Here is a 72,089-nt window from a genome sequence, read left to right as displayed (position 1 = left end):
TAATTTTATTTTTGGTTGTGTCGTGGTTGTGCATGAGAGCTTTCTCTAGTTGCCACAAGTGGGAGCTACTCTTTGTTGCGGTGCACGGGCTTCTCACTGCAGTGGCTTCTCTTGTTGTGGAGCACAGGCTCTAGGTGCACGGGCTTCAGTAGCTGTGGTGCACGGGCTTCAGTAGTTGTGGCGCGTGGGCTTAGTTGCTCCGCGGCATGCGGGATCTTCCCGGACCAGGGCTCGAACCCATGTCCCCTGCATTGGCAGGTGGATTCTTGACCACTGTGCCACCAGGGAAGTCCCTCTCCATTGCTTTCTAAACCTCTTCTCCCTTTCTCTGCCCCCCCCACACGAACACACATGTATGCACTCATACACACGAACGCATGCACAAACCTACAATTAACACAAGTGACCATATTAAAAGTAAAAGCTAAGGAGAGTCGAGAGCCAGTAAAGAGAATTATGAGGCTATAAAACAAGATCAAATACCTATAGCTACATGAAGAATTGTTGGCTCAACATCTTCTCTCCAAATGTTGAAGTCAACAAAGAGATCTGATTCCTTTCCTGAGGAAGAAGGGCTTTTAAAAGACTTTTTACAAAGGAGTTTTTAATGATTAAAAGATCCAGATGTGCTCATGACTTTAAAAAAATGTTAAGATTAAAAATGACCACTTAAATGAAGGACTCAGAGTTGCGGTTGTAGCTATTTATGATACTAGAAATGTTTTAGCTCTCAAAGTTGGGGTAAACACAAAGTGTTACAGAAGAAATGTTTGAATTTTGTGAGACTGGGCAACATAGGGCTTTATGCTGTTTTCAAAACCCTGTAACTCCAGACTGACAAAAAGTTCATTGTAGTTCCAAGCATTTCATTATCAAGCTTCTTGTCTTTAGAGTTTAGATTCTAGCTTAAAAATTGAATCTTAACGAACAGAAAAACACACCAGTCATGAGTGAGCACCCCAGGGCCCCCTCACGCCTCCTCCCACTCGTTACCCTTTCTCCGACCTCCCAGAGGTCGCCACCAACCTGAATCCAATGACATCAATGAGCTCTGCTTGTCTTTGCAGTTTGTGTGATGGGATTCACGCACTAGGTGTGCCTTTGGCCAGGCTTCTTTGGGTAGAACTCGTGTCTGTGGGACTCACCCACGACACGGCATGTAGCTTCAACTCATTCATTTCATCATGATGTTCCATTTATGAGGATGCCACAGTCTGCCTGTTCTGCTGTTCATGGATATAGTTTTTCTTTTTCCTCATTTCTGGTTGTAACAAATGAAGCCAGGATAAGCATTTGTATGTATGCTTTCTGATGTACGTGTGCTTGCATTCCTGTTGGTCTTTCACCTGGGGATAAAATTTCTGGGTTCGGGCACATATAATGCAGATTTAGTAGATATTACACAAGAGTTTTCCAAAGTGGTTACGGCAGCTTTCACCAGCCATGTACGGGAGCTTCGCCTATCTCACATTTGGCATCGCTGTAGTTTCCACCTCCCCTGGAGCCATATCCACTTCATTTCACAAAAAATCTCCAGGGTGAAGGTGCTTACCTTTCTACAGATTAGAATATGATTATCCCACTTCGGTAAATAGAGGATTTCTGCACCCTCGTTCTCCCTGACACTTTAGTTAGTTAGTTGTGATACACAATACTTTCATCACTCTGAAACGAAAACTTGGGCACATGAACAGCGATTCATTTCATTTTCTCCCCATACCCCGGCAACCACTAATCTACTTTCTGTCTCTGTGGATTTACCTCTTCTGAATTATTCATATCAATGGAATCACACAACATACAGTCCTTTGTCTCTGGCTTCACTCACTTAGCATAGTGTTTTCAAGGCGCATCAGTGGTGTGGCAGGTGGTAGTACTTCATTCCTTTTCATGGCTGCGTAATATCTGATTGTCTGGATGGACCGCACTTTGTTTTCCGTTCATCAGCTGACAGACATTTGGGTTGATTCCATTTTTGGCTATTATATGAGTAATCCTGCTAAGAACATTTGTGTAACTCACCCACAGGCCTTTACATAGAAAGAGATACTGTCCCTATTTCTCCCTTGAAATAGGGTTTAGCTATCATCCCTGAGATTTCAAGGGTGAGGAGAGAAATCAGTGTCCTATCAATGAGTCATCATTTAAAGCCAGTTTGGAGCTGCCTCATGAAGCAGGGAACTCCCGGACAACAGAAGAATAAACGTTTAGTAGAAATGGGCTGACAGTAGTGAGGAAGGAGTAGGATTTCTATACATCAGGAAGAGGGCAGAACCGAGTCACCACTAAGACATCGTCCTACTCTGGAAGTCTGTGAGTCAGCTGTGAGTTGCAACTGAGCGTACAGACAGACCATGCCCCTGGGACAAGCATTCGTGTCTGTGAGACTCATCTACAACACGGCATGTAGCTTTAGTAGAGCGAAAATAAAGGCTCTTCCTTCATTTCCGCAGCTGCAAACAGGGACACACAGCGACCCTGGCATTGTCTAAGACGGGAGCCGTGGCTGAAAGACACTGTATGAAAACCATCGACTGTTAGGATCCTCATCTTACTTCCCAGAATATAGTGCTACACTTTACACGTATTTGAAGAACGCATGCATTTTTGAGATGGTGTCACCTCAAATCAGTTTTAGAAATCAAGGCTTAAACAATAAGTACTTTAAATGAGATGGTACAGGGAAAGATGTCGTGAAAAACTGTAAGACTCTGTACAAACATATGTATCATCATTGTTGTATTTCAATATTTTTTTAAATGTTGTACTATTTAAAATACAGATTTTAAACAATTTCACACCCTCAAAAGCCTCTGATATTGCCATAAACAAACTAATGAATTCAAAAAAAAAGAACATTTGTGTACATGTTTTTGTGTGGGCATATATTTTCAGTTCTCTTGGGTGCATACCTAGGAGTGGAATTGCCAGGTCATATGGTAATTCTATGTTTAACATTTTGAAGAACGACCAGACTGTTTTCCACAGTAGCTGTTTCACTTTACAATCCCACCGGCAACATACAAGTCTTCCATTTCTCTACATTCTTGTCAACACTTGTTTTTGTCCTTTTGTTATTATAATTATTGTAGCCATCCCAGTGGGTGCACACTTATTTTTGCAACCTAATTTTTCCTGGTACATTTTCATAAATTCAGAGTCAGGGCCAGTTTCTTTCTTTTATCTTCCTGAAGGGAGAGCGCTTTAACCAATCCCATTTTAAAACGGAAATACTCCCAACTAAAAGCTTTGATTTGTTACTAGCATGACTGTCAGAAGTACACGAACTTTGAAGCTGATTCTTGTAATAGTTACAGGATGATGAGAAGGGCTTTTCTGTTGCCCTGAAACTGACAACTAGTCCCCAATCTTGGAACCAAGAGGCACCTAGCACCTTGCGTTCTAAGGAGGAGCACAGCCAGATGGAGAGCAAACATTTGCAGAAAGCTTTATTAAAAGCTGGAGTCTAATACGTGCAATCATCACCTCTGCCCATACACCCCAAACCTGCGTAGAAATGCCCACCCGTGTTCTTCCTCTGCAATCAGCAAGGTGCCCCAGACCCACTTTATCTGCTGCCTCTTCATGAACAATGAAATCTGAACATTCCCCAATTTTTTACTCATGTTCTTATTTTAATACCTTGGTTATCTATTCCATGTCCCTTGTTTTGCAGTCTCTCATTATTCATAATTCAGAGGGATTTCTTCTAGTTCCCTGCGAGGAGGTTTCCCAGCGTGTTAGAGAGTATTTCATTGGCCTCTCATCGGCAACAGGCCAGTCCTAGTCTGTTTTGCCAACGGCCCTGGCGCCCCTGGAGCAACTCTGGGGCCCAGGCCCTGGGCCTTCTCAGTGATCGGTAGCCACGCCAAGAGGGGCTCGAAGCCATTTCCACAAACCAAATGGGGCTCCTGCTAAAGGCATCTCCTGAGGAGAAGCTTCCACATGAGGAAACGTTGGCTTCCAAGCTGCTCTGGCTCTGGGGAAAAACACCCTAAGTGGGAACGGACCTTCTGCGATGTCAGCTTTCCTCCCAGCCTCATGCCCTGGAAGCTCCCCACAGAGGTGGGAAGAAATTACACCCCAAAAGCTTCTGTGCTGGTTGTAACATGCCCACCTTGCAGAGGGATGCTCCTTTGGGTTGAATCATGTCCCTCAAAAGCTACAGTGACATTTACAAATAAATTTATGGGAAATAAGTCAGAACCCTATGTACCTATGATGCAGTTACCGCAGTTTAATTTATAGCAAAAGTACATGCTTGAACTATTCTTAACGTTTCTGCTGTTTTACAACTGAGTTGAACAATGTCAGGAATGCAGCTTTACGAATGGGTGCTAACTGATAAGGGAAATCATTTAGTAATGGACTGCTCAATTAACTACACATGGAGGGAATGGCCTGAGATGGCTCCAATGCCACAGCAGCCCATGCCAGCAACCCAAAATCCAAGCTGTAAAAGCCTCAAGGTGGGACTTCCCTGGTGGCGCAGTTGTTGGGAGTCCGCCTGCCGATGCAGGGGACACGGGTTCGAGCCCTGGTCCGGGAAGATCCCACATGCCGCGGAGCAACTGAGCCCGTGCGCCACAACTACTGAGCCTGCACACTAGAGCCCACGAGTCACAACTACTGAGCCCACATGCCACAACTGCTGAAGCCCGCGCGCCTAGAGCCCATGCTCTGCAGCAAGAGAAGCCACCGCAAAGAGGAGCCCAGGCACCGCAACGAAGAGCAGCCCCCGCTCGCCGCAACTAGAGAGAGCCCGTGTACAGCAATGAAGACCCAATGCAGCCAAAAAATAAAAAATAATTTATAAATAAATAAATAAATGCCTCAAGGTTATGAATCAAAACGCTAAGGGCAAACGATCACACACAGCCCCCTGGGCCTCAAGCTGCAGCCATCAGTCAGCTCCTTGCTTCGCTTCCACCTTCTTCCTGTGCCTCTCCCCCCAGCCTCTGCTCAGCGCTTCCAACCATTTCCCAAATCAAATTGATTTTTGCCCAGATAAACCCTTAAAAAATTTTAACATGCCTCAGTTTATCTCTTAACAAGACTATACACAAAGTTAATAGTAAAGCCATATGTTTATGTCTGGGTTTAAACACTTGAAGCATTTTAAGTCACTTAGTGAGTCATGTTCTTTTACGGAAAACATAGAACATAAACTTGTTTCAGCAGGATCTTATTCACGGTACATGATGTGTCACCCCATTGAACTGATTTCACAATATACACAAGTATCAAATCATTATGTTGCACACGTGAAACTAATATAACGTTAATGTCAATTATATCCCAATTTTAAAAAAATGCTTCAGCGGGTTCAGTGCCCTCCCCTGGGTCTCACAGCTCATCACCAAGGGGGCAGGATTTGCACATAGGACCACGGATGCCATAGGAAACATGCAGGAAACCTCTCCCTGGTGTGCTGTGCTCTCTCCCGCCTCTCACCTACTCTCTCCCCCCAACACGTCTGGGGTGGCCCACACAGGAGGGCCTGAGGCCACCGCTCATAGCTCCATTCTTGGTGGATCCATCCCTTACTCCTGGCCTGGAGCCTGGCCTCCCAAAAGTCCTCCTTGCAGGCTTTGTCCTGTCCACACATGTAGAACTCCTTGGAGACCGCGCTCCCCAGCACCCCGAGATCTACTTTCCACGTGGACCGAGAAATCTGCTGCAGCGTCTATAGGAGCAGCGCGGGCGAGGCAAGCCTAAGGTCTCAGCCCACCCTGAAATCCAGTCTCTGTGAATTAGAAACCGTGAGAAAGTAGATTTGTGGGAAAACCACGACAACCAGGAAGCAGCTCGGAGACTCAGAGTGGGTAGAGGTCCGGCAGCTTTCTACACCTCCTCTGGTCTTCGTGCCTTGAAAGGAACCAGCAAGCTCAGAAGGGCATTCTCTCCCCTCCAGCCAGGAAGGCAGGTGAGAGCTATCCCTCGCCCAGGTGCCAGCTACCAATCGCAGGAGCCCAGGCTGTGTTGAGAAGTTGTGACGCCCCCTTCGCCTGCATGGCTGTCGTTCCCAAAGTGTATGGCAACTCCATCCGACCTAACCTACCCCTGCGCCCTTCCTCCGACTTGACTCTGTCGATCCCTCTCTTTTCTCCTCCCACCTCCAGTTTTCATCCTTAAAGAACTAACTGTATAACTTCAACTCTGCCAGAGATGTGAACATGTGACTGGGTCCAGGGGAAGGAGCTCCGGGTCCCCTGTCCGCCCAAGCCATGGCAGCCACACTCTTTCTTATGCCAGGGAGGGATGTCTGGGCTGGAGACAGAGAGCTTTGTCACCTGTCGCCTCGGTTCTGGGTATCTGAATGGTGACGGGGGTCTGTGTACACAGCACATTTAGAGGCAAAAGAAACATCCGGCCTCATGCCTTCCACCAGACTTGGCTCCCTGCCACGTGTCCCCGCGGGCCCAGGACACAGGCTGACCGACGGGCAGGATGCAGAGAAAGTCGCCAGCCACAGAGGCTGCCAGCCAGCCTTGCTGGGCGGGAAGCTCTCCCACGCCTGCAGGGTCAGAATGCAGAGCTGGGTGGTGGCATACGTAGAGGCAAGGCCAGCCCACCCGCCAGCAAATCATTTGTGTCCTGTGAGCTTCTAGGTTATTTTTCTAGTGCATCCTGTTCGTGTTTTGCTGTTCTCAGTGCAGGGCATCTTTCTCTGTCCTTTTCAATACAGCATAGCATTAATTAATCATCCCATTTCTGATATAAATAACCGATTATATCGGTGCATCTTAAACCCAGTCCTAAGTGCTTAACAGTAGCCCTCCCACTCAGCCCCACTAACAGCGCAATCTGCAGATGAGGAAAGCAAGGCCCACCGAGCTTGCCGCGGCCCCCGACTTCACTACAGGATCGCACAGGCCACATTCAGTACAGCTTGAGTGCTTTCCTGTTAAGACACTTCTGTGCAATGCTATCTCCAGTACGAGCTACATCAATTAGAATGACAATTTGCTGCTGTTAACAGAGGCCAGAAAAAATTTAGACAAGATAAGAGTTTATTTTCTTCTTTTTCATAGAACCAGTCTGGGGGCTGGGTGTTCAGAGAAGCTATGTGATTCCGGGCCTGGGGTCCTTTGCTCGCTCTCTGCTTTCTGTCCTGTGGCTGACTCCCTGCTTACCAGAACCTCATGGATCTAGATGGCTGCTGGAGGCCCAGCTCTCAAATCCACATTCCAGCCCAAAAGCAGGAGGGAGAGAAAATAGGCCAAAAGGACCCAGGCCCCGCTCTGTCCACCTCTTAAGGAGCTGTTCCAGAAACCTCTCCCAGCAAACTCCCCTAGTATCTCATGGTCAGAGCTGTGAGGCATGGCCATACCTGGCTGTTAAGGCAGCTGCTCTCCTTGGTCCCCTCCTCCACTCAACATGGTAATTCTGCACCTATGGAAAAAGGGAGAGTAGATATAAGGAAGGCAACCAGTGTCGTGGTTACCCGTGTCATTTATATTTGGTGGCTTCCATCTGCTGTATTTTTATTTGCTTGTTTCTGATAAAGTACAGAGTGCCTTTGTAGGCAAGATCACATATTCCCATGTGGGAATATGGATGGGGACATCTTTGGGGACCATTATTCTGCTGACTGCAGACATGTTGAGGACGTTTCCCCCAATTTCTCCTGAGCCCCCAGATCACTGCACCAGGATAGCCACTTAAAATAATAGGTCCCCAGCAGGACCTATCAGACTCAGGGCTGACTTCCGGGGGTGGGAGTACTGACTGTGAGTGCTGGGACACAGGACGTGGGCAGGAGTGGGGAGCAAACTGGGTGCCAAGGAGGCGTGTCCATCCCCAGACAGAGGGCGGAGGCAGGCTGGACTTCCCCACAGGGGGATCTCAATCTCCACCCCCAACCTCTCCGCTTTGCCTGCGGTGAGGGTTCTCCACTGGCTCAGGCATCATCTGACAGCAGGACAGACGGGGCTCGGGTCGCTGTGGGCAGAGAGCGGTCCTGGGGACTGGGGAGCCCGTCAGCCCTCCCTTCTCTGGGGAAATACAAAACTTCCAGGGCCTTTTCAGTTTTTCTTCATCCCACTGCCCACAGTTCCCGTCTCCTTCGGGTCTCCAGGCCCCAGGAAAATGCTGAGGCTACAGATGTGAACACCGTCCATCGCCGGCCTCGTCAGGGCCCACGTGAAGGGTCTTTTTGTGCAGATCCAGGACCCTGGGCTTGGGATGCATTCCTGTGATGATCTTCAGAGCTTTCAAATCACTTCACAGTAAGTCTGGCCCCATCACATCCTCAGTATCTACGGGGACGGTCTGTCTCCCACCCAGGCCTTACCCTCTCTGTCCTCCTGGTCCTAAAGACCCCCAGCCTCCATTGCTCCCCCGAGATCCACAGGGTCTGAATGAACCCCCCCAGGTGACATGTACACAAATTCAAGTTCGAGAATCATTCGTTTGACTTTAGAAAAACCAGTTCATCTCTCTGAGTCGTCCTGTCCTCATCTGCTCAGTGAGAAGTGGACAGAGGGACCCCAAAGTTTCCTTCCATCTGCGATGTCGTATGGCTCTTCCGAGTGGCTCTACGTTTTACAAGTTTTGAGCAAAAGACCTCACCACACAAGCAATACACCCGAGACTGGGTGGCATTCACACCGAGGGCTGGACATGAGTATTCATCAACCAGATTTCTGCCTTATACGACGTACCGTCCTGACTGAGCCGGTGTTGATCACAGGGACGCTACCACCTTCCACGCTGGACCCCGCCACCCCACCCTCACATCCTGGCACCCTCCTCCGGGCTCTCCTGCCACCGCCTCGCTCTGTGCCCCACGAGCAGCTCCACGGCTCCTTTTACTGATTGATTGAAGTATAGTTGATCTACCATACTGCATTAGTTTCGGGTATACATCGCATAGTGATTCAGGGGTTCTTCTGCAGGTTATATTCCATTACAGGTTATTGTAAGACATTGGGTATGATTCCCTGTGCTACACAGTAGATCCTTGTTGGTTACCTATTTTGTATATAGTAGTGTGTGTATTTAATCCCATACCCCGAACTTGTCCCTCCCCCGTCCCTCTCCCCTTGGTAAGCACAAGTTCGTCCGAGCCCCGTTCAAATCCAACATCAGATGGAGCGCTGGTCCCGGCTCCCACCCGAGCCCTCCCTCACCTGCCTTGGCCTGCCCCACTCTGCCCGCCCCTGCTGTCTTCTGTCTCCCCAGGCCCTCGGGCCTCTGCCTGCAGTGCCCTATCGCTGAGACCCCGGCCACAGGACCGGCCTCGCCCTGGGCCTGCCTCCTTCAAGTCTCTGCAATGCCGCCACCTTAGAGGCCTCTGTCACCTTCTTAGGGAACCTGTCACTTCTCTTCCCTCCACACCCGTGGCTGGGTCTCTTTCTTCTCTCTTTCTTCTCAGTTTTCATCTCTCCGCGGTAATCTCCACTTCCTAAAGGCCATCCATGCCGTCTTCCTGTGATTATTATTACTGGCTCCCTCCCGCCCCCAGACATGGAACCCCTCAAGGACAGGGATTCCCGTCTGTTTGGGCTCAGGAAAGTTTCCAGACTCCCAGGTGCCTGGCACACGCATGCCGGGGGGAACGAGTGACTTGGTCATGAAAGTCCCACAGGACACAGGCCCTGCCAGATGCCTATTTCACAAGGATGCTTGGGGCCAAAGAGTGACATCCTCCCTAACGTCCTGACACCGGTGACAGAAAGGAAGGGGAGTCATCCAGTTTGTAGCTGCTCTCCATGACGAGAGCCCCGAGACTCAGAAAACCTTTAACTTCAGAGGGGCCCGTGCACGGCTGGCTCTGGGGCCTCCCAACGCTACACTGTGTGCAGGAGAAGCAGCAGCTTCTGCATGCGTGGCTGCATGCGTGTCCCGGCTGGAGATGTCCCCAGAGATAAGTTATACGCCCATAGGGGAGAGGGGCCAGGTGGCGTCACGAGACTTGAGCCCTGAGGGGCAAGCTTTCCATTTGTGCCTGGTGCTCTGGGGGAGCAGGAGGGGAGCTTTGAAGCTCTGCAGCCCCTCCCAGCCCCGTGCTCCCTGGAGATGACTGCTTTTGTCCTTGTAGCCAAAGCAATGCTCAGTGGGTCCCCTCCTGGGGTTTGGTGCTGACTCACTGGGCCCCAGGCTGGTTCTCTCCAGTTGTTTCAGTTCTTACTGACACTCGTTCCTGTCTGAGATTCCAGCTCCAGCACCTGCTTGCTGTGTGACGGTGTGCAAGTTACTCAACTTCTCTGTGCTTCTCTTTTCCTATCTGTGCAATGCAGACAGGAACCCACCTTGGTTTCTCTGAGGACTGAGTAAAGCACAGACACTTTACTGGTTGTTGCCGTGACCTCCCTCCTCTTGGTCCTTCTCTGTTCCTGCAGCAGGCTGGCTCCTCATTTTCTCCTAAAGACCATCTGACTTTCTTCTTTGTCAGGAAAGAACTGGGCAGCTTAGTGCAATAAGACATTCACTACAGGAAATTGGATATCTGAGGGCTCTTGGTAATATCAACCAGGAGGGTTTTGTTTTCAGTGTTATTGAATCTGATTTATTTAGTATACTTTTAAATCTCATCTGTGGCTTGACAGGGAACAAAGTAGCTGGACACCAAAGGCCAGGGGCCACTCCCAGTTGGTCCATCCATCAACCACATGTCCCTGGACTCAGTGCCTTGCGTCAAGCCTGGGCCCCATGATCACAAGATGTGTAATGTGGAGGCAGTATGAACGTGACTGAACAGATGCTTTATTTAAAATATTTTTGCTTATGGTTTAGTCAAGGATTTCTCTTGGTTTTCAGTAGGAATTCTGCATCCTGAAGAGCTGAAAACCACAGAGAGGAGAGAATAACATGCAGCCGCCGTCGGAGAAATTCATGAACACAAAGGAGGCTTGTTTAGGGAAATTTTGGTGGCAAAGAACAGGTACACACTTAAGGTAGCTTCAATAACAAGGGGACAGTAAAAGGAACAATCTAGAACCCGGTTGTGAAAATTACAGGTCTCAGGTGACCGAGCTGGGAGCTGCAAGGCCAGGCACAGGCTGGATGCTCTGAAGCCCCCCCCCCCCACCCCTGCGGGGACCCTCGCAGACACCTCCTTTCCTGCGGCCTCCAGGGCAGATCCGAAGCAGAGAGCATGGAGGGGAATCCGGAAGATGAGGCAGAGGAGGACCAGACACGTCCCGGGGCTGGGGCTGGCCATAAACGCATCCCAACTCTGGAGGGGCAGGGCGGGGTTTGACAACAGAACTGGGGGAACCAAAGGCCCTGAGTGAATATGGGGGTAAGTGGGAGGTAGTCCACCAACTTCCTCGCTATTCCAACTTCCTGGCTGGAGAGAATAGCCCGGCTGTGTCTGGGGTTCTGTGAATTTATGCCCTCACCCCCAGGGGCACCCCCTTGCTCTGCCTCAACCCCAAACCACAAATCACCTCCAGGCTCCAGTGAATCTTTCCTCCTCCTCCCTGGACCCTACAGAATCAAGCAGACAGGCATTCCTGGGAATTCCCTGGTGGTCCAGTGGATAGGACTCTGCACTCTCACTGCCGAGGGCCCGGGTTCGATCCCTGGTCGGGGAACTAAAATCCCACAAGCCGTGTGGCGCAGTCAAAAAAAAAAAAAAAAAAAGCAGAAAGGCGCTGTTCCTGGACCTGGACTGGGCGCGCCCTCTACCAGGACTGGGCCTCGGCCTGGCCACTCCTCACAGGTGCTACCCTGATACACGTCCCCTTTCTCGGTTCTTTGCTCTGTTCCTCTCCAAATGCCGGGCCAGGCACCGAGAGACCAGGTGAATATTCCTCGATGGGGGATAGGCTGGCTGTCAGGTGTAAACATATCCAACTTCCTGGATGTTGCCAGATGCCTGCAGTTGGTACCCTAAGAGACGTTCTACCAGCCGTGCTTGGGACCTACAGAAGTTTCTGGGCAGCTGTGAGCATGGATGCTGCCCACATCAGCTAATACAACAGCACTCATGGGATCCAAGGGCTTCCTTACAGCCTTAAAAGGTAGACTCAGGCGGAAAGGAAGTCGTCCTCTGCACAGCAGTGACAACGTAAGGAACTCATTAGCCAGAGGTCATGGGGGTTGACCATATAAATAGGCCCAAGAAACATTAAGATACAGTCATGAATGATAGATGAGCTACGGGTCATTAGGAAGATCTGAGCTCATCTTTAATCCTTCCTTGTTTTCCTCCCTGAATATATTTTCATTAAAAAACAAAAATAGATATGACAACAGGTTAGAACTAAAAAATTAAATATGTCCCATTTTGAAAATATGACCATCATTGCTGTTTCATTCAATTTTCTTCCAGTCTCTGTAAAGGCTCGTTTGCATAACTGAAGCTGTACTATATAAACAACTTTATAACTTGCCTTATAATCCAACATTATATCATAAATACCTCTACAAGGTGTTTAAAACCCTTTGCAACCACTTTTTAGATGTAGGCAAAATAGTTCAGGGATATTCAGGTTATTTCCAAACATACTGTGATGAATAACTTTGTACATAGAATTTTTCTTTTGGTGTATTTAGAGTTGTTTCTTTTGGTCACATTGTTTATACATTAAGTGTTTTTCTTTTGGTCAGATTTACTCACATGGATTACTGGTTAAATGACATAAACATCAGAAAAGGTATGGATATCTTTTATGGTTCTTAATACATATTACCAAATTGCTTTCGAAAATAGTTGTACCAAATTATACGTCTACCAGCATCCTATGAATTTCCTGGACCTTACCAGCATTACTTATTTTATTTTGATGTTTTTGTTAACTCGGTAGGCAATGAAAGGTATCTCGTTATTTTAATTTTCATTTCTTTAATCACCAGTAAGGTTGAACATTCTCCCACGTGTATGTTCCCTAACTCCTTTTTCTCTGTTGTGAATTATCCATCTCTCACTTGCCCATTGGGAGTTGATTTTCATAATTTGTACGAGTGCTTCGTGTAACAAAAACATCAAGCCTCGGTAGCATTTCCGTAGCCTAACTGTTGACGTTATTGCTCCACGATAGCCCATGTGCCCCTAAAAGTGTGGTGAATGCCACTGCCTGCACCACTGGTCAACCAAGGAGAAAGCGTCTCAGATTCACCCTTTATGAGGGGGGTCATGTTTATTTTACTTTTCACTACGATTTATTATAATAAGTGAGTCTGTGTTTTTACTAACAGTCCATTTCCTCCTTCTTCCCCGAAGGAAAACACAGATAATTGGCATATCTGGTGCTGGAAAGAAGTGTGCATCAGAGCGAATGTGCCCCGAAGACCCTCCGCAGCCCCATTAATCAAACCCAAATGAAGTGTGCCAGCCCCCAGACTTGGCCTTTCCTGACAGACAGAATCAGGTTACAGGGACTGCAAGGGCAGCCTCCCAACAGGGCAGTCCGAGTACAGGGGAGGCCTGTCCACGTCTTGCCAGAGGAGCTGGTAAGGGTGACGAGAGGTGTGTGGATACAAGATGCTCAACGGCCTCCACTTTGCCACCGACAAGTCACACTTTGGAAAGCACTCTCACACACAACTACCTTGTAAGTTAGGAATCCTTTGGTCCATTCTGTGGGCAGGGAAGCTAGGTGTCAGAAGCTGGAGTGCTTTGCCCACCATCTCAGAACCAGAGATATGCCTGCAGGGGACCTGACCAGCTCTGGGGTGTGTGTGTGTGTGTGTGTGTGTGTGTGTGTGTGTGTGTGTGTGTGTGTGTGTGTGTGTGTGTGTGTGTGTGTGTGTGTGTGTGTGTGTGTGTGTTTAGCATCTTTATTGGCGTATAACTGCTAGCTCTGATGTTTCCAGTTACTGTGATGTTCCAGTCACTCAGGTCTTCCTGCAGGAGAGAGAACTCTGTATCCAGGGCCTGAGAAGACCCCACAGTTCTGGACCCACCAACACGTAAACTTGTATCTTGTGGTTTAACATCAAAGGAAGACACCAGTGCCGCAGTAGTCAAGCCCTCTAGTGTCCTGGGTGAAATTTCTCATTTCTAGTCCAACAGAGTCACCTATCTTGGCTAGAATGAGGCAAAGTAACTAAGAAATCCTGGAAGTCGGTCTGATTTGCAAATAAACTTCATCCATTCATCCGTGCAGCAAATGATGATTTTTAAATGATGCATCTTAGGACTTCCCTGGCGGTCCCGTGGTTAATACTCCACGCTTCCAATGCAGGGGGCACAGGTTCAATACCTGGTCTGGGAAGTTCTGCAGGCCGTGCGGTGCGACCCAAAAAAATTTTTTTTAATCTTAAACGATGCATCTTAAATTAACCTACAGTAATATTGCCTTTTGTGGTGTATAGTTGTATGAATTTTTACGCGTGCATAGATTTGTGTGTGCACCAGGACCATCAGCATATAAAACCATTCCATCACCCCCCCAGGCTCCATCATGGTGTTCCTTTACAGTCACGCCCCACCCCCAGCCCCTGGCAACCACCGATCGGTTCTGTCATTATAATTTTGTCTTGTCCAGAATGTCATATAAATGGGCATTGTCGATACCATTGTCAATGTCATACCATTCAGATTGGCTTCCTCCACTTTGCAAAATGCCTTTGAGATTCATCTGTCTGCTCCGAGTAGAGGGGAGGCCTGTCCACGTCTTGCCAGAGGAGCTGGGAAGGGTGACGAGAGGTGTGTGGATATGGGATGCTCTTAGTATCAATAGTCCATTTCTTATTATTGCTGATAGCACTCCGTTGTACAGATGCTCCTTCCATTCAACCATTCAAGGACTTGCTTCCAGTTTTTGGTGATTATGAATAAAGCTGTTACAAACATTTGTACAGGCTTTTGTATAAACATAAGTTTTCATTTCTTTGGGGTGAATACCCAACAGTGGGATTGCTAGCTCATATGGTGTGTGCTTAACTTTATAAGAAAAAGTGCCAAACCGTTTTCCAGAGTGTTTTCTCCACCATTCTGCATTCCCACTAGCAATACAGAACCACCTACGGTTCTGCAGCCTCACCAGCACTTGGTATTGTCAATATTTATCTTAGCCATTCCAACAGGGATGTAGCGGTGCCCATCGTGGTTTCAATTTGCATTTCCCTGATGGCTGATGATAGTGAGTACCTTTCCTGTGCTCATTTGCCACCTGTATGTTCTCTTTGGTGAAGAGTCCAGGTCTATCAACTTTTTAATTGGGTTCTTTGTTTCCTTACCACTGAGTTTTGACAGTTCTTTACATATGTTGTAGTCGTTTGTTTGACTTGCGTGATGGAGGTGACTGACAGGTGTCAGACAAGTGCTGCGCGCAGAAGCCACAGCCCGGGTCCTCCAGGCAGAGGCAGGTGGGCAGACAAGCAAGTCCCTACCACTGAGTGGGGCAAGGGCTTTTCTAGCAGGTGGGGCGGCACCTCTTCCGGCCTCGTGTGGTCAGCTGTGGCTTTCCAGGCGAAGTGTCTCCGAGCCGAGTTTTGAAAGGCGGTAGGCGTGAACCAGGGTTTGCCCAAACTTCTCACACAGCTGTCTGTACTCGCTGTTCCACACCTTCAGCTTCCATTTTCTACTCTCTTTCTCTCCCCGCTACGTCATCTCAACAAGAACCGTGTCTTCAAATGGCAGAAATCTATTCGGTTTGGGCCTCTCTCCCTAGTTCCCCACAGCCACCCGACTACCTCTCTGAATCTCTGCTTGAATTTGAAATTGAAATTTCAAATAGGATGACAACCGTGCCAAAGAGAACTCCCGATTTTTCCTGTGCAGCCTTCCCAATATGCCATAACCCGAGGATCCCAGGGGCTTCTGTCTTCCCTTCACACCCATATCCAATTCATCCTGTTTAATTTCACAACATATCTTAAGCCACTGTAAGCTGCCAGCATCTCTTGCCTGGATGATGGCAAGTTGCCTGGTCAGCCTCCTGCCTCTACCCTGGGCTTTCTAACCGCCTAAGCTCCAAGCAGAGAGAGGCACCGGCACAAATCTCATCTTGTTGCACCACGGTACTCCATGGCTTCCCACCTTGCCGGTGTTCTAACCCTCACCACAATCAACAAGTACCTGCCTGTTCTGGCCCCAGTAGCTCTCCCCTCTACCATCCTTGCTTCTCCCATCCCCAGATCCTTACCCTCATCACTAAGGTTTCCCCCCAAGTCTGCCCATCCTCCTATTAAGGCTACCCTTCAGGAAATCTCCATCCTATTATCCGTCTTATCTTCATAAAATCCATAAGTTCCTGAAACACCTTGTTTGTTTGCTATGTGTCTGTTGTTTGGTGTCTCCCTACTAGAGTGTGTGTCCTAGGGGGCAGGACTCTGCTTTGCTCCTGCTGCACCCAGGCTACCAGTACAGGACCGCAGGCATGTAGGTGCACAGTGCACCTTGCAGAGAGAGGGTGGGGCTGGTGAGTCAGCAATAGATGAGTATGCCTGCCTCTGGGGCAATAAAGTAGAAGAACCAGGTGCTGGGGAGGACGGCTTTAAGAAAGAATGCAAAAAGTCAGATTTTCGTTCCTGAAAATTCACTCTGGAAAGAGGAAATACCTGAGCAAGGGAGGTAAGTTAGGAGGATGTTGTAAAAGCCCAGAAGACAGATTGTCATGCCTTAACTGTGGTACTGGAAATAAAGACCCTGATGGGGGGAGGCAGAGTTAAGAAATTACAGGGAAAAGAAATCTATAGACTATTTGAGGTGGAGATGAGAAGTCAAGGATAACGCCCAGGTCTCCATCTTGACAAGTCAGGGTCTCGGTGGTGTCAGTCCCTGAGAGGGGCTGTGAGGAAGAGGGAGATGTTGGTGACGTCTGGGTCACATGGAACACAGCCCGGGAGACATGCTGGCCACGAGGCTCATCTGAGCCAGCAGGGGCGTCTCTCCCAGAAGCCCAGGCTCCTCTGGGTGATACTTCATATATTTGATCTAGCTTGTGGGATAGTAAATCTTGTATTTACAGGAGAATTTTAAGGAACTTATTCTGTTAGGGAGATGATAAATTCTTTAGAAACAACCTCCTCTCATGATCTTTTCTTTTTTAATTCATAGATTGATTTTTCTTCTTTAGTCTGTTGATGTGATGGATTCCATTACATGATTTTTGAATGTTTAACCAGCCTTGTATACCTGGAATAAATTCCACCTGGTCATGGCATCTAATTATTTTATATATTTTTACATTTTTGTTGGATTTGATTTGCAAATATGTTTTTGAGAATTTTTCACATCTACCTTTACGAGAGATATTGGTCTGTAGTTTTCCTTTCTTAAGATGTCTCTCTCTGGCTTGGGGCACTAGCATAATGCTGGCCTCATAGAATGTTCTATGAATGTTCTATCTCTGCTTCTATTTTCTGGGACTGGTGTAGAGAATTGGAAAAATTTCTCTACAGTCTGGTAGAATCCACCAGTGAAACTATCTGTGTCCACTGCTTTCTGCTTTGGAAGGTTATTAATTATTGATCTAATTCTTTAATAGATATTGGATTGTCTAGTTCTTTTTTAAGTGAGTTCTGTGGATTTCCTCCATCAAGAAATTGGTCCATCTAAGTTTCAAGTTTGTTGGCACAGAGTTGTGACCATTACCCTTTCAATGGTCATTGGCTATAACATTTTTAGAATTATGCCACTAGTTTTGTTCTTTCTTTGCAGGCTCTACAATTCATTTGCTCGCTTGTTGGCTTATTTAGTAACTATTTTTGCATGCCTGTTGAGGTCCAGGTGCTGTGTTGGGGCCCTGGGAACTAGGGGTAACAGCAGCAAAAGTCCCTGGCTGGTGGACCTAACAGTAGACTGTGGAGACCACCAGTCACAGGTGTGAGTCAGAGCGGGTGGTCTGGGAGGCATCCTGGAGATACCTTGGGCAAAGGCCAATCTGGGTGAGCCTTTTCCCTCTTTGGTGTGGGATCTGAATAACCAGTGGGAGAGAGAGATGGCTGGAGGGGCAGGCTGGCCATGACGACTGTAACTTCCAGACAGTGACGGAATGGTGGATTTATATGAACATGTGCAGGGATACTTCGGTTTAATTGCTTAGGAGAACTCATATGAGCCTATAATTAAAATACTGGGTGATGGGACTGTTGAAAGGGATAAGAAGGTTTGCTCTGTAATCTCCTTTAATCTGCAACTGAACAACGGTTTCTTTGTTGTATCTGTTGTGCTTCTTTGTTTGTGAACAGTAGCCAACCCTGGCCACCCTCAGGGAAATGGGCTTATTTATCAACGAAATTTGGCTGGAGGCTGTGACGCCGGGCTGGATGGGCTGCGCAAGGGCACCACACACTTTCTCGGAGTAAAACTCAATTGCTTCCAGCCTCTTCGTACTGCTGTTCAAGATGTAGACTCTGGGCATGCGATATCCACTTGGGGCTGTGCTCACCTCTCACCTAGTGCACCACTTCTACCCAGTGACAAAGAAGTCATACCTTATCTACGATTATTTCTTTAGGATATGTTCCAACAAGTGTAGTTACTGAATCAGAAGAAAAGTCCATTTTAAATGTTCCTGAACCTTTATTGGGGGATGGATGTAATTTTAGAATTTCCTGGGGTTCACCTCCCTCTGTCTCTTTACTGTATAGAACTGTTTATCACAGTGGCAGACACAGCCTTCCCTAGTAAATGCTTCTCCGAAGATATTCTCCTGTAGAATGACAAAGCCATTATCATGCCTATGAAATTTAATGTTATGCAACTGTTTTACTTTGTCCAAAAAATGTCTTTTAAAGATTTTTTTCCAACAAGATCTAGTTCAGGATCTCACACTGCCTTTGATTGTCTTATCTCTTTTATCTCCTTTAACAGTCTCCTGTATACTTTTGTTTTTCATGATTTTACTTCCAATAGTTACATCTTAAACCAGTAACAAGGTCAACTCGTTTATAGAAAATCAACTATGTGCCAGGAGTTCTGCAAGTCTCAGCATAATTTTAAGAGTATATTTTAAAATTTACTTTCCAGTTGCCTCTCTCCCTAGACAAGATCCACTAGGGCAGGAGTCACGTCCAAGAGCAGACCCTGAAGACCTGCTTGTTCAGATGATCTCCCTCGACTCCCGTGAATGGTATATTAGTACCTGATGTTCAGGATGATTATAAGATTTGTCCAAATCGATAAGATCTGGCAAAATGGGCATTCAAATGAGGACCTCTGATTTCAAGTCTAGGTCTGTTTAACTTGAAAGCAGCCTGTCCCTCAGAACTTTAGTTTCCCCCCGGGAGATTTTTTTTTTAATTAATTAATTTATTTATTTCATGGCTGTGTTGGGTCTTCGTTGCTGCGAATGGGCTTTCTCTAGCTGCGGCGAGCGGGGGGCTACTCTTCATTGTGGCGCGTGGGTTTCTCATTGTGGTGGCTTCTCTTGTTGCGGAGCACGGGCTCTAGGCGCTCGGCCTTCAGTAGTTGTGGCTCGTGGGCTCAGTGGTTGTGGCTCACGGGCTCTAGAGCGCAGGCTCAGTAGTTGTGGTGCACGGGCTCAGTTGCTCCGCGGCATGTGGGATCTTCCTGGACCAGGGCTCGAACCCGTGTCCCCTGCATCGGCAGGCGGACTCTCAACCACTGCGCCACCAGGGAAGTCACTGCCCCCCCCCCACCCCCGCAGGGAGATTAAGGAATTAAACTGTCTCATCTCAAAAATACATCCCAGCTCTAGATGTGCTGAAAGTCAGAATGTTCAGGAGCTTCAAAGACTTAAGTCCTCCAAGCAACACAGCTTAGTGGAAGGAGCACGTTAAGACCCCGGCTTATGGGCAAGACATCGAAATTCTCACAGGCTCCCAGTGGCCTCACGCAGGAAGCAAGGTAACAATATCTGCCTAAGGGGGCAGAGGAGGAGAAGATGAGGTAGGGATGTGAACCACAAGGGTGATGCCTGGTGTGTGGTGAAACGCTTGCTGGAATGAGATGGAGGTGGGGAAGCCATAAAATACGAGACAGAGGGCAGAGCAGGCAAGAGTCGAACAAAAGTCACCTCTGAATAATCATGCAACAGTCAACATTTTCTGCTGAAAGAAACCTCTCTATTTCTTCCATTCTTCCAAAAAATGAAGCTCGGTGTTCTGCCTCGTGTTCTGTACTAAGAACCCCAAGCAGGTAGGAGGTGTTAGAGTTTGTTCCTTCCTAGGTGATTGATAACTTGTGGGTGCAGAGTGTCTGAAGAACACAGACGGCACCATTCAGAGCTCATGGAATGAGAGCCAGATGTGACCTGGGAGGCTGACGCCATAATTCATCCACACAGTGCCCTGACCGGCTTCAGTCTCTGCCGCAGGCTGTGGCTCAGAAAATGCATTACAAAAAGATAGTTGGTATAGTTTGGGGACGACGACGAGGTGGAAAGTTAAAGCAGAATTAAAATTTACTTTAATTCCTGTAAATGAATCCATATATGTGTGTCTTTCAAGTTTCAGGCAAAACAAAATAGACTTTTTTTTAAGAAAAAAAAAGCAAAACTGCTCTTAGTTGCTAAGGATTTGTGTCTGGATCAAAACCAAGCTGGCTTCATAAACTTTAAATTATTTTAGATTTCAGGAAAACATGTTTCAGTTTGATGGTGAGCAAGTGGAGATATCAGACATGTGCCTAAGGCTATACTAAACATTCTAGAAAGAAAACCACCATGCTTCCTCTTAAGAATGGAGGTTGGGACTTCCCTGGCGGCGCAGTGGTTAAGAATCCGCCTGCCAATGCAGGCGACACGGTTCGAGCCCTGGACCGGAAAGATCCCACATACCGCGGAGCAACTAAGCCCATGCACCACAACTACTGAGCCTGCGCTCTAGAGCCCGCCAGCCACAACTGCTGAGCCCACGTGCCACAACTACTGAAGCTCATGCACCTAGAGCCCGTGCTCCGCAACAAGAGAAGCCACCGCAGTGAGAAGCCCACGCACCGCAACGAAGAGTAGCCCCCTCTCGCTGCTCGCCATGTGCAGCAACGAAGACCCAACACAGCCAAAAATAAATAACAAATAAATAAATTTATTAAAAAAAAAAAGAATGGAGGTGAACCGGATCTCTTTGAAAGTGCAGCTTACAGCAGGTATTCCAAGTAGTCAAACAGGGGAGCCCAACAGTCTTTGCACCTGATTCTCTGGGGAGCTAACTGGGCAGGAAGACCACTGGATGCTATCATAAAAATCCATGCAGTAAACAAGGTGGCTGAAGCGAGACGGTGGCCAATAGGAAGAAAGCAGTGGGACAGTTCTAGGAGGTCACCTCAAGGGGGCTGGTTCATTGATAGTGTCTGGATGGAGAAGGTGGGCTGAGGAAAGCGGGGTGTCCAGGATGAATCCAGGTTTCTGGCTTGAGTTGTTGGAAATTACCTAGCCTTTCAAAACTTTAGTTTTTTCTTCCATAAAATGAAGAAAACATCATGTACTCTACAGTTGTTATAGAGCTTGGAAAGTTTCATAATACGCCTAAGAGTGCCTGGAACACAGAGCATGTTTACTAAATGTTTTTCCTGCTACGTGTCCTGCTTCCTCTTCCAGCCTCCCTCCTCCAGCTCCAGGCCTGGTGGTACTCCTGCTTGCAGGAATGAACACTTTTCTCTCCCAATCAGGCTTTCTCCCCTGCATCTTATCGAAGCACCTCACCTGCCTAGCACGGCATAGCCTTTAGCTTGCTGTGTCATCAGTTATTGAGATAAATCACCGCCATTCTCATCTCAATGTCAGTCGCCCTTGGAATGCAGGCTGTTCGTAGCATGGAGGGATAACATTTTTATTTCTTTTCAGAAACGGATCAGGTTCTTTTTGCTCCTTGCCATTTCTTCTCTCGCTTACCCCTCTCCCTCTCCTGCCTTCAAGCAAATAGTTGGATCCCTACTGCATCAGAGAAAGGATGCGATAGCTGGAAAGCAAAGACAACAAACAAACAACAATAATGACAAAACTCCTGGGTCTCATCGGTGTTGATTTCTCAAAGCAAATCACTCAGGCAATTAAGAAGACGTGAGAAAAGTGGTCACACACATATACACACACCCCTCACGTCTGTCTCTTCTCTCCAAAACCTGTGGGCACAGAGGGCTATGTGCCTCTTTTCCTTCCTAATCCTCCCCAAGGCATGCATGCATGTGTGCATGTATGTGTGTGTGTACGTGTGTATCTATGAGGCAGACAGACAGAGAGAGAGAGAGAGAGAGAGAGAGAGAAAGAGAGAGAGAGAGAGGGAGAGCGGGGTACCTCCTGAGGGACCGACCAGCGTGGGAGGAACTCGTTCCTCGGATCAGACACTTGGCAACAGCCAGAGTCAACATCCTCTGCTGGGCCAGGCCCGGGGGTGCAGATGGCTGAGGCGTTAGGAAGCTGAGCAGGCAGGAGGGTGCACGCCCCACGTGGCCACTGCCGTCCGAGGCTCCACCAGCTCGCAGGATGGCCTGGGCTTAGCGTGTCTGTTGGCGTGGCACCCACAGAGGAGTGAAGGTTGGTGACAAACCCAGACTTCACCATGGGGAAGGAATAAAACCCGATTTCAAAACTGTAAATGGGCTGATTTGAAATGATCTGTTTTGTGAGGGTAAGTTGCAGAATATATTGTTCTAGAAGTTTTCCCCTCAATTTCTAGAGAGTATACACATAGACGGTTATGACTGAAGCAAAGTTGTGTATTGTTTTTGAGAAAACGGTACAATTATTTGTATTCTTTTACACGCTCGCCCTCTGGGTCCACTAGTGTCCAGGGCTGACCACAGTACATCTGGGCTGTGGGCACAGCTCAGCCCTTTCACTAAGGACAAATGTAAAGCAGCCCTGGCACCATCATCTGCTTAGTTTAGGGACCTCCCTCCAAACCCACATCCCTTCTGTGCCTCGTCCATCACTAGTTGATTACTCTCATTAAAACAAAGCAATGATTTGATTTTTCCAAGGAGCTTCATCAGAATGAGGAAAAATTAAATTTACCAAGGAAAGCAGGAAATGGTTGAATAACAATATGACAAGTAATTGAATTTTAAGTCCGTGGATGCCCCGGTGTGATTCAATTCTGACACATGAAGCTAGTAATGAGAGGAAGAGTCCTCTTCCGTGAAGAAACCTGCTAACCCACATAAACAGCCTGGTGTTCCTGGTCATCTGGTCCCCTTAGTGATGCGTGACTGCTTTACTCCACGGGCAGAATCTGGTCCTTGCAGAGTGACTTTGGGAGCCTGCGCAGCAGTTACAGACATTACTAAGAACCTACGACACACCCAGTGTGATACTGTAAACCCCCACTTAATCCTCGAAAGGCCCGAGAGGAGGGTAATATTATTTCCATTTTGCTTATTAGATAACAAAGACCTCAGGAGGTTGGAAAAGTACCAGACATAGAAAGTACCAGAGCTGGGACTTGAATCCTGTACTTCTAACTTTTGTATGTTATTTCTACCACACTCATGGTCACTTGTAGGAGGATGCTTACCTTCAGGTGCACCAGGATGCAGGAATCCTGCTGGGACCAGCTCATCTGTTTACTGAGCGTCTATCTTCTTGGTGCCTTTTTCAAATCTAGTCAGAAAGACAGGAGACATACTCTTACATTTTTTGAAAGGACTCAGTTACTGCATACATGGCCAGTTTACTTAGGAATGAATTAGCTATTTTAAAAACCCATCAATAAGCAAACAAAAAAATTTTTTTAAGATAGCACTAAATGCCAGAGAGATTGCAACGAAACAACACCCTAATACATTGTTGATGGGAGTGTTCATTGCCTTAATCTTTTAAAACATTGATTTGGCAATTGTTATGACTTGAACTGTGTCCCCTTAAAATTCATACGTTGAAGTCCTAGACCTAGTCCCTCAGAACGTGACTTTATTTGGAAATAAGGTCTTTGAAGATGTAATCAAGTTGAGATGAAGTCATACCGGAACAGAATGTGCCCCTAATCCAATACAAGGGGTCTTTACACAAAGGGGAAATCTGGACACAGATACACAAGAGGAGGATGTGAAGAGACTCAGGGAGAAGACAGCTGGCTACGAGCCAAAGAGAAGCCTGCAACAGCTCCCCCACAGCCTCAGAGGGAACCACTCTGATGACACTTGATCTCACACTGACAGTCTCCAGAGTGTCACACAAATGGTTCTGTGTGGGGCTTCCCTGGTGGCGCAGTGGTTGAGAGTCCGCCTGCCGATGCAGGGGACGCGGGTTCGTGCCCCAGTCCGGGAAGATCCCACATGCCGCAGAGCAGCTGGGCCCGTGAGCCATGGCCGCTGAGCCTGCGCATCCGGAGCCTGTGCTCCGCAACGGGAGAGACCACAACAGTGAGAGGCCCGCATACTGCAAAAAAAAAAAAATGGTTCTGTGTGGTCATGTGTTATGGCAGCCCTAGAAAACCAATACAGCAATACATCCTGAGAATGTTAAAACTGACGATACCATTCGGCACAGGAGTTTCTTGCCTTTGGTTGCTTCTTAAGGAATAATGAAGACTGACATAGGTTTATGCACAAATGTATATTTCTCAGGTCTTTCCTTCCCCATGCTATTGCAGGAGGCCATTCAAAAGTCCTCCAGAACCCGCTTTACTTCTGAAATTTCTCTGGGAGCGTGAGCATCAGTTACCAAGAAAACGCTGGCCAGGTTTTCCTCTCCTTGTCTGGCCCCCTTCAGCGAATCAGCACTCACACTTCATTCTGTGGACATTACTGTCCCTGGCTGCTGCCCTGTCGCAGCTCCAGTGCTCTGGGTTCTGACCACAGGCGAAGGTGAAGTCCAGTCTCTCTCCTGGGGTCCAGGATGCGAGTCTGCAGGTGGGCTGGGCCCACAGGTGTCACAAGGACCCCACAACCACTGAGGATGCTTCCTCTTGCAGCCCAGCCTTCAGGACTGCACCTGCCAGGGTGCGGCTTTTGCAGCATCTTGCAGAAGGCAGCCCCGGGCCATCGGGCCACCTGATTCTGAGCAGTCTGGCCACTGGACACATCTGATCTCTGCGCTGATCATGCTTTGGCCACCCATCCTGCTTCCCGCCCACCGTGTGATATTCTCAAGCCGCCCACTCACACCTAGCAGCAGAGCCCTGTGCCCCCGCCACAATGGCATTAGAAAGTCAGCCGCGTGAGGCGGGCAGATGCAGGGACACGTACTTTCTTTTTCGGATCTGAGCTTGCCAGATGTCCTCTGTAGCGAGGCAGCACCGACAGCCCCTCCAATACTCACAGGTTGACCCCTGTGCTTTGGAAACTTACGCAGAGTGTGCGAGGAATTCTGACTTTAAACACCGTCTCCTTGTGTGGCCTGTTTGCAGGACTGCACAGGCCGCTGGAGCAGCCCTGTTCACCTCTGACCCTTGGCCCACTAACCGAAACAAGGTGAATATTTCTTGGGCCGGTGTGGCGGAGGGAGGACCAGAGAATAAATCTGACCCTACTTCCACTGAAGGTGATGAATGGCCCCCCTTTCAAGCCGGGGCCCTCTGGCCCTTTTATTCACTGCTCTGGTTTTAAAAAGAGGAGGATGGATTGAGTGCCCTTCAACTGTTTACCAGCAGAAGGGCAAAGATCAGGTTACCAGCCCAGAATGATTCATCTTTTCTCCCAAATCAAAGCCTGTGTCCACAGTGCCTGTGTCCACATGAGTTCATCTTTCGTATTCAGACAGTCAGAGCAGGAGGCCAGGGACAAAGTCCTGGGAGAAAGAGAGATGGAGTAATTAGGTGCAGACAGGGAGCAGTGAGGGCTCTTTTTCTGCCTTCACATTGGGACTTGAATAGAGTTTTTTGGTTTTTTTGGCGTTATTTTTTTAAGCGGAAGTGTCTCTGGTTTCCTCCAAGTCAGGACAATTAGCGATGTTTTTCCAAGGATCCTGAGTTGGGACATGTTTTAATTTGAGAGAAGTTTCCACTACAAAAATATGTATTTACATTTAGAAACATGACTGTTGGAACTGTGAGAACCAGCATTCACAATTGAAGGACAAAGTGCTGTGGGTTTGAGACACTGATGCCATGACCACTGGCATTATAAATGTATGGAACATTCCTAACAGAGAGAATATAGTCAAGTATAGAGAACAGCCACTTACAAAATTCTAACATTTTGCCATATTTGTGTCAGTTTTCACTAAGAAATAAAACACACAGAGACCATGGAAGCCCCTCTGTACCTCCCTGTCCTTAAATCGATGTTTTCATCCCCAGAATGTTACTATACTATTACTATGGATAAATGTATCCATAAAAGATATATAACAAAGTATTGAATTTTATTTGAATACATCATTCAATAATGAGCTTTTTTCACTCACTTATGTTTTTGTCATAACGTTTCACTCAATGTTTATGTTTCGTCAGTAATAATACTGACAGATATAACAATTCATTTCATTGAACTAGTGCAGAACATTTCATTTCATGCATATTGTACACTTCAATCATGATGATGGGTACTTAGGTGACTTCTGTCAAGAGCTGTGAAGGGTCTGATGTTACACCCCACTTACCAGCTAACAAGGCTGCCGCAATCTCTTGAATGCTGGTAGAAGAGATGAGATTCCTGGGTCAGAGATGAGAGACTTCCTTATTCACAGCCGAAGCAGCAGCCAGAGTGTTGGCATATTTGTGCTGGTTCCCCAAGCCCCCAGACCTACAGGGTGACGTGGAGAGCCAGATGACAGCTGCACAAGTTGGGTTGGGTTGGGTTGCAGGAGAGGACTTCTGAGCTTGGGGATCCTGCAGGTTTTGAGCAGGCAGTAGAGAAGCTGACTCTTGGTCCTGGAGTGAAAAATTCTCTCATCCTTTGAGGTTCCTCCCTGAAAATACAGCCCTGAAGATGGCTGCGTAAAGAGCAGTCAAGGCTGTGCAGTTTGGGCACAGCCAGCAAGGCATGTAGGGGAACCAGAAGCCCAAGGAGGACTGCATCTCCCAAAGCTTCCAAGTGCCAGCCCTTACAGAGGTACAAACAGGCATGCCATTTGTCTCCTTACCCAGCATATGTGAAAAGTAGGTTTGCTTCTCTCCAAATTGTTTTTTACAGTGATTGTGGGAATTTACGATCTGCAGTAGCACATAGGGATTTTCTTGCTTCTTTATCTCCTGTTGAACCCTTGTGTTGTCAGACACTTTTTTTAAAAAAAATTATTTATTTATTTTTTGTGGTACACGGGCCTCTCACTGTTGTGGCCTCTCCCGTTGCAGAGCACAGGCTCCGGACACGCAGGCTCAGCAGCCATGGCTCACAGGCCCAGCCGCTCCGCGGCATGTGGGATCTTCCCGGACCGGGGCACGAATCCGTATCCCCTGCATCGGCAGGCGGACTCTCAACCACTGCGCCACCAGGGAAGCCCTGTCAGACACTTTAATTTATGCTAAGCTGATGGTTACAGAAGGATAATGCAGGTTGTTTTAATGTTTCCTTGATTTTGAGCATGTTTTCACTTACAATATTGACCTTGCAGTTTCCTCTCTGTCCTTTGCCTTTTCATGACTTTTTGCCTGTTTTTGTGGATTCTCCTTTTTCAGATTGATTTGTAGGTGTTCTTTGTACATCCTGAATATAATTCTTTGCCAGTTATATGTATTAATAATATCTCTTCTCACTCTATATTTCGTCTTCTCACTTGATGTATAGATTTTTGTTTCAGAGAATAGTTTTAAAGTTTTAAATATGGAAAAGAAATTAAGAAAAAAATCCATTTACAATACATCGGAAAGATTAAAATACTCAGTAATAAGTTTCACTAAGGAGGTGAAAGAGCTGTAAACTGAAAACAATCAAAAAGTTGATAAAAGAATTGAAGAAGATACAAATAAATGGAAAGATATCCCATGTTCTTGTATTGGAAGAATTAATATTGTTAAAATGTCCATACTACCCAAAGTGATCTACAGATTCAATACAATCCCTAACAAAATTCTAATGGCAGTTTTCATAGAAATAAAAAAAAAATTATCTTAACATTCCATTGTATGGAACCACAAAAGACTCCAAACAGCCAAATTAATCTTAAAAGAAAAATAACAAAACTGTAGGGATCATACTTCCTGATTTCAGATTATATTACAAAGCTATAGTAATCAAAACAGTATGACACTGGCATAAATACAGATACCAGTGGAACAGAATAGACAGCCTAGAAATAAACCCATTGTTCACAATAGACAAGATATGGAAACAGCCTAAATTTCTGTCAATGGATAAAGAAAATGTGATATCACACACACACACACACACACACACGTACAGTGGAATATTATTCAGCTACAAGAATGATGGAAATTCTGCCATTTGCAATGACATGGATGAACCTGGAGGACACAATGACATGGAGGAACCTGGAGACACAATGCCATGAAATAAGCCAGACACAGAAAGACAAATGCTGTATGATCTCATTTACATGTGGAATCTAAAAAATTCAGACTCACAGAAACAGAGAAAATGGTAGTTACCAGGTGCTCAGGACTGTAGTGAATAGGTCAAAGGGCACAAACTTTTAGTTAAAAAATGAGTAATTTCTGGGGCTCTACGTACAGCATGGTGACTATAGTTAATAATGTCATATTGTATACTTGAAATTTGCTAAGAGAGTAGACCTTGTGTTCTCATTACACACACACACACACACACACACACACACAGAAATGATAACTATGTAAGGTGATGGATGTGTTAATTAGCTTTATTATGATAATCATTTCACAATACATATGTACATCAAATCATCACCTTAAAAATACATAATTTTATTTGTAAATTATACCTCAGTAAAGCTGGAGTTAAAACAGTTTGTTTTTGTTTGTTTTTTTTGATTTTTTAAAAATTTTTGGCTGCATTGGGTCTTCATTGCTGTGCGTGGGTTTTCTCTAGTTTCAGCGAGCAGGGGCTACTCTCTGTTGCAGTGCACAGGTTTCTCATTGTGGTGGTTTCTCTTGTTGGGGAGCACAGGCTCTAGGCACACCGGCTTCAGTAGTTGTGGCATGTGGGCTCAGTAGTTGTGACTCACAAGATCTAGAGTGCAAGGTCAGTCGTTGTGGTGCATGGGCTTAGTTGCCCCGCGGCATGTGGGATCTTCTGGGACCAGGGCTCAAACCCGTGTCCTCTTCCCTGGGCCACCAGGGAAGCCCTAAAACAGTTTTAAATAATCAAATTTATTTTTAAATTTTAAAATTTTGTTTTTGCATGTTAAGAAACTCCCATATTTTTCCTGTTTTTCTTTTAAAAACATTAAAGTTTTGCTTTTTTCATTTAGGTCTTAAACACATGGGGAACTTAGTCTTTTGTGTAGTGTGAGGTGTTGAATCTAATTTACTTTCATATGTGGACAACCAATTGTCTGATCATAATTTAGTGGATTCCCCACATACAGGTAAAATAGCCGTTCCATCATGCTCAACAGTTGTTCAGGCTAAAAACCCTGGAACTATCCTGACTCTTGTACCTGATATCCAATCCATCAGCAAACCCTGACAGCTCTACCTTAAGCAGCTCTCCCCCAGCCAGCCATTTCTCATCCCCACCACCACTGCTGCTCAGCACCACACCACGCCCACCTTTCACCTGGATTACTCTCTGGCTTCCTAATTAGACCTCCTCCTCCTTCTCTTGCTTCCCTACAGCTTCTTGTCCACACAACAGCAGAGTTACATCTTTAAAAACATATTTGATCATGCTATTCCCTGCTCACATTCAGGATAAAATTCACAATTATACCATGTCCTCAAGCAACCTGATTGCTGGCTGCTTTCCTCACTTCATTTCCTCCTTCTCTCCCCCTCTCTGTCTCTCAGTGTCTGTTGGTTTGTCTCTGTCTCTCTCTCTTGTTCACTGTGCTAAAGACACACTTGCTATTTCTCACACACTGACTCTGTTCCTACCTCAGGGCCTTTGCACTTGCCACTTCTTTTTCCTGCCATTTCTCTTTCCTCAGATAACTGTACAGCTTGCTTTAACCTCATTCAGGTTTCTGATCAAATATCACTTTATCAAAAAGGGCCTTCCCTATTCATCCTCTACTAAAATATATCCTTTCTACCCACTTACTTTATTTTCTTCATAACATTTACCACTACTCAATGTCATAGTATATTTGTTGATTGCATGCTCCACCTATTAGAAAGTAAGTGCCCTGAGGGAAGGCATTTTGTTAGTTTTTCTCATCCATCTATTTCTAAAGCCAGGAACAGAGCACGGCGCAGAGTAGAGCCTTAAACACATATAATGACTGAATGAATGAATAAATGAGTAAAGGTTCCAACTGGGAAAAATAAAATCAGTGTTTGGTAATAGTCTTACTAAATTGAGATTTAAGTCCCTCCATTTTATTTTCTTTATAAAAATTGCCTTAGCTATTGTTGGGCTTCATTTTTCCATTCCAATTTTATGACCAATGTGTCAAGTTCCACATAGACTCATATTGGGATTTGGATTGGAAATTCACTGTATTTATATATTAATATGTGGTGAATATCCCCATTTATTCAGGTTTTCCTTTATGTCTTTCAATAATGTTTAGTAACTTTTAAAACTAAAGGGCATGTATGTATTTTCTTATATTCATTTTTGGGAACACTCATGGTTTACACACACACAGGGTATAGGACTTTTTCCTTTTGTGTTTTCTAATTATTGGTGTATAGGAATACATTCTTTTTTAAAAATATTTTATTGAGTATAGTTGATTTACAGTGTTGTGTTAATTTCTGTTGTACAGCAGTGACTCAGTTTTACATATATATTCTTTTTCACATCCTTTTCTTTTATGGTTTATTACAGGATATTGAATATAGTTCCCAGTGCTATACAACAGGACCATGTTGTTTATCCATCCTATATATACCAGTTTGCATCTGCTAATCCCAAACTCCCAATCCTTCCCTCCCCCTCATCCCCTCCCCCTTGGCAACCACAAGTCTGTTCTCTATGTCTGTGAGTCTGTTTCTGTTTCATAGATATGTTCATTTGTGTCATATTTTACATTCCACATGTAAGTGCTATCATATGGTATTTGTCTTTCTCTTTCTGACTTACTTCACTTAGTATGATAACCTCTAGGTCCATCTGTGTTGCTGCAAATGGCATTGTTTCATTCTTTTTTATGACTGAGTAATATTCCATTGTATATATATACCACATCTTCTTTACGCATTCATCTGTTGATGGACATTTAGGTTGTTTCCATGTCTTGGCTATTGTAAATAGTGCTTCTATGAATATTGGGGCACATGTATCTTTTTGAATTATAGTTTTGTCTGGGTATGTGCCCAGGAGTGGGATTCCTGGATCATATGGCAACTCTATTTTTAGTTTTTGAGGAACCTCTATATTGTTTTCATAATGGCTGCATCAACTAACATTCCCAGCAACAGTGTAAGAGGATTCCCTTTTCTCCATACCCTCTCCAGCATTTGTTATTTACAGACTTTTTAATGATGGCCATTTTGGCCAGTGTGAGGTGGTACCTCATTGTAATTTCGATTTGCATTTCTCTAATAATTACTGATGTTTAGTATCTTTTCATGTGCCTATTGGCCATCTGTATATCTTCTTTGGAGAAATGTCTATTTACGTCTTCTGACCATTTTTCAATTGGGTTGTTTGTTTTTTTGTTATTGAATTGTATGAGCTGTTTGTATATTTTGGAAATTAAGCCCATTATCGGTCACATAATTTGCAAATATTTTCTCCCAGTCCTTAGGCTGTCTTTTCATTTTGTTTATGGTTTCCTTTGCTGTGCAAAAGCTTATAAGTTTGATTAAATCCCATTTTTAATTTTTGCTTTTATTTCTATTGCCTTGGGCAACTGACCTAAGAAAACATTGGTATGATTTATGTCAGAGAATGTTTTGCCTATGTTCTCTTCTAGGAGTTTTATGATGTCATGTCTTATATTTAAGCCTTTAAGCCATTTTTAGTTTATTTTTGTGTAGGGTGTGAGGGGGTGTTCTAACTTTATTGATTTACATGAGGGTGTCCAACTTTTCCAACACCACTTGCTGAAGAGACTGTCTTTTTCCCATTGTATATTCTTGCCTCCTTAGTGGAAGATTAAGTGTCCATAGGTGTGTGGGTTTATTTCTGGGCTCTCTATTCTCTTCCATTGATCCATATGTATGTTTTTGTACCAATACCACACTGTTTGGATTACTGTAGCTTTGTAGTATTGTCTGAAGTCTGGGAGGATTATGCCTCCTGTTTTGTTCTTTTTCCTAGGAATTGCTTTGGCAATTCTGGGTCTTATTATGTTTCCACATAGTTTTTAGGATTATTTGTTCTAGTTCTGTGAAAAATGTCATGGGTAATTTGATAGGGATTCCATTAAATGGAATACTATTCATTTTTGTATGTTGATCTTCTATTTAAGAATTTTTTCAGTTGATTGCCTTGATTTGAGAAGGGGGTAAACAATCATGTCATCTGAAAATGAGGACAGTTTTATTTCTTTCTCTCTAAATCTTATCCTTCCTAAATGTTTTTATTTTATTGCATGGTTTTCTATCCACAAGACAGAGGCAGTGATAGCAGACATCCATGTCTTGTCCTGTATTTTATTTTATTTATTTATTTATTGATGAATCTCTTGGTTATATTTGGCACATAAATATATATATATATATATATATATACACACACACACACACACACAAACATGTATGTACTACTATGCACCTGCAGAATTATAAATCACTATATTGTATGCCTGTAACTTATATAATATTGCACATTAACTATACTGCAATTAAAAAACTTTCCTCTTTAACAGTATTTTCCACTTTGTAACATGCTTTCGTGTATATTACTCATTTGAATTTGACAACAATCCTAAGAAGCAGGGAAAGGAACATTATTCTTTTTTTTTTTAACTTTCTTTTTAACATCTTTATTGGAGTATAATTGCTTTACAATGGTGTGTTAGTTTCTGCTTTATAACAAAGTGAATCAGCTATACATATACATATATCCCCATATCTCTTCCCTCTTGCATCTCCCTGCCTCCCACTCTCCCTATCCCACCCATCTAAGTGATCACAAAGCACTGAACTGATCTCCCTGTGCTATGCGGCTGCTTCCCACTAGCTGTCTGTTTTATATTTCGTAGTGTATATATGTCCATGCCACTCTCTCGCTTTGTCCCAGCTTACCCTTCCCCCTCCCCATGTCCTCAAGTCCATTCTCTAGTAGGTCTGTGTCTTTATTCCTGTCTTGCCCCTAGGTTCTTCATGACCTTTTTTTTTTTTTTTTTTAGATTCCATATATATGTGTTAGCATACAGTATTTGTTTTTCTCTTTCTGAATTACTTCACTCTGTATGACAGACTCTAGGTCCATCCACCTCACTACAAATAACTCAATTTCATTTCTTTTTATGGCTGAGTACTATTCCACTGTATATATGTGCCACATCTTCTTTATCTATTCATCTGTCGATGGACACTTAGGTTTCTTCCATGTCCTGGATATTGTAAACAGAGCTGCAATAAACATTGTAGTACATGACTCTTTTTGAATTATGGTTTTCTCAGGGTTTATGCCCAGTAGTGGGATTGCTGGCTCGTATGGTAGTTCTATTTTTAGTTTTTTAAGAAACCTCCATACTGTTCTCCATAGTGGCTGTATCAATTTACATTCCCACCAACAGTGCAAGAGGGTTCCCTTTCCTCCACACCCTCTCCAGCACTTATTGCTTGTAGATTGTTTGATGATGGCCATTCTGACTGGTGTGAGATTATATCTCGTAATTTTGATTTGGATTTCTCTACTCTATTTCAATACGTATGCTACTAGTATTATACTATTAGGTATGATGCTTGCTATAGGTTTGGAAGGGCCACCTAAGTTCTCTTATTACTAGCTTGCACAGGTTTTATGATGAAATAGTGTAAAATTTTATGGATTACTTTTTCTTCTTTAATCTGTAATGTGGTAATATATTTTCTGATGTTAAGCCCCTTTCAGAATAAACACTGCTTGTCATAAAGTATTATTTTTATACACTGCTAAATTTGACATTTTAGTATTTTAAGATTTTTGAAATGATGTTCATTAATAAGATTTATCTAAAATTTTCATCTCCTATAATGCCCTTAAGTCAGTTAAAAAAATCCATATTTTACTAATGTTATAGAACAAGTTGCTAAGGTTTCACTCTTTCTGAATTCTCTGGAACAATTTGTATGATATAAGGATATCCATTTCCTGAATGTTTCCTAAAATTTGCTTGTGAAAATGCCCTAGATTTTTTTGAGTACCATTAGATTTCTACTTCTAATTCTTTAAAGTTTATGATTTGGATTCCTCTTTTTTCTTAGTCAAATTGATCATATTTTTCTAGAAAATGTCTAACTCATTTAAGTTTCCAAATGTATTAGGAGAAAATTGTTCATAGTATTAATTTACTAATTTTTTAATCTGTATGGTGTCTGGATTTATATCTTTTTATATTCTTATTATTCAGTTGTGATTTTTCTTATTATTTCTATAACAATTCTGTTAGAGATTTGTCTACTTTTAGCATTCTTTTCAAAAAACAATCTTTTGATTCTACTGAGTCTATTTTTTTGTTTTCTATTTTATTTACATCTGTGCTTATCTTTTTTTAATTTTTTCTTTCTACATTCTTTGTATTTATTCTATTTACCTTTCTCTAGTTTCCTCTGCTGGACATTAAAATTATTTATTTTTAAACCTTCCTGCTTTGTAATGAATATATTTAAAATATAAATTTTCTTCTAAATTCTGATTGAGATGCATCATACAAGTTAATTTGCATTGTGATTTTCTCTTTAAGTCATGAGTTATTTCAGTTATTTTAAGCTTCATTATTATGGCTGTTTTCAAGTAATCTATCTCTATTTTTTGCTCTAACTAAATGGTTCCATTGTGGTCAGAGAAAAGTTCCAGATAATATTAATTTTTTAAAAATATGTTGAGATTTCTTTTGTGGTATATTGCACAATGAATTTTTGTAAAGAATCTATGTGACCTCAAATATAACGTATAGTTCCTTTTTGTTGAGTATAGGGTTTCATAAAGAACTATCAAATCAAGATTAATGTTTATCAAAATCTTTTCTACTTTTACTGCTAGTTTGTATACTTGATCCTTCTTTTTCAGATGGAGGTAAAGTTGTCATTACATCCTTGTAATTCTGTACATTTTTCCTTCATATAATTCAAGACAATGTTGTTGGGTACAAGTAAGTTCATGATTATTATATCTTAATTATTGATCATTCCTTTAAATTTATCCCTTTTAATACTTTAGCCTCAAATTCTATTTTTCATATCAATATTGCTTTCTTTTGGTTAATATTTGTATATTTTAACTGTTATTTTCAACATTTCTATGTTGTTTAGATATGCTTTTTTAAAAGAATTATTATTTTTATTTTTAACTACTTTATTTATTTTTGGCTGCATTGGGTCTTCGTTGCTTCGTGTGGGCTTTCTGTAGTTGTGGTGAGTGGGGGCTACTCTCCGTTGCGGTGTGCGGGCTTCTCATTGCGGTGGCTTCTCTTGTTGCAGAGCATGGGCTCTAGGCACGCGGGCTTCAGTAGTTGTGGTGCGTGGGGGCTACTCTCCATTGCGGTGTGCGGGCTTCTCATTGCGGTGGCTTCTCTTGTTGCAGAGCATGGGCTCTAGGCACACGGGCTTCAGTAGTTGTGGTGCGTGGGCTCAGTACTTGTGGCGCACGGACTTAGTTGCTCCATGGCATGTGGGATCTTTCTGGACCAGGGCTCGAACCCGTGTCCCCTGCATTGGCAGGTAGATTCTTAAGCACTGCACTACTGGGGAAGCCCTAGATATGTCTTTCATATACAACACTTAGATGATTTTTGTTATTTAAAAATTCAATATGATAGTTTCTGCCTATTAGTAGGTTTATTCATCATATTTCTTATTATAGGTGACATATTTGACCTATTTACCAATCTTATCGTTTGCTTTTACTTATCATTTTTTTCTCTGCTTTTCTTTTAAAAACTTCCTTTGTGCCTCTGTTCTACTGTAAATATTTTTTTATTCTTTCCCCTATTTTAATGGTTTCTAAGCACACACACAGTCTGTTGACAGTTATCTTTACTTAATATATAATATATTTGCAACATATATCTCTTTATATGATATATCCTTACTTCATAATACAGTATATATATATATATTTACATATAGCTTAATATACATATACTTTAACTGTCATTCAACATTACATTTCCTCCCTCTGCACCTAAAAGAACACAGCATCTTGTAAATACCTGTTGAACATCACCCACCCCATGTAATTTTTGTTTACATGTTTATCTTTTTAACAAACATTGTTAATGTATATATACATTATATATGTATAATCAATAATTAATGTATAATCAATAATTAACATGTACCTGTATATGTATAATCAATAAGCAGTTTCATTTTTAACATATTGAGTTCCAACCTCACCCTTGGTCTTGTATACCATGACTTCTGTCTGGGTTCACTTTTCTTCTCACTGATCTACAACTTTTCATGATTCTCTTAGTGAGTGTCTATGGGTAGGAAACTGCAATAGCTTTCATATGTCTGAAATGTCTTCCACCTGACTGCATCCTAGATGCTAGCTTACATGGCATAGGATTCTAGGTAATCAATATTTTCCCTTTGAAAATATCACTCCAGTGCCTCTGGCCTCTGTTTTTCCTGATGAGAAGTCTTCTGTCATCTGGCTGATATCTGTTGTATGTTGTCTTTTCTCAATTTTCTGGTAGCTTTCAGCATTTCTCTTTCCCCATGACACATGAAGCTGCTCTACCAGGTGTCATGGTGTGGACTCCCTGTCATTCAGGCTGCTTGATGCTTTGAGCACTTCTGATCTGAGGACTTACATATTTCTTCAGTGCCTAAATTTTCTCAGTTATTTTATCTTCAAGGTAGATTTGCTTCCATTCTCTCCCTTCCCTTTTTTTGGAAACCCACAATCTGGGGACCTTTTGTTGATATGTTTTCATCTCTTTGCTCTCTGCTAGATCCTGGAGAAATGATAGCATTTGATTCACCATTTTGCCTTCAACTGTATCTAGTCTAGAGTTTATCTTTTTTCTTTCTTTTTTTCTTGTAATGTCAGTGCTATACTTTTGATTTCTTAAATTTCTAATTTTTTAATCATTTGTATTTGGTTTATGTATGACAGTTCTATTTCATAATTCCTTATTTTTTAAAAAAATGTTTTATATTTACATATAGGAGTTTTTGTATTGAGTGTTGATTTTATTGTCTTTCTTTATCTTCAGATAGCTTCAAGTGCTTTGAATTTTTAATATCGTCTCATTTTGAGTAGGAAGTTCTTGTTTTGATATTTTGTTTCATTTTATCCTTCCTTTCTCTTACCTACCTCTCTTTTTCTGGTGGTTTTGGGGATCCCCACCTGCTCTCCCAGGCAAGGCAGAACGAGTTCTTCTCTTGCTGCTTTGTGGGGTGCTACCCTCAGGGTCACTGCAGGGATCCCAGACTCGGCCTCTTTGCTAGCCATGCATCTCGATGGTGCAGCCACTGTTCTCCCTAGGCCCATAGGAACGTACAGCTACATTCCGCCACCTTGCACACAGGGGCTGGAGCTATGGCGCTCCAGGCTCCGTCTCTCGGTTTGCATGTGTCCAGCGCCCTGCAGGAGCTGGCCTGCTGCAGGACTAGATGCACAGCAAGCTGTTCTTCTTCTGCCCTTCAGAACCCTGGCTGGTCCTGCCTATTTGGTTTACTTGGCTTGTGTGTGTCTGTCAGTGCCTTGTGTCCGGCACACAGGCGGATGCACCCAAGGACCACATGCCTCGTGCCATTCTGAACAGAATAGCAAGAGCCGAAACGTTTGCCAGCATTAGGCCCTGTCCTTCATCGAGGGGCATCCCAGGGGGCCACGCAGGCACTGAAGCCAGTAAAGCACACGGCTGCCCGTTGTCGACTGCAGTTGACAAGGCAAGTCAAGAGTGATGCCCCACGTGTCCTCACAGCCATTTCCACAAGGTTCCACCCAGGGAGCTTGTTTCAAAGCAGTGCTGTAAGAGTGTTTCCCGCTGAAGGACTTTCCAGCAGGGGTACCTTTTGATCATGGCCACCAGCACCTGGATTTCAGCGATTTATTTTCCTCCTGGTTGTCATTTGCTTTCTCCTCTATGACTTTTATTTCCTCATCTTGTTCCTTAATTACCTTGTAGTGCTGAGAGTTTTCTTTATACATTATCTCAACATTTCTTTTTATGGAGAGAGGCAAGTATAGAGAGAAACAGAAAAAGAGAACTCACTCCCCTTGGCAATATTAAGGGTTAAAATTTTTTTCTATGATTGAAGTTAATTCTTTGAGATATAATCAACATATGACATTATATTAGTTTCAGGGGTACGCATAATGATCTGATATTTGTGTATATTGCAAAATGATCACCTCAGTAAGTCTATTCAGCATCCATCACGTCACATAGGCACAATTTTTTTCTTATGATGAGAATTTTTAAGATCTATTCTCTTAGCAACTTTCAAATATACAATACAGCACTATTAATGACAGTCACTATGCCATACATTACATTCCCATGACTGACATATTTAATAACTTGAAGTGTGTAGCTTTTGACCAACTTCACCCATTTTGACTACCCCCCACCCCGACTCCCTGTCTCTGGCAACTACCAATCTGTTCTCTGTAATTTTTTTTTGAAGATTCCACACATAAGTGTAATCACACAGTATTTGCCTTTCTCTGTCTGACTTACTTCACTTAAAAGTGTTTTAATAAAAACAAAAATTAAACCTGTAAGCTAGTTTTCTCACATGTGACTATACCGTCAGATTCACAGAAAATGCTGCATTTCCTTATTCCCTTCCAGCCAAGCGCTGATGCTGCTGTGAGGTTCCCAGGCTGTGACATGGGAGCGGGACCCCAGGTTAAGGGACAATGGCTCTCAGAGTGCATATTAAGACTGGAGGTGAGAGAACCCAATTAGCCTTGCCGAGCAGCACCCCAGCGCCCCCCCCCACCCCAACCGAGCTGGGAGTTCAGCAAGAAAATAATTAGATATTCAGGACGGGATGAAATGAAAGGCCCTTTTGAGGAAACAACACTGTTTCCCAGAGAATTAGGGAAACGTCTGTGGGAATAGCACTTTCAGAGGGGCCAGGGGACAGAGTGAATTTCAGAGGGTCTATGCATCTGGCTCTGAGGCCACTCCCCTCCCCTCCGAGCTGGCTCTCACAGCAAGGAGCCTTGGGACCTTGACAGCTTTCTGGAAAAACAAAACAGTTGCGTATGCAGAATTTCATTGGCATCAGATCACTTTTGTACCAAGGAGGCCATGTAGTCCTCCAACACCCTGGGGGAATATTTTCATTGTGTTTGTCCTGCAGAAAAGTTGCGGATTAACTCACACTTTTCTAGGGCCAACTGTGAGCCAGAAACTCAATAAAAACAATGCATTCATCCTCCTCTGCCAGCAGGGGAGGTAAGAGAGGTGTCCACATTTTATAAAGGAGGAAACCACATCTCCTGGAAATTGGGAGTTGCTCAAAATTGACACAATGTGGAGGAAGGGCCCTGACCTTGGCCTCTGACCCCACAGGCTCTGCACCTTCCACCCCTATGCAACGCTACCTGCCAAAAATGTGCAATATTCCAAAGTTCTAAAACCGCCAGCTCAACCAATTACTCACAAACATCACTAAACACCACCATGACCAGCTGGGGTATAGATGTAGCACGTTGGTGCAATAATACCTCTGTTTCTCAAGGTTGTGTTGGGAAGTTCCTTTTACACCTTCCCCAGTGATTGGTTCCCAATTAATTTTCCCAAACACATCCTTCTCCCACGTCCACTTGCCCAGTGGCTCTGCCGATTACACTTTGATTTTTGCGGATTGAGACTCCTTTCGGACTTCTGGCCTCCAGAACTGTGAGATAATAAATTTGTCATTTTAAGCCACTTAGTTTGCTGTAACTTGTTACAGCAGCAGTAAGAGACTAATGCACTCACAGAAAGTGCCTAGCAGGGGCCGTGTCAAGAAAAAGCTTCCATGCGTGGCACTGGCAGCTTTTCCATTACCACACCATTGTGGGCTTAGGTACCCAGAAGTCGCAGTGGAGCATGCTTCAACATACGTAAATTTTAAGACCACCCTGATCCCAAAGCATATGTCAACCCCCTCCTCCATGCCATGCAGACTGACAAGGAAGACCCAGCAGTGCGCCTCCGGTGCACACTTACCGGTACTAACCTGCACCACACACATCATGGCCAAGGTGACAGCCTGTCCATCTTGCCTGTTCTGGGACTGGGCCTGCCCTGCCTCATCCTGAAGTTGTCTGTTGGCTTCTTGCTTCCCCTGCCGGAATAGGTGTCCTTGAAAAGTGGTCACACGTGTCTTATCATCCTTGTGTCTTTCACAGATATTTGCAAACAGTGGGTGCTCAACAAATAGTTTTGGAATGAATGAATCAGTGAAAAAAGTCTGTCAACCCATAGCCCATGGAATGGAACAAAACATCATTCGACGGGATATATTTCACAGAGTCTTGAGACTTCACTGGGGGAAGGAGGAATGTTCGGCGACTGGGAGACCTCTTTTCACTTACCACACGCCAGGCATCATGGCTATGCAGGGCTCTGCCACATCTGAACACCCTCTCATTATTCATTCATGTAAAAATGGGGCAACATCCCAAATAAATTAGCCTATCGGTCATGAATTTTACGGTCGGAGGAGACCTCCAATTCTCAAACACGTAAATGCACACAGAGAATAACACAGGAGTTTCAATCACAGCACAGTTGCCATTTGCCGTCAGGCACCGTGCTATGTGCTTTACACGCATTATCGTGGATTCTCATAAACTTCTTTGAGGCAGGTTTCACTTTACTCCCATTTTGCCCATAAGGTAATTGTGATGTAAGGCGATCGTGCGCCTTGCCCAGGTTATAAGGGACAACACTGAAGGTCTCCCAGCTCTGCCTGACTCCAGCCTCTCCCAATCTGCAGCCCGGTCTCTCCAGACCCACAGCATGGACTGTGTTTCCCTGGGTGCCAGAGGCATGTCCCTACCATCCATCTGCTGCTACCTTTTTGTTTTGTTTTGTTTTGTTTTTTTGCGGTACGCGGGCCTCTCACTGTTGTGGCCTCTCCCATAGCGGAGCACAGGCTCCGGACGCGCAGGCTCAGCGGCCATGGCTCACGGGCCCAGCCGCTCCGTGGCATGTGGGATCCTCCCGGACCGGGGCACGAACCCGTCTCCCCTGCATCCGCAGGCGGACTCTCAACCACTGCGCCACCAGGGAAACCCTGCTGCTACCTTTTTTTAATGCACTCTAAACCCAGTATTTTGAAACTATTTTGAATCCAAACATATGAGTATGCACTCCAAATTCAGTAATCGCCTTAGCAAATTCTGAGCTGACCATAGAGGTTTTTAAATGGATTCAAAACAGCAGCCCAGCTGACTTCAAAGATTTAGTTTGAATAACCATTTTATACAGAATTATTAAGTCAAGAAAATGAGAGTTATTAACTTTGCAAGATTCAATTTTTAACTTTACAAAATGAAGACTTTATTTTAAAAACCTGCTTTAAATATCAGAATTCTATCCTGGTCCATTCAATTGCATGTATTATACTGATGTGATAACTTGTAGGAACAGACTGGATAGACTAGAAATTCCACAAAATAAAATTTAGTCTTTTGATACTCAAGCCGACTCAGTAAAACTAATAAACAAATATAACAATACATAGCTTTAGGGCAACTGGCAAATGAAGCATTTGGGAAACCTGCAGAGTTGGAATCCTACCCCCGTCTCAACTGTCAGAATGGTGATTTTGAGTAACCGTCTGATGACAGATAAACCTTGATTTTTAACCCCAGTTTCCCATTTACTTGTTATGTGAACTGGAACAATTAACAGCTTCCTGGAACCTTGTCTTTTCTCATGTGTAAAACCAGGAGGTCTGCTAAAATTGGTTGTTGTGTAGCTTAAGTAAATTAGTGTTTGTAAGCACCCTAGCACAGCACCAGGCCATCATAAGTCCTCAATGCCTGATGACTGAAATGAAAAAAAAAAAAAATTCTGGGTCTGAAACAAATTCCAAATCAATCTGATATAAAATAGCAGAGGAAAAAAAAATCATCGATGCTCTCGGGATGAAAAGCCTCTGTAAAGCACAACCCGAAAAGTGAAGCAAAAACAGCATGTGTATAAGCACATTTAATTTGAGACTTCTGTGCATCTAAGGTTCTCCCCTGGGAGGTAGGATTGCATAGTGGTTAAACATCGCCCAAGTTAACATATTAGCTTCACCACCTCATAGCTGTGTGATCCAGGACAAGTTAATAATAAAACCTACTTCACAGGGCTGTGTGATGATTAACTAGTTAATATTTATAAAGAACTTAGTGCCTGGCATGTGGCAAGCAACAAAAAATATAGTTTCTTAGTATTAGCTATCAACAGAAATAAATTTAGAAGGCAAAAATGGACTAGAAAGAATACTTAAAATTCTGACAGACATGGGCTCATGATTCGTATGTTGGGGATTAGGGTAGAATGAGGTCATACGGGTGGGGCCCTAACCCAGTCTGACTGGTTTCCTTACATGAAGAGGAGATTAGGACTCAGACACACATAGAGAATAGATGATGTGAGGACATGGGGAGAAGACAGCCGTCTACACGCCAAGGAGGCCTCAGGAGAAACTAACCCCGCTGACACCTTGATCTCAGACTTCCAGCCTCCAGCACTGTGAGAAAATAAACTTCTGTCATTTAAGGCACCCTATCTGTGGTCCTTTGTGATAGCAGCCCTAGCAGGCTAATACACTTACTAAATAAAGATCTCTTAAAATCAGACCAAAAGGTAAATATTGCAAATACATGAACAAGCAATATACTAAAAAAAAAAAAAAAAAAAAAAAAAAGTGGTCAGCAAAAATAAAAAATATGTTAAACTTCACTAATTATCAAAGGAATGTGAATTCCAGCAATGAGCTACTAGTTATTAAGACTGAACAAGATGAAGAAGAAAGATAATCCCCAATATGGATCACCATTGAAAAGAGGGGGAAACTCTCTCGTTGCTGGTAGGAAAATAAATTGGAAAAATCTTTCTGGAGGGCCATTCAGCAACAGTTATCAAAGTTTCATCTACAAAATGCATTCTATCCGATCTTGCAAGTTTTTTATTTAGGTTTTTTCCCTAAGAATATAGTTGGACAGGTAAGCAATAATTTGTTCTGCTAATGTCCGACCAGGCACAGAGACCTCTGCTGCTGCTCTCTGCCATGGCCACGGTCCGAGAGCATGACAAGGACTACAGGGCAGCTGTGTACCCACTCTCTTTCTCACTGTTCTTCTAGTTTTGACTTACGGGCTTTTTTCTTCCTTAGACACAGACATGTGTCTCTGGGCTGGAAGTAGGAATGACACCACCAAGCTTGCTCAGGATCACTATTGCTTAAACAGCTTTACTGAAGTATATTCAACAAACAAAGTGCAGCTGTTTACGGTATACTATTTGGTATATACACACCTGTAAAACCACCACCACAATCAAGATAGGAACATAGCCATCACCCCTCAAATGTTCCTTTGTGTCTCCTTGTGACCCCTCCTTCCAGCAGCCCCGCCTCCAGCCCAGGCAGCCATGGATCTGGATTCTGTCACTACCCATTAGTTTGCATTTCCTGGAATTTTGTATGAATGGAATCATTCAGTAAACACTCCATTTTGTCTGGCTGCTTTCACTCAGCGTAAGTATGGTGGGATTCTTCCATGTTGTAGCATGCATCAATAGTTCGTTCCTTTTTATTGCTGAGGATGTGTAGGTACGGATGTGCCACAATTTGTTTAACCATTCACCTGTTGATGGAATTTGTGTGGTTTGCAACTGGGAGCTATGACAAATAAAGCTATAATGAACATTGGTGTGCAAATCTTTATAAGGGCGTATGATTTCATTTATCCTGGGTAATCACCTGGAAGTGGAATGGTTGGCTCATAACTTTTTAATAAGCTGCTTCAAGACAGAGTAATCAAGATTGGATTTACCCTCCTACCTGAAACAGCTAAAAAAAAAACTACAGAAAAAAATATATGAAACAATGGTTATCAAGACACTGGACATCAGTGACAAAGGCCAGTAATTGCTGAGAGGCAGTAAATAAGGAGGATGAGCCCCGTGATGGCTCCAGTCACACTGTGTGAGGGTTTCCAGGCTACAGCACAGGAAAGGGAGACCCAGGCAGGCCCAGAAAATTCCTTAGCTAGAAGATGGAGATGAGGGTCTAGGGGTTCAGAAAGCTGGAGTTAGCAGGAGAGAGGGCCAGAGAGAAAGCTGCAGATATGCAAGGGTCCCCTCTGAGTAGATATCAGAATACAAATTGGGGAGTGAATGAAGGGAAACTCTGGAGGTCTGGGGAAATAGATGCAGAACAGACACACATGTTAGAATCAGCAGGTACAGACACTAAAAGAGTTATTTAAGTAGAGATATGGAAGATACGTTTTTTTTAAAAACCAATGAATTGAACTTCTAGAAGTGAAAACTATAATGTGTGAGATTGATACACACACACACACACACACACACACACTGGCTGGGATTCAGGGAGGATTAGACACTGCAAAAGAAAGAATTAGTCAACTTGAGTATATAGACATACAAAATATTCAAAATGAAACACAAACAGAAAAAAAAAAGATTGTTTTAAATGACAAGAACACCAGTGAGGTGTGGGACAATTTCAAGTGTCTCACAGGTAGTGACACCAATGAGAGTGAAGGGGTTAGGTCAGGAAAAATACTTGAAGAAATAATGTCCCCCAATTTCCCAATCTTCATGAAAACTTTAACCCCCAGATCCAAGCAAAAGCTGAGTGTCATAGACATGAAGAAAACTACACCAAAAAAACCAAACTGCCCAAAACCAGCAATAGAGAGAAAAATCTTTAAAGCACCTAGAGAGAAAAGACACTTTACAGGGAACAAAGATAAGGATACAGTGACACAAAAACAGATGAAACTGTGAGGAGAAGCAGACAGCACCACAATCTCAGAGGGCAACTTCCACCCCTGCCGGTGAGTGAGAGGACAGGCAGGCAGATGAGCAGGTGCAGGAGGCTGGACGACACCATCAGCCACCGTGACCCAGACGGCAGCAGACTCTGCGCCCTTCACCAACTTAGACCACATTGTGGGAATAATCCAAGTCTCAGTAACTTTCAAGGATTCAGGCCATATGGTGTGTTCTCTGACCACCACAGAATAAAATTGGGAATCAGTAGTTACATGAGGACATATGGAAAATTCCCAAATGCGTGAACACTAAAAGACGTGTTTCTAAATAACCCATGGATCAAAGAAGAAATCAAAAGGGAAAAGAGAAGGTATCTTGAACTGAATTAAAAATGAAAATATACTGTATCAAAATAGGTGGGGTGTCACTAAAGCAGTATTCTAAGAGACAATTATAGCAATAAAGGCCTACATTAGAAATGAAGTCAGGTCTCAAATCAACAACCTCAGCTTCTACCTAAGAACTATAAAAAGAACAAATTAAGCCTAATATAATCAGAAGAAAGGAAATAATAAAGATCAAGGCAGAAATCAGTGCCTTGAAGAAAGAGAGAAAGTCAATGACATAAACGCAGGTTCTTTGAGAACAATAAAGTCTATGATCAACCTCTAGCCAGACTGAGGAGAAGAAAAAGAGGCCACAAATAACCACCACAGAACATAATTTTTCCTAACCATCCCATTTCTGGACTCTTGTTTATCATTCTGGGGAGACACAAAAAGTACAAACAGGAGAGCCAAACATGGTCACACCAAGCAGATGAAGCAACTCAAAGAAATGTCAAATGGGGATATTGAGAAGGGGCACTGTCATATGGGATGGGGGGCAATGTCATGTGGGGACTGTGGAGAACGAAGGAATACAGGAGCGGTAGAGGCAGAGGCGTTAATATATGGGCTGTCACACGTGACTGTCTTCCTTGACATGGCATGATATGGACGCTGGGACCTGGACCTCCTTCCTCCTAACCTCAGTGGCAACTCTGATCTTGAACTAGATCCACTTGGAATGCAAGGCTAGACTGTTTATTTTGGAAGGAATTTTGTCCATGGAATAAACACTGATGATGATATCTTTTTCAGAAATGAGACTGAGCTAACAAGTTGTTACATTTGTAACTAAGTTAAGACTTTTTGTTCTGTAGAGAGAATCTCAATAGTCTTTGGAAGTGTATTCTTTCATAGGCTTACCTCAATTCAATAACTTATCTGGTCTCAGGAATGCCGGAACTGGCCCTGCCCAGCACACAAAAATTTCCATTTATTTTTTAGGCTAGGGCAGCAAACCTGGATCCAGAGAAGGAGAAGAAAGCAGACACTGCTGACAGCAGATGTCCTGCCAGTAAGTCAGGTGGCTACGCATTCCACCAGGCAACCCTGTCAAGAGGTCAGATTATAAGTGGTACATGTCGACAGCATGAGTCCTTGGTCCCTGGCAGACTCAGTTTCATTGGTCAATTTCGGTTTGGGATACGATGTTACTCAAATGCTGGTGAGCCTTTCGTGGCTAAAATATGCCTAACTGTGTTGATTTTTAAAGGAGCAAGTTGCCAGACAGCTGAGCTATAACGTCGAGAGGGTATCCTTGCTTCCGGCAGGGCTTCTGAAGCTCTCCAGCTTGGCCTGATTTTCTGATCTTTCTTCCACCCACATTTCCTGCTGGTGTTCTCTCTGGAGATATTTGGTTACTGACACAAACATATTACCCTGATCCCAGATAATACAGAATTTTTAAGCTTCTAAGAGTGACTCTACAGAACCTACCATGGCACAGGATCTCCCCCATCTGTCTTGGTACAAAAGAAAGTAGAAACAGATGGTGCAGGGCCCAAGACAGGGCTGGATCTCATTAGGCAGAAATCAGAACAACTCAGGATGTCTACTCCCTGAGGATCTTAGATGCCTTCATGCTCTGGAACTCTTACCCTTAAAAGATAATTGGAGAGAAGGATAAACCATGGGCCCAGCTGGAGAAAGGAGGTGTTAGGAAGTAGTTCACATTGTTAAGTTTGCATGTTACAACAACCTTAAATTATTTTTGAATTAAATTTTTTACTTTGATAAACCTATAACTAAAACCTATAACTATAGGTTTACATGCAGTTTTTAAAAAGTATACAGAGAGATCCCACGTATACTTTACCCAGATTTCCTCAATGGTAACATTTTGAATAACAACTACAGGACAATATCTCAACCACTGATATGGTCAAGATCCAGAATGCACCATCACGAAGATATCCCCTGCTGCCCTTTTATAGCTACTCCCTAATCTTTTAATTAGCTCCTCCGCTAATCTTCTCTCCATCTCTATAATTTTGTCATTTCAAGAATGTTGTATAAACACAATCATATAGTATGTAATAACCTTATGAACTTGGCTTTTGCCCTCAGCATAACTAGAGACTGGCCCAGGTTGTTGCCTTTACCAATAGGCCTGCGTACTGTTCCATGGTGTGAAGATTCTGCAATTTGTTTAACTGTTCAATCAGTGAAAAATATTGGGGAGGTTTCCAGTTTAGGAGTATTACAGATAAAGCTGCAAGGAACATTCACGCACAGGTTTTTGTATGAATATGTTTCCATTTCTCTGGGATAAGTGATCAAAGGTATCATTTCTGGGTCATACATTTTCATGTTTCACTTTATAAGAAATCACCAAACCACTCCCCAGAGAGTGGCTGTACCATTTTACATTCTCCCCAGCGCTGGATGAGTGATCTAGTCTGCATCCTTGCTGGCATTTGGTGACACTATTTTGTAGTTTTGCTATTCCCATAGGTACGTAGTGATATATCATTGCGGTCTTACCTTGCATTTCCCTAGATTGCTAGGGATGTTCACATCCTCTCATGTGTTTATTTGTTATCTGCACATTCCCTGCAGTGAAATGCCTATTCATTTGAGGTCCATTTTCTAACTGGATTATTTGTATCTTTATTGTTGAATTCCAAGAGTTCTTCATATGTGTGAAACACTAGTCCTTTGTTGAATATGTGGTTTGCAAGTAATTCCTTCTAGTCTATAGATTGTACTTTCATCCTCTGAACAGGGTTATTTGCAGCACAAAAGTTTTAAATTTTGATGAGATTCAATTTATCAATTTTTTTTTCTTTTAGGGATCATGCTAATTTTCTCCTTTGCTTTTTCTTTTTTTCAAAAATGTTATCATTTTATACTTTCCCACGATCCATTTTCAGTTAATTTTTGTAGAAGGTGTGAAGTGTAGGTTGAAGGTTTTTTTTTTAAATTTATTATCTATTTATTTTTGGCTGCACTGGGTCTTTGTTGCTGAGCACGGGCTTACTCTAGTTGCGGTGAGCGGGGGCTACTCTTCGTTGCGGTGCACGGGCTTCTCATTGCAGTGGCTTCTCTTGTTGCGGAGCACAGGCTCTAGGCACGCGGGCTTCAGTAGTTGTGGCTCATGGGCTCAGTAGTTATGGCTTACTGGCTCTAGAGCGCAGGATCAGTAGTTGTGGCACACAGGCTTAGTTGCTCCGTGGCATGTGGGATCTTCCCAGACCAGGGCTTGAACCCGTGCCCCCTGCATTGGCAGGTGGATTCTTAACCACTGTGCCACCAAGGAAGTCCTGAAGTTCTTTTTTTCTTTTGCTTCTGGATGTCCAATTGTGCCAGCATCATTGTTGAAAAGGCTATTCTTCCTCCATTGAATTATTTTTGCACCTTTGTTAAAAATTAGTTTGCCCTATTTGCGATGGGCCTATTTCTGGATTCTCTGTGTCTGTCCCTCTGCCACTACCACACTGTCCTGATCACTGTCACCACATAGCATAGCTGCCTTCTCCACAGGCATCAAGTACCTTCCCTCTGCACAAGAAACCAGCTATCTATGAGAATTATAAATTTTGTCATTCACAGCATTTGAAGAAAAATGCTCACCCTCTGCAGGGCACTGGCTCTTACTAAGGTATTTCAAAGGTCAGCTCACATTCCTGAACTCTGACTCTCAAGTTTCCTTGCTGCTTTCCTGACAACATGGCCAGGGAGATGGTAAAAAAAATGCAGTAACTTACAAAAGTATAGACTCCAAGAAGGAGGCTGTGGCAAGCACAAATCTCTGGAAAATGATTCAACTCAGGCCAACTGCCAACCTTTCTAAGGTCTTTAGTTTTTCGAGGCCAAGAGTTAGTATTTTAGTGCTATTTAACCAATTCCACTATGTAGAAACTTAATAGGGAGAGACATCCAAGAGGGTCAGCCCTGGAATAGGGTTCCCCCAGTCCCAAAGATTTTCATAACTTATTCTACATTGACTTGAACTCTGAGCATCTGATCAGATAAATCTCCACACAGTGCAGCGAGTGGTGACCTTCCCGGGTGTGGCAAACCCATAGGTGCTAGCTGTGATTTGGACTCTTTCTCTTCCACGCAAGAAAGATCTAGTGGGATGTCAGTGAGGGAGTGTGGGTTCTGACAGGGAACCTCTCGCGTCTGCTCTTCCCCTCCCCTTGGTCCCACTTACAGCTGTTGAATTGTCAAGCCCTTCACGATTCCTGATGAGTTACTCAGGACACACCCACAACTGGCAGCACCCATGTGTGAACTGCGGCTTTAGAATTTAGGCAGGATAGGCACTTACTTCAAGCTGCTATGGAAATGTCTATGGAAGTGTGGTCCTGGTGACATGGATTCGGGGTGTCCCTATGGGATTCTAACAGATCTTATCCCTCGGGAGCAAGTTGCTCACCTGAGGGGGAGGTAATGAGGCACTCCGACCTCAGAGGCTCCTGTATCATTATGTTCTATCTCTTAGGAGTACACAGACCCCCACATGGTTTTAGGGGAGCTCCAATTATGCTCCTATTTAAAATAGCAAACTGAGTCATTTGTTGAGATGTGGATGGATCTAAAGACTGTCATACAGAGTGAAGTAAGTCAGAAAGAGAAAAACAAATATCGTATATTAACGCGTGTATGTGGAACCTAGAAAAATGGTACAGATGAACCGGTTTGCAGGGCAGAAGCTGAGACACAGATGTAGAGAACAAACGTATGGACACCGAGGGAGGAAAACCGCAGTGGGGTGGGGATGGTGGTGTGCTGAATTGGGCGATTGGGACTGACATGTATACACTGATGTGTATAAAACTGATGACTAATAAGAACCTGCAGTATAAACAAACAAAAGCAACTAATAAGTAAATAAAATAGCAAAAGATAATTCATTTTTGATTTTTAACTGATCTTTTTCAGAGTTAAAGAACTCAGATGATCTACTTGTTTTAAAATTCTTATGATAATCAACTTAAGATGCCAACAAAGCCTCCCTAAATGAAGCTCTACATAGAGTAAAATATAAAGTTTGTGAAATTATTTGAGTATTTCACTTTTATCAGATTTGTGGAATTAAATTTCTCAGAAAGTTGGAGTTAATTAAAAACTATATTGTCCTTATCTTCAATTATCTACAGTAGCTTAAATGTATTTGTTGTGGGTCAAATTGTATCTCTCCCCAAAGACGCTGAACTGCTAATCCCAGTACCTGTACATGATCAAATTAAGATGAGGTCATGAGGGGCTTCCCTGGTGGCGCAGTGGTTAAGAATCCGCCTGCCAATGCAGGGGACATGGGTTTAATCCCTGGTCCAGGAAGATCCCACATGCTGCGGAGCTACTAAGCCCGTCTGCCACAACTACTGAAGTCAGCGAGTCACAACTACTGAAGTCAGCGAGTCACAACTACTGAAGCCAGCGAGCCACAACTACTGAAGCCCACGCGCCTAGAGCCCATGCTCCACAACAAGACCACAATGAGAAGCCTGCATGCAGCAACAAAGACCCAATGCAGCCAAAAATAGCTCAATAAATTTATAGAAAAAAAAAAAAAGATGAGGTCATGAGGGTGAGCCCTAACCCAGTGCAACTGTGTCCTTACAAAAAAAGGGAAATTTGGACACAAAGCCATGCACACAAGAATGTCATGTAAAAATTGGAGTTATGCTGCCACAAGCCAAGGAGTTGTGAGAAGTAAGGAGAGAGGCCTGGAAGTGACCTTTCCCGAGCGCCTCAGAGGAGCCCAGCCCTGCACACCACCACCTCGTACTCGGGAACTCCAGAATGGGGAGACAGCACATTTCTGTTTGTTGCAATCGCCCTAGAAAACTAATACAGTATTTTATTTGGGGAAATAATTAGAGTTTGTAAGACTCCAAGCTAAACAGAAACTTCTTCATAAAGAAGCCAGCTGAGAGTGCAGTTTAGTCTTTGAGAATTCAACTTTTTTGGCCCCCATTACAAGATAATTTGGTTCAAATAAACAAATTATGTCTTCGTAGTAACACAGAAGTGCTGGTTTATATCCATAGCGCCTCAAATGCTATTCTAGCACACATCTAAATAGAAAGAGATTAACAGTAATATTTCAACTTTGCTGGAGCTGTGTCTGCCAGGAAGAAATGAATCAGCAGCTACAAAAATGTTCCTTCTTGTGAAGTTATCACAGGCAGACATAATATAGTCCATGAAAGCAGAGAAAATTTATCTCAGAGGCTGTCTGTTTCAACATTTCTGTCTGGTTATTGCCAATTCTAATTTATTAAATATTTATAAATCATACAAATAATTCTATTAAATTTAATTAGCATTTTTTGTGACATCCATCACGGGAAAAATCCCAAGATACACTTAGCTGTATAGAATAGCTCAGAAAAACAACAAGAACCATTAAAACTAATCATATCCCACAACTGTGATTCTACCATTTTGTCATCTACTTGAATAATATAATAGGTCCTTTTTATTTATTTTTTAACATCTTTATTGGAGTATAATTGCTTTACAATGGTGTGTTAGTTTCTGCTTTATAACAAAGTGAATCAGCTATACATATACATATATCCCCATATCCCCTCCCTCTTGCATCTCCCTCCCACCCTCCCTATCCCACCCCTCTAAGTGGTCACAAAGCACTGAGCTGATCTCCCTGTGCTATGCAGCTGCTTCCCACTAGCTATCTATCTTACTATCTATGTGGTAGTATATATAAGTCCATGCCACTCTCTCACTTCATCCCACGTTCGTCCCTTCCCTGTGTCCTCAAGTCCATTCTCCATGCCTGCATTTTTACTCCCGTCCTGCCCCTAGGTTCTTCAGAACCATTTTTTTTTTTGAGATTCCATGTGTATATGTTAGCATACGGTATTTGTTTTTCTCTTTCTGACTTACTTCACTCTGTATGACAGACTCTAGGTCCATCCACCTCACTACAAATAACTCAATTTCGTTTCTTTTTATGGCTAAGTAATATTCCATTGTATATATGTGCCACATCTTCTTTATCCATTCATCTGTCGATGGACACTTAGGTTGCTTCCATGTCCTGGCTATTGTAAATAGAGCTGCAATGAACATTGTGGTACATGACTCTTTTTGAATTATGGTTTTCTCAGGGTATATGCCCACTAGTGGGATTGCTGGGTCGTATGGTAGTTCTATGGAAACGCAAAAGACCATGAATAGCCAAAGCAAACTTGAGAAAGAAAAACGGAGCTGGAGGAATCAGACTCCCGGACTTCAGACTATACTACAAAGCTACAGTAATAGGTCCTTTTTAAAAAGCTTTTCATTGGAAATAATTTCAAATGATTTCAATGAGCACTCATATACCTTTCACTCAGAATCACCTGTTACCATTCTGCTCTTTTTACTTTATTATTTGCCTTCTTTGTATCCATATGCATATTCCAGTAGTGTCTTCTTGCTCGGTACTCAATTTACTGAGTATTTACTACATATTTACTGAGTACCAAGCCCTGTAGAAAGCACTGTGGTGGAGAGAAAGTGAATGAGACAGAACTCAGCTCTCAAGGGCAGACCAGGATCAGGCCCACCTGATCATTTTTAGTCGAACGCAGGAATAATCTGGTCCTTACATATTGAACTAATCTTAGGAATTATGGGGTACCTTCTTCCTAGGCAACCTCAGTGTTTTCATTATTAATGGCCCCACTCAGTTTCACATGAAGAAATTCATCATCCTGCAGATCCAATTGGGCACAAAAGTTGCCCACAACTATGCCCATAATCCTGAGGCCAATAGTTTTCAATTTCCAGGAATATTGTGTCTTCTTGGTGGACATACTTTTAAGTCAATGGGCCCCCAGACCCTGGGATTGTGACTGGCACAAAATACTTAGAGAGTGAATAAATCTTGAAACTCAGTTTGAATAATCATATATTAAGCCCATAGAGAGCACTTACTGTATGCAGGTGCTGACATTCACTTCTCTCAGGGGCCCTTGGGAGAGTCTGTACTAGTATCCTCCTTTCACAGAGGTGGGCATTAAGATGTGAAGAGGTCAATCACTTGCCAAGGTCCACCCAGCCAGTGGTTAAAACTGAATCTCAGGGCTTCCCTGGTGGTGCAGTGGTTGAGACTCCGCCTGCCGATGCAGGGGACACGGATTCGTGCCCCGGTGCGGGAGGATCCCACATGCCGCGGAGCGGCTGGGCCCGTGAGCCATGGCCGCTGAGCCTGCGCGTCCGGAGCCCGTGCTCCGCAACGGGAGAGGCCACAACAGTGAGAGGCCCACGTACCGCAAAAAGAAACAAAAAAAAAAACGAATCTCACTCATCAGACCTGCCTGCCTCTTCAGGGAATCCATCCTTTCCGCATGTTCAGGTTAAGTTGATATCTCTTTGAACAAACCTTTATGAGCCTGTTTTCTCCTCCAAGATTCAAGTTTAGGGTATTCAGATATCTTGCATCATCAGTTAGAAAACACCGTGAGTCACTGCAGATTCAGTAAGTTGGGTAGATAGAACCCAGCTATAATTACAAAAACTCCTGGATATGAGGGGAAGCACAGCAAATTTCCTTGACAGTCAGGTTTCTGTGACCTAGGCTGTCTGATTGCATTTAAAAAGTCAAGCCTTCTAAAATCTTCTTCAAGATATACCCCAAATTGGAGAAGTTAAGGGAAGAGACAGAAAGGAAACCCACCCTCCTGATGGCTTCCTTTATTGTGAATATCACCGGCCCTCAGGGCTCACAACACAGACCTTTCTGAAGCCAGGAGCTGCGGACATTGGATGAGCCAGCACTCTCTGTAAACCCCACATCAGCTGTCACAAGGACCCCGTGTGTGGAAAGTGAACGCAGATCTTCCACAGTTGGACAAAACTTCCCAACTTCTCCCCGGCGGGTGGGTGCTAAGAAATTACTCAATAAAGATTAAAAAAAAAAAAAAAAAACCACAACGAGATTTCAATTCACGCCTGTTAGGATGGCTATTATCAAAAAGACAAGAAATAACAGGTGTTGGTGAGTATGTGGAGAAAAGGGAACCCTGGAACACTGTTGGTGGGAATATAAATTTGTACAGTCATTATGGAAAACAGTATGTGGGCTCCTCAAAAAATGCAAAATAGAACTATTATATGATCCAGCAATCCTATTTCCGTATATATACCTAAAAAGTAAATAAAATCAGTATCTCAAAGTGAAAAAAAATAAAAAAGGACCAAAACCCACTCAGGCAGACTGTGTAACTTGAGGTCAGAATGTTCTGGATCTTCTGGATGTTCCTGCCTCACTCAATCATACAATTGAGTCACAAGAGGAAAATATGTGGGGAAAAACCCTTCTGGCATCTCTAACTTACACTGGCATTCTCAGCGGCCTGGCCAGTTCCTACAAAGCAGTGAGTCCCAGAGAGACTGCAGAGCAGTTTTGAGACCTGGGCATCAAGAATTTGGGAAGGAGTTGCCCAGGGGACAAAGTCCCTCTGCTCAGTAAGAAGTGCAGGCTGGTGTGGAGCTTCTTTTCCAGGCCAGATTGTCACAGCTGGAGAGACAGCCGGAGGCCCATTCAGGGAGCTAGGCCAGTGAGGAGGAGACCAGTGGATTCTGCTGGAGGCTGGCAGCCCCACGGCATTTCACTGCGATGAGTCACTTAGACAATACGAAGAACAATGTGATTTGTAGGTGGTTATTGATAGCTCCAGGCATCAAATCCTTCTAGTTCATAAAGATACAAATCTTAATGATTAATGGTTAAGATGAAAAAATAACTACCCTCAAGTTAGGAAATTCAAACAGATTGTTTCCTCAGATCACACCACACAAAAGAGGGTCTGTTCTGTGAAGCGCAGCCTGTTCGGCCTGTTCCAATGCGAAGTACATTCCCGGTCCTACCCCACCCAAGGCCAGCTAAACTCTCACTGCAGAAACTTGAGTTCCCCAGGCATAGACACACCTGGGAGCCAGGTGAGAGAGGCTCGGCCCTGACAGCATTGGCTTTCGTGAATATACTTCAGTAAGGGTCTCATGCGACGGTAGGTCCAGAAAGAACTGTGTTTTTTCATGGTACAAAATGAAGATTAGTGATTACATTGCTGCTGAAAATCTCCCTCAGCCTAATCAAGAACAGTATGTCAAAAAGGCAAAGACACAGCCATTGCAAACCTCCACCATCATTTGAGTGAAGCTATTTTCTAAGCTTCAGAAAATTAGTCTAAATGACTATCGGTTATGATTATAGTAGGATTCACAACAGTCTGTGCTGTGTGCATAAAAGACTACCAACCAGTTTATACATTTTCATTGAAGTTCCCTCTGGCTGTAAGAGTTATTAAGTCTATAAACAAGGTAAGTGTGCTTACAGGAATCAGATCATGAATCCCTTTTAAGGAATGAGTCCCTTAAAAGTATCAACACGGGCTTCCCTGGTGGCGCAGTGGCTGAGAGTCCGCCTGCCAATGCAGGGGACACGGGTTCCTGCCCCGGTCCGGGAAGATCCCACATGCCGCGGAGCGGCTGGGCCCGTGAGCCACGGCCACCGAGCCTGCGCGTCTGGAGCCTGTGCTCCGCGACGGGAGAGGGAAGAGGCCATAACAGTGAGAGGCCCGTGTACCGCAAAAAATAGTATCAACACTATTATGGGACTTTTGAACTGACAATCTCTCCTTGTCCTTAACTCAGGGGGAAAGTTTTGGATATTGTACCTTAAGACATAGCACTGGCTTTTAACTTGAGAAATATTCTTATTTTTAAAAATGATATCAATTCCTTTTTTATTAAGAGTATGTTTTAGGGGCTTCCCTTGTGGCGCAGTGGTTGAGAGTCCACCTGCCGATGCAGGGGACACGGGTTCGTGCCCCGGTCCGGGAAGATCCCACATGCCGCAGAGCGGCTGGGCCCGTGAGCCATGGCCGCTGAGCCTGTGCGTCCGGACCCTGTGCTCCGCAATGGGAGAGGCCACAAAAGTGAGAGGCCCACGTACCACAAAAAAAAAAAAAAGAAAAAAAAAAAAACTCATACGATCACGACCTATTACTCTTTTCTGACGCTAGATTCTATCTGCCAACGTCTCATTTAGATTTTTTGATATCGAAATCAGTAAGACTCTCTTGTGATTGTTTTGTTTTGTCTTTTTAAATTTCAGATACTTTTGTCCATTTTTGATAATATATTGCTTTATCTCATAAAACACATGTGGAAGCTTTTTCTGTCTCTCTGTTCTGGAACAGTTTACAGAGCATTTTGAACTTCTATGTTTCTTAATAATTTGGTATATTTCACCTGTGAAACCATCTGGGTGGAGGTGCCTCTGGAGGTATAGAACTTCAAATACTATTTAAGATTTCTATCTCTAAAATCAGTTTGGTGCATAAGGAGTCTTGATGGCTGTTCTCGCTTTCCAAATGTTTTATAATTCATTTAATTTCCTTAAAGGTTTTTTCCCTTTCTCGTTTTCATTTTGTATATTACTATACTCACTTTTCCATCATATTTATATATATATTAGCTAATAATTTATCTACTTGTTAAAAGAATCATCTCTTGGATTAATTCATTTTTGCTGTTGATATAATTAAATTATGCTTTCAGTTTAAAAAAATTTTTATCTTATATTGGAGTAGAGTTGATTTACAATGTTATGTTAGTTTCAGGTGAACAGCAAAGTGACTCAGTTATACATATACATGTATCTATTCTTTTTCAAATTATTTTCCCATTTAGGTTATTACAGAATATTGATCAGAGTTCCCTGTGATATACAGTAAGTCCTTATTGTTTATCTATTTTAAATATAGCAGTGTGTACATGTCAATCCCAAACTCCCAATCGATCCCTCTCCCCCACCCATCTCCCCAGTAACCATGAGTTCATTCTCTAAGTCTGTGAGTCTGTTTCTGTTTTGTAAATAAGTTCACTTTTATCATTTTTTTTAGATTCACCATATAAGCAATATCATATATTTGTCTTTCTCTGTCTGACTTACTTCACTTAGTATGATAATCTCCATGACCATCCATGTTGCTGTAAATGGCATTATTTCATTCTTTTTAATGGCTGAGTAATATTCCACTGTATATATGTACCACATCATCCTTATCCATTCATCTGTCAATGCACATTTAGGTTGCTTCCATGTCCTGGCTATTGTAAATAGTGCTGTGATGAACACTGGGGTGCATGTATACTTTCAAACCAAGTTTTTCTCCAGATATATGCCCAGGAGTGGGATTGCTAGCTCTATATGGTAGCTCTATTTTTAGCTTTTTAAGGAACCTCCATACTGTTTTCCATAGTGCTTGCACCAATTTACATTCCCAGCAACAGTGTAGGAGGGTTCCCTTTTCTCCACACCCTCTCCAGCATTTATTGTTTGTAGATTTTTTGATAATGGCCCTTCTGACAGTTATGAGGTAATATTTCATTGTAGTTTTGGTTTGTATTTCTCTAATAATTAGTGATGTTGAGCATCTTTTCATGTGCCTCTTGGCCATCTGTATGTCTCCTTTGGAGGAATGTCTATTTAGGTCTTCTGCCCATCTTTTGATTGGGTTGTTTGGGTTTTTTTGATATTGAGCTGTATGAGCTGTTTGTAACTTTGGAAATTAATCCCTTGTCTGTTGCATTGTTTGCAAATATTTTCTCCCCTTTCATAGGTTGTCTGTTCATTTTGTTTATGGTTTCCTTTGCTGTGCAAAAGCTTTTGAGTTTAATTAGGTTCCATTTGTTTATTTTTGTTTTTATTTCCATTACTCTGGGAGATGGCAACTGTATGCCAATAAAGTGGACAATGTGAAAGAAATGGACAAATTCTTACAAAGGCATAATCGCCCAAGACTGAAGCAGGAAGAAATAGAAAATATGAACAGACCAGTCACAAGTACTGGAATTGAATGTGTGATTTAAAAACTCCCAACAAACAAAAGTCCAGGACCAGATGGCTTCACAAGTGAATACTATCAAACATTCAGAGAAGAGTTAACACCTATTTTTCTGAAACTATTCCAAAAAATTGCAGGGGAAGGAATACTCCCAAACTCATTCTATGAAGCTGCCATCACCCTGATAACAAAATCAGACAAAGATACCACAAAAAAGGAAAATTACAGGTCAATATGATGAACACAGATGCAAAAATCCTCAATAAAACACTAGTAATTAGAATCCAACAACACATAAAAAGGATCATACACTGTGATCAAGTGGGATTTATCCCAGGATGCAAGGATTTTTCAATATCTGCAAATCAATCAGTGTGATACACCACATCAGCAAATTGAAGAATAAAAACCATATGATCATCTCAATAGATGCAGAAAAAGCTTTTGACAAAATTCAACACACATTTATGATAAAAACTCTCCAGAAACTGGGCATAGAGGGAACCTACCTCAACATAATAAAGCCATATTTGACAAACCTCCAGCTAACATCACACCCAATGGTGAAAAGCTGAAAGCATTTCCTCTAAGATCAGGAAAAAGACAAGGATGTCCACTCTCACCACTTTTATTCAACATAGTTTTGGAAGTCCTAGCCATGGAAATCAGAGAAGAAAAAAGAAATAAAAGGAATCCAAATTGGAAAAGAAGAAGTAAAACTGTCACTGTTTGCAGATGACTTGATACCATATATAGAAAATCCTAAAAATGCTAGCAGAAAACTACTAGAGCTCATCGATGAATTCGGTATCACGGCAGGATACAAAATTAATATACAAAAATCTGTTGCATTCCTACATACTGACAATGAAATATCAGAAAGAGAAATTAAGGAAACAATCCCATTTACCATCACATCACAAAGAATAAAATACCTAGGAATAATGCTATCTAAGGAGGCAAAAGACCTGTACTCTGAAAACTGTAAGATGCTGATGAAAGAAGTCAAAGACGACACAAACAGATGGAAGGATATACCATGTTCTTGGATAGGCAGAATCAATGTTGTCAAAATGAGTATACTACCCACGGCAATCTACAGATTCAATGCAATTCCTATCAAATTGCCAATGGCATTTTTCACAGAACTAGAGCAAAAAAAGCTTAAAATTTGTGTGAGACACAAAAGACTCTGAATAGCCAAAGCAATCTTGAGAAAGAAAAATGGAGCTGGAGGAATCAGGCTCCCTGACTTCAGACTATACTACAAAGCTACAGTCATCAAAACAGTATGGTACTGGCACAAAAAACAGAAATATAGATCAATGGAACAGGATAGAAAGGCCAGAGATGAACCCACACACCTATGGTCAATTAATCTATGACAAAGGAGGCAAGACTATACAATGGAGGAAAGACAGTCTCTTCAATAAATGATGCTGGGAAAACTGGACAGCTACATGTAAAGAAATGAAATTAGAATGCTCTTTAACACCACACACAAAAATATGCTTTCAGTTTATAAAACAGACTTCCCTCTGCTTTGCTCAGGTTAAGTGTGTGTGCATGTGCATCTGTATATTTTTCCTGCCTATTTTAGTTGAGTACATACTTAGTTTACTTTCATTACTTGTTACTCCATAACATAGCCATAGATTTTCCTCTAAACACCATTTATCAGCATATACACTGTCTTTTGTTTTAATTCTATAATCCAGAAATAATATTAATCTTATAGTATGAAGATAAATGCATAATAGTCACCCTTCTTCTAAATTAAAAAAAATTTTTTCATTATCTTACAAAGTACTAAGTGGTACCCTATCTTTTTCCTTTATGTATACTTTTTTCTTCTAATTTCTTTTACACATTTGGCCATTAGACTTCCCATTCTACAAAAATTATGTTTCTCCTATGATTTGCCCAATTTTCTACTGATTGCACATTTAAACAGTTTTTAATGATTTAAATAATAATTAATAAAAACACTTCTAAATAATTTAAATAAATTTTAATCACTTGGAAGTAACTTGAGTTTTGGGGGAAGGGAAGGTATCTGGATGTCAGTAGATACCAGTAACTTTATTTTTAAGTCCAGTAACTTTATTAGAAATTTTGTTTGTTTCTTTGCTTTTTTGTTTGTCTTTTTTTCTGAGAGAAGGAAGGGTTTATTATTACTTGCAGCAAGTAAGGAGAACACCAGGGATCTTTCCCAAAGCAGTGTCTCCCTAACAGCAAAAGTGGTGAAGTTTTAAGCTAAGGTACATGCATATTCATGAAGGGGCTTGAGCAGAGGAGAATCAGCATAGAATTGGGGCAAATGTCAACAGAGTCCAAGCTTTAGTTGATCAAAGTGAGGAGTGTCAACATCATTCCATCCTCCACCTGGGTGGGTCCTTAGTTCCTGCAGAACTTAATCATTTGACCAACAGGACAAATTCAGGATTCAGTCCAGAGAATAGTTACACTGCTTGGGTGAAGCGCTGCTGCTGTCCAGTGCCTGGCCCGCTGCCCTGGGCTCAGCAGCAGCTGACTTGGCCATGCTGTTGCTGGGTCTGCGAGCAGCCTACCACCTACCTGGAGACACTACAGTGAGGTGGTAGCTGACAATGAGGACGACCCCAACTTCTTCAAGATGGTGGAGGGCTTCTTCCACCACAGGGCCAGCATCATGGAGGACAAGCTGGTGGAGGACCTCAAGATCCAGGAGAGTGAGGGTGCATGGCATCCTGAGAATCACAAGCCCTCCCTCCAACCATGTGCTGAGCCTGTCCTTCCCCATCCGGTGCAACCACAGCTCCTGGGAAGTCATCAGAGGCTACTGGGCCCAGTACAACATGGATCTGTTCTGTTTTTAATAGATTTGAATCCATTTCTTCCCTTGGATACAATGCCTTTTAAAATATACAGATTTATATCTCTATTTCAGGAATGTTTTCTTAAATTATACCTTTAAATGCTTTTTCTGTTTAAATTTTCTGGGCTTTTTCTGGGGGGTAGAGGGAGATACTAACAATACATATCCTTTCTTTTTCTTTGTCTTATGGATATTCTTCTTTGTCTGACTTCCATGTGTAATATCTTCCCTAAAATCAATTGTAACATTTTCAAAACATCTAATTTTGCTGATTAGTCTCAAGCTTGTCATGCATATTCTTCACTCTCTTTTCTGTGAATCTCTCTCTCTCTCTTGCTTCATCTGTATTTCTGGTATCTTTTTATCCCTTTTTTTTCTTCTCCATTTCTTTCCTCACCTCTGTTAATTTATTCTTTGTCTTTTTAGTTCATTTTTTAACTCTTTCACCCAGGCTTTGCAGTCTTATTTCAAAGAGCTCATTTTTTCATGAATTCATTTGTGTGTGGAGAACATCTTAGTTACAGTTTGACCTGCCTGCGGCAACCGTTTTCAAAGGTCTGATCTTCATCTCCTTCTCTTTGGGTCATTTTTAATTACTGCTTTTCCCTGTGGTATGTTTGCACAGATCCAATAGTGACTGGTGTTGACTGTGACTGTTCACTTCTACATAACGGAATTCATCTTTGCATGAGGGGAGCCCTTCCCCAGTGATTGTTCATTAGGGCTGGGCAGGGGCTGGGGATGAGCCTGAGTAGGAGGCTCCTCCGGTTCTCATCTTTGCCAAGGAACACTGTCACTGCCACTCAGCCATGTGACGATGACTGCTCTGAGATGCAGACAATCTCTCTGCTAGAATGCACTTTTCACTGGAGCGCCTAATTCATCTTCCTTTTTCACTGTGCATCTAGCCCCAGTGTGGATCTGCGTGGCTCCAGGTCTGTGAGCCACCAACAGATCCTACTATATTCAGGCAATGGTGAAACAAACATAATAGGATATGATTCACAGTCCAAAGAGGAAGACATGCATATAAATAAAGAATTATAGCAATTTTTATATTTTTGGCACATTTCCTTTATTGGATATGTGATTTGCAAATATTTTTCCCATTCTGTGGCTGTCCTTTCATTCTCTTAATTCACTGAGGGGGACGTGGGAAATACTCAGTGCCTGTTGATTCCCTCCCATCCCTTTGTATGCACAGAATAGGTTACAGGTTAACAACTCTTTCCATGCACATTTTTTTAACTTAATCCTCATAAAAACCAGAAGCACTCCTAATTCAATTATACCCATGGAGTCTGTGGCTCAGATAAATGAGATGATCCAACAGAACCTTCCTTGCTGGAGAAATAGCAGGTAGGGTCCCCACCCAGCCTCCCACCTCCACATCCACTCCCAGCACCCGTGTCCATCCCACCAGGGGATTCTATGAAGGCCTCTCACCTTTCTACACGTGAGTTCATTGGGAAAGCACTTTTGGGTGTACAATCTCATCTTTTCTCACCAAGATATCCACTGGCAGACGAATGAATAAAGAAGCTGTGGCACATATATACAATGGAATATTACTCAGCCATAAAAAGAAACGAAATTGAGTTATTTGTAGTGAGGTGGATGGACCTAGAGTCTGTCATACAGAGTGAAGTAAGTCAGAGAGAAAAACAAATACCATATGTTAACACATATATGTGGAATCTAAAAAAAAAAAAAAAAAGGTTCTGAAGAACCTAGGGGCAGGACAGGAATAAAGATGCAGATGTAGAGAACGGACTTGAGGACACGGGGAGGGGGAAGGGTAAGCTGGGATGAAGTGAGAGAGTAACATTGACATATATACACTACCAAATGCAAAATAGATAGCTAGTAGGAAGCAGCCATATAGCACAGGGAGCTCAGCTCGGTGCTTTGTGACCACCTAGAGGGATGGGATAGGGAGGGTGGGAGGGAGACGCAAGAAGGCAGAGATATGGGAATATATGTATACGTATAGCTGATTCACTTTGTTATACAGCAGAAAGTAAACACAACACTGTAAAGCAATTATACTCCAATAAAGATGTTAAAAAAAATTTTTTTTAAATGAAAGCTAGATGTTTTAAAATTTACATGGGCAAAGGATCAAGGTTTTCTGTGTGTTTTGTTTCCTCATTAATTAGTGCAAGGTCAACAATGGCCTCTGACAGCTGAACCCAGACAAGCTGTCTCTGCTGGCACACCCTGGCTCCCCACAGAGTGAACAGCATGGCTCAGCCTGGGGAAAACGGCGGGACAGGCTCTAGCCAGACTAACCAAGAGAAATACCATTCATGCTACAGGTGGAAAAGAAAGTTTTCCAGTTGCCACGTTTTAAAACGTAAAGATACACAGGTGAAATTTATTTTATAATCTATTTTCTTTATTATATCTGAAACATTGCCAGTTCAACATATGTTCAAGTGTAAAAGTTATGGATGAGATATTTTACACTCTTAACTTTCATAGTAAGTGTCCGACATCCAGTGAGTATCTTACACTTTTGACACATCTGCATTTGTACTAGCCACACTTCTAGTATCAAGAGCCTCCTGTGGCTAGTGGCTACCTCACTGGACAGCTAGTCAGCAGAGTCCCCTGTGTGCATAGTGAAGAGGGCCCCTTACCTGCCTCTACCTGACCTGAGGAATGCCATAAAGACTTCTTAATTACTGTCATTATTATAATTATCATTTATGGAACATTCACCATGTGCCAAGGATTTGTGTGTGTGTCTGTGTATATATAAATACACACACGCTCAGACCCTAACAGAACCTGATGTATCATGGTCCCACCTTATGAAGGCTCGAAGAAGGTTAAGTAACTTTCCCAAAGGCACGTGGACTATGGGGGCTGGGTCAGCTGACTCCAGAGCCTATGCATTTCCCCATCCACACACTCACATGTATTGCTCTCGGTCTGTGTGTCCTACTCCAGCAGTAGAAAACCACTCATTTTTGTTGTGAGGACACCTCATTCTTCCAGCACCTGGGAGGCAGCTCTAGCTTACGTCCCAGCTCAAGTCCTGTGGCTGTTTCTATGGGGGGGTCAGTTTAACAACCCTCAGGGCAGGCACCCACAGAAGTGGAGTCAGAAGGGAAGGCTGCAGTGCAGGCGGAGCCAAGGTCTTCCCTTGGACAGCATCACAGTGTGTGGCCCCTGTTTGGTTGACTTGAACACCTGCCATATCTGATTCCATGACACCCTGTGACTGAGGTCCATAAACCCTTGACATAACCCTTTGTGGAATCAGTCAGTCACCTCCTCAGCAAGAGTAACGAGGTGGCCGGAGGCCACATAGCAGGTGAGACCCACCCCAACTAGAGCGAGCTGCGAGGTTGAAGAGAGAGGGCGACCAGATGGGCTCCCGAGGAAGGAAGGGCTTTCTGTGATACCTGCATGACTTGGAGAGCAAAATCCCGATCATGCCAGAGAATTGGAAAAAGAGGTGAGTCAGGTTGAGCACCAGGAAGACCAGCTGGGGGAGGCACAACACAAACAAACCAGATGAACAAAAATGCTGGTAAATTGTTTCTTAAGGTCTAAGCTCCACAGGCCCTTGGGGCGGTTTGAATGCATCCAGCACGGAAACCCCACCCGGTGCCCAGCGCGATGGACACAAATGAGTTCGACGTGGGCCCTGCACTCCTCGAAACCCTGGAGTGTGAATATCACTCTCCTGCCTATCAGGTCTCCTAACCTCCATGCCAGGCCCTCCCAGTGCTTCCTCAAGATGCTCAAAAGAATGTTTTCATGTATTTGTGAAATATATGAAATATGTATTATCAGTTTCCTTGGACAAGTAAAAAACCTTTAAAAGCTCCTGTATCAGGAATTTCCTTCAAGTTCTGTTTATGGTTATCTCGCCATTGATGAGCTACCCATTCGTCCATGCCTTCACTTATTCATGCCTTCATTCATTCAGAAGAACAAGGGTAAGAAGAGGATGCTCAGTAACATTGGGAAATAACCTCTTTGAGCCAAGTCGGCCTTGCAGAGCTCCTGTGGACCCTCTGAGTTGACGCTTTTAAGCTAAAAAGGTCCTCTTTTGGGGGATTCCCCCTTCCCTCCCTCTGGGGAGTAGTGCTGGCACACACTAACATTCATTTCAAAGCAAAGAAAGAGTGAGCATACAGTGAGTGCCGACTGCGTATCAGGCACTACGTCCCCGTGACTGGAAGAAGAATGGTAATCACTGTTTCACAGAAGACTGACACGAGGTAGCGTGTGTCGAAAGCACTCTGTGAACCACAACCACATGGTGAGCACTAATCTCACACCCCACCTTCCTGCCTCCACGCCCCCAGCCCATCACAAAGTGCTTTGTGGCTCTCGGATGGTCACGCACCCAAACTCAGATTAGGTCATGAAATTTTGGGGGGCCTTTTTTTTAAATTACAGATGTGTGGGTGTTTTAAATTAATTTATTTATTTTTGGCTAAGCAGGGTCTTCGTTGCTGCGCACGGACTTTCTCTAGCTGCAGTGAGCGGGGGCTACTCTTCGTTGCGGTGCACGGGCTTCTCATTGCAGTGGCTTCTCTTGTTGCAGAGCACGGGCTCTAGGCGCGTGGGCTTCAGTAGTTGTGGCACATGGACTCAGTAGTTGTGGCACATGGGCTCAGCAGTTGTGGCACATGGGCTCACTAGTTGTGGCACATGGGTTCAGTAGTTGTGGCACATGGGCTCAGTAGTTGTGGTGCACAGGCTTAGTTGCTCTGCGGCATGTGGGATCTTCCCGGACCAGGGCTTGAACCCATGTTCCCTGCATTGGCAGGCGGATTCTTAACCACTGTGCCACCAGGGAAGCCCACCAGGAGGGGCCTTACACATTCCTTTCCATCTTCTTTTGGAGTCATATGCACTGTGCCCCGTGGGCCCACTATCAGAAGCTGCAAATGTCATCAGAGAAAAGTTCATTTTGGGTGGTTAATGTGAGGTATTGGATAGCACCACTGTGTGCCAAGCCACACTGGAGTCTGGGACAGAAGGAAAAACCAGTAGCACTGACCCTGTCTTTGTTTAAGATTTGGATGTTTTGTCCATCACGAATTTTTTGGTATGAATTTTGATTTTTTATTTTGCACTAGAATATTACTTATCTTGAGGACAGTTTTTGGTACCCGAGGTGAGTGTAGCACCTGGGAGCAGCCCATTCTCCCGTCCTTCACTTCCCTTTGTGCTCACACACAGGCACAGCTCTGAGACTCCATTCACAACCCCAACATGGACTGTGTCATTCAACTGTCTCTAGAGTCTAAAACCTCACAGCATTTCCTCTCTTCACTCCCAAGGCAAAGCATGCTTGACCTGGAGTGTCAGCTGGTCTGAGATCTTCATAGCAGAAAAGTGAAATATAGGCAAAAGGCAGCAAAGTTCCTGAGGAAAAGTTCAGAATGATTTCTGGTACTTTCCATTGCTCAAGGAAACTACAGGAATACATTCCATCTTACCAAGACCCATTGCATTAAAGGCGTGTGCTCCTTCACCCCCTGCCCCCTGCCAGCTCATATGTTGAAGCCCTAACCTTCAGTGTGGCTGTTTTTGGAGATGGGCCCTCTCAGGAAGTAACTAAGGTCAAATGCGTTCATAAGGGTGAGGTCCCAACGATGGAACTAGGGTTCTTATAAGAAGAGGAAGAGATACCAGACACACCAGAGATCCCTCTCGCCACCACGTGAGGACACAGTAAGGCAGCTGTCTACAAGCCAGGAAGGGAGCTCTCACCAGCACCCGACCACGCCATCACCTGCATCTCAGACTTCCAGCCTCCAAAACTGTGGAAAATCAGTGTTTGCCGTTTAAGTCCCCCAGAGTACGGTATTTCATTATGGCAGCCTGAGCTAAGATCCAGCTGCGGATAAGACATGAGGCCTGGATGGAGGAGGGTGCCCAGCCCTGGGTGAAGCTCCTGTGTTCCATGAGTGGTCCAAGTGCCCAGTGAACTCACCTCTGGAAGCAGGATGTGGTACAGTGGGGCTGAGTCACTGCAGAAGATGGTGACTGACTCCAGCAGGGAGAGGGTGAGACCCCCAGTGGGGAGCATCTCAACGCTCAGGGACACGCTTGAGAAGAGCTGGGTTGGAGGGTTGTAGAGGGTAAAGTGCATGGACACAGCCCTGGTGCTGTGGTCAATCCAACCGCTGGCCCTGGGGCCGGTCAGGGCTGCACGTGCAGCAGGCCTGCAAAGTGGTGCAAGTCATAGGGACCCTAGCAGCACCCTGTCCCAGGCTCCACACCCAGACGCCGGATGCAACTCCTGGGCTCACAGAGCTGGACAGATGGCCCTTCTGCATCTTCCGACCCCTTCAACTGTTCATTGTCCCTCTCTCCTTGCCTGGGACCCCCAGGCAGAGGGAATCTTGCAGAGAGGAGGGCTTCCATTTCCCATAGGTACAACTCAGGGAGAAATACCCCATCTGTCACCACAAGGATTCTAGAATATTCATTTTTCTTTTTTGGCAATGGACTCCATCATTGGAAACAAGCTACCTTTTACCAATCCGTACTTACTAACAATTAAATCATCTCTTTGTTGTTGTTGTTGTTGTTATTAGTATTACTCAGAGGCAGGCATTACTGTAACTGCCACAGAGCTCCCTGTCAGTCTCAGACAATCTGTCACCACCAGTGTTAGCATAATACCAGGGAGGTGGTGGCAGGGGCAGTGCGACTGGTGGGACAGGCCAGGCTGGCCGACTGCAGTCTGGGACTGCAACGTGGGTGGCTTGAGCCTCCGTCCCTCATCTGCACGATGCAGTAGGTTAGCCCTCCTTCATAGAGGTGCTCAAGGACCAAATGAGGCCGTATAAACACCCTGCTTAGCACAGAAAAAGCGTCCTTTAGGTTCTATAAGCTCCAGACCTTCTAGCAACCTGGAAGGAAGTGTTGGCTTGTGCTTTCTCATACACTTAGAGACTGCAGGGCTGAGTTTGCCTTCTACTTCTGTCACGGCCTAACCGCATGGCCCCGGGGAAGTGACTCTGTCATTGCACAGTAATAACCACCTTGTTCTGGCCCTGGCAAGCTGCTCTCAGTGCAGACCTGCTGCATCCAGGCAGCCGTACTAGAGTGGACAAGTGTGGACGAAGCTGACCGTCTGAATCACACTGACCTTGTGCTGCCCAGACTGAGCTCTCCTCCTGGGAGCCCCTGGGGCCACCTGGGGCCACTCTTTGGATCTCTGGGTCTATCACAGAGGGGGTTTCAGGGCCTCCATCTTTGGGGCCACATGTAGGGAAAGAGTCTTCCACAAGCTCTGAAAATGCGCTGGGAAGATGAGGATGAAACCACCAATCAGAAGAATCAGATGCACATTTCAAAGTCGGCCTTGCACCCGGGGGTTTCCAAGCCTGGCTGCACATGGGCACATACTCTGTCCTGACACAGGGCCCTCTGCTCCCTCAACGCCCCCTCGTGGTCCCCGGGCTCTAGCTTGAGCAGTAGAAGGCTGCACCTAAGTCGTCCAGCAGTCTGGCCTTGGCCATCAGATTGATTTCCATTACAGGATGAGGCAGGTAAGCGCCCAACTTCACTCACACCCTCCCACTAGGAAAAGATATGTGATATTCTAGTTTTAGATATTTTCGATAGAAATATTCTGGTTTTGCACAGAATGCCAGGTTTCTAAAAGGCCAAACAAAGAGTGGACTGAGTGAACTTGCAGCAGCATGCCAGGATAGGAAGAGGGTCCAGGAGGGAGCTGGCAGAGAAGGAAATGAAGCTAGAGGCCCACACTCTCCAAACCCTCGGGGCTGACATTTTCAAACCACAGCCAGACTCTCAGAGATGATTAAAATGGTCTTTTGGTTTCCTGCCTGAATGTCTCCTAGATGTTTCTAACTTAATGCATTTTTAGAAATAAGAAGAAAAAGGGAGCATCTGGCCTCACACACACTGTCAGGAGTACCTTTCAGCTGTTTAATGACCAAATGGCCTAGGAGGTGGTGTTTTCCTCCAAGAGCTCTGGGCTGGAGAAGAACAATGAAGATGCCCGGACACATAGTATACCTGGAGCACCACAGTCCAGCCGTGGGTGAGCTCTGGATCCCCTCAGGTACCAAATCAGAGGTCAGAACTTTACTTTCTTCTTGAAAACATTCTAAAGGTTTAGCCAGCTTTCTAAGAAAGATAGCAGCTAACCTCCCCAGGCCTTGTAGCAAGTCAGAATGATCCATTATTACCTTTTTCTAAAGTTTCTCCAGTGTCATCCCTGTAACCGCACAGAATACAACAAATGTAGCATTAGCAACACAGTGTTTGAGGAATTCAGGACGAAGAATTTAATTTTTTTTTAAAGGTGGAAAATAAGAAGTAAGCAAAGAATACGGTTATGACTCAAAATGCACATCCACTGGTAACCTGGCTTCAGAAGGGCAGGGCAAGCCTTGCCTCGCGGCTTCCGGATGGTCCCATCTTAGCTTTCGTTCCTTCGCGCTCCAGAGGTGTCCCTGTGCCTCCATGTCACAGCACTTTGCTTACTGAACCAGCCTTCCATCCCCATGGGCCTACGAGCTCCTACGGACCAGCCACGCCCCTGCGTCCAGCTCTGGCCTGGCAAACAAGGGATCTGAAGAAGCTGGTGTGGCTAAAGGGGGTGTGAGAGGAGGGGGCAGAGAAGAGAATAGGATGCTCTGGGGACAGCCGCGGGCCTTACGACCTACAGATCGTTCAAGAACCCGCGCAGTGTTACAGGTCAGGCGTCTGTGGCTATTTCACCCCACTGTGACACCACCACTGTGAAGGGCAGATGGACGCCCTCCTGAGCACCTGGCATGCTGGCTGTGGAGAGGCCTCCCCAGTACAGGCCTTCCAGCATCGTGGTCAGGCTCCAGTCCCACCAGCCATCCAAGCTTCTCGGGCCACCGAAGGAGTGCCTCGCACTTCTTAGAGCGAGAACAGAAACAAAGAATTATTTTTCTAACATAAAGTTGTGGGTATCCCTCACTTTTCACAAGTTCACTTTATGCCACCTCACTTTTAAGAAAGACGTACCTTCGTACCTGTGTTTGCTAACTGAAAGACACTCAAAGAGGAGTTTCACTTTCACAAGAAAAGGTGAAACACAAGAACAGCATTCAGGCTTGGTACGCAACAGCCATTATGGAGGCAGCACGGACTCCAGGCAGGGAAAGGGGCACCTCTGAGCTGCTTCCTGGGAAATGTGCTCAGCATCTCAACATCAGGCTGCCATGGCTTTGAACCATCTATGGTTTATCTCTATTTATTTTGTGCATCTGTTAGCAAGGCTTGTCCTAAGGTAATTGCTTCTTCACTTCACAACATTTCAGCTTAACAAAGGCTTTCATAGGAACGTTCTACTCTCAGGACAGCAGGGGACACCTGTACTCGGCAGGAATGAAACCAAAGCCATCTGCAGTGGGGAGTGCCCCCTAGCGGCAGGTGAGGAGACAGAATAGTGGAGAAAGCACTCATTCACGTGCTCACTCATTCACTCCACAAACGTTACAGCGCCACAACTATGTGCAGGGCACTCTTCTGGGCACGGGAAACAACAACAAATAACATAAATCAGCAAAACAGATATAGTGTTAGTGATAAAGTTTAAGGAGAGAAAACTAAGAAAGTTAGACAGGCAGGAAGGGGGGGCGGGGACAGGTGGAAACTTTTCTCTAAGTGGCCACGGAACACTTCAATACACGGTGACGTTTCAGCAAAGCCCTGAGGGCAATGAGGGGTCAGCCACATGCACGGCTGCGCAAGGGCGTTCCAGACAGAGGAGAAGGGGAGGCAAAGGCCTGGATGGCTGCGTGCCTGGGAGGTTAAGGGACGGTGTGAAAGCCAGTGCGGCTGGTGCAGATCATGCGTTGGGAGAGGAACAGAAGAGGGAGGCTGGGACCACGGGTAGAGATGCCATCCTTCCTCTGTGTTACTGCCTACTGGGCCTGGCACTTAGCCTTTCCCCAGACAAAAAAATCAGAACAACAGCAAACCCTTGCTTCCCAGGATGGCTGTGAGCGTTAGATGAAAAGGCACAGACCAAGTGCTGTATTGGCACACAGTAGGGAGCCAACAAATGTTAGTGTGTTTTCTTTCCATCAACTTATTACACTTGTTAGGTATCTGTTTCACTCGCCAACAAGGAACTGATTTAAGGGAGCAATGAAATCATTTCAAACTGTCAAAATTGATCATTGTTAGCTCGCTCAGACAACGCAATAAAGCTGCATGCATGGGCCAGAGCCGCTCACAGCAGCATCAGGGGCAGACATTTGACCCTGAGTTGCAGCCAAAGGGAAAGGAAAAAGTTAAATTTCCTCAGAGAGAAAAAAGTACTTCTCGCCTGGCTCTTAAAATCTTTCCTACATGCGGCTTTGCAATAAGGGGCACTGAGTAAAGTCAGAGGTGACGAACTCAGAACATCCCCACAGCAAACAGAGATGGGTCTGATGTGGCTGCTTCACCCAGGTCTCTCCGTGAACAGGGGGACCAAAATACGCTTCCTTTTCCTTACAGAGGGGCTACCTCCCATCTCTTCCTGGCCTTGATCTTTCATTTGTTTATACATTTTCAGAGTCTAATCTCTGCAGGCCCTTCATCGGGTGCTGGGTATCACTTCTCTATACTGATTGCAACTTGGTCAAACCATGTCAAACGCAGGGTGAGCTGGGGACCTGCAGGAACATTAGAGGCGGGGTCAGGAAAGTGAGGCACTCGGGAAGGAGACAGCTGGGGCAGGGTGGAGGGGCTGGTGAAGAGCGAAGGAAGCAGACACAGTCCTGTGAGCATGCACAAATGCAGTCAGGGAAAGGCTAAGAAGGGAAGAAACAGAGGCAAAGAGAGTGGGAGCGAAGGAGGAGAGAGGGGAGAGGGGAGACGCTGGCCAGTTCTCTACACAGTCCTAATGAGCTGCTCTGGAGTATTTGACAGACCAACTGTACATTTATAGATTATATGCTCCATATTCTGCATTAAAAATTAGAGAGATATAGACCTTTAAAGTCTCTAAAGCCACGTTGGGTTTGCACAGCTTGGGGGAAATATTATTACTTTCTGACACTCGTTCCCTATTGGGCTGACATTAAGGAAAAGCAAAGAAAGACGTGAATGTGACCCAGACATAAACGTCCCACACTCAGACTGTACACATCTCATGCCTCCTTCTTGATGCGCTCGGAGAGCAGGAAGTGAACCGAAC

The 72,089-nt window shown here is 43.9% G+C and overlaps 1 protein-coding gene across 1 annotated transcript; it reads right to left on the bottom strand.

Moving 5' to 3' along the window:
- Window positions 1-64,024: 64,024 nt before the first annotated feature.
- On the bottom strand, window positions 64,025-69,833 carry PKD1L1 (polycystin 1 like 1, transient receptor potential channel interacting; the record flags this gene model as incomplete). The annotated part of the gene is given in 5 exon segments (XM_082845851.1): window positions 64,025-64,183; window positions 64,187-64,313; window positions 64,315-64,412; window positions 66,882-67,113; window positions 69,655-69,833. Coding segments are annotated over 5 exon segments (795 nt in total), but the record flags the coding sequence as incomplete, so codon positions are not given.
- Between the last annotated feature and the right edge of the window lie 2,256 nt (window positions 69,834-72,089).

The sequence above is a fragment of the Leucopleurus acutus genome (assembly GCF_964270905.1).
Source record: "Leucopleurus acutus genome assembly, chromosome: 9".
Lineage (NCBI taxonomy): Eukaryota > Metazoa > Chordata > Mammalia > Artiodactyla > Delphinidae > Leucopleurus > Leucopleurus acutus.
This window is presented reverse-complemented; position numbering and strand designations above follow the sequence as displayed.